The following is a 57980-nucleotide window of genomic DNA, read 5'->3' as shown; positions in this document are numbered from 1 at the left end:
ATGGAAAACCATACTGAATTATACAGAGGGCTGAGGCCGGCAGAACCAACTGCAGAATGCCAAAGAAACTAAACTAATAACCACTGGGAAGACAAGCTAAAATTGCATTGCATATTGGTGCCAAAATTCATGTGGTGCTAAAGTCCAGTAACACTATAAAATGGGAAATAGTGAACTGGTAGTAGTGAGTAGTGAGGGGGTGGCATCATTCGACCACTAAAGACAGTCTATCGCTGATGTAGAGCAGTACAATTAATGCAGAAGAGAAAGTATACAATTAATAACTCATAACTCTTGAGAGAGGTCAAAAGTTTAATGGTACCATTTTACTTCAATATCAGGCTAATTATATTCAGTGAGAGAAAAATACTGAAATAACAAAGTACATGATTTTCTTGTGCCATGCCAACACACTTCACAAGCTTCAAGTGGAGGGGTTTTAAAAGCAGGGGAACACTGCCCTCCTGTGACACTCTAGAGAACGATACCATTTTCAGGGCAGCTTATCAACTCAGCATTCGCTTTACCAGGACATGTGAAATGCAAAGTAAAAATGCATAGCTTTATGCACAAAACAAATAATTACTTTTCATTCACTTCTATTTGTTTTGAAATAAAAACAAATGTATTAGGCTGAGACATTTTTGCAAAATTTTTTTAAAAGCAACACAAATGATGGTGAAGGAATACACACACACACACACACACACACACAAAGAGTCTAAGAAATGTTCAAATCATTTTTGCTTCTGGAATTTGTGTGTTCACACAATATCAGTCATTTTTGAATTTCCAGTCTGTGGGAAGCTGATGGTGGCTTTGCTCTAGTGAGTTTCTGGAACATCAGCAGTCTACAGTTTGTCTGGGTCAACCGGGGGCCCACCACTGTCAGGGGCCTATTAACAAGATCTCCTCAGGGAAAAATCCATAAACACATTGTCACGGTAAAAAAAAAAAATTACCCCAAACACCTCTTCTCAAGTTATTAAAATAGCAAGAAGCAGCACCCTAGACATTATTTGAGGTGCAGAAGCACTGAAAAGGGCAGCTGCCATGTGTCGACACACTCTGTAGCTACTTTTAGAGCAGACACATTGCTTGACAGATTCTTTGTTTCACCAGAGTGGATGAGTGCGCTTTCACAGTTGTGTGAGAAGAGCTAAAAATAAGCTTGAAGGTCGCAGATAAGAGAGAGCTTGCAGTGTGAGTCGATTGTCAGCGTGCTGGAAGAGTGTTAAACAAACAACAAACACAAAGGTGACCCTTGTGCAGCAAAAATATAATCTGATAAAGATTAACTGACTCTGCATTAATTGTTGTGTCCTTACTGCAAAGCACAAAAATTAGAACAGCACTGCAAAATATTCAAAACAAGTTGAGCAGCACACATCAACTTAATATGAAAAGAAAAAAACTGTATTTGATGTGGAGGAAAATGTTTTTGTGGATGTGTGGTAGTAATGCAGGTAATGCATTGAACAAGGCCTGCTGGTGATGTGTTTGGCACTACATGATAACGTGATTCAAGTAAGAGTAAAAAAGGACTGCTGGTCATTCCAATGCAACATTACTCATACAAACTTCTAATGTGATTATTTCAAGTATTGGTGCTTACAGACAAGAGTAGGGCAGATTATGCTCAAATGTGCTGCATGCACAGCCTACATTTACTGGGATGCAGCATTGTTATTGCTTGCAGTTATTAAAGCCATACATTAATGTTTTAAATACATTCGCAAATTGTACATTTCAGAGAAATCAAGTCGATCTGCTATGTGGAGAACATCTGAAAGTAATTAATAACATTTGCCTTGTAAGAGGAAGGCTTATGTACAGTACTGGTAAAATTTCCCTTTTTAAAAATGCAGATGAGAGAACATCAGGAATACACTGTGCAAAATGACCTGTCACAGCCCGTTAATACATCCTTAAAGTTAGTTAATTTGGCAAGAAGCATATGTAAAAGCTTAACTGTGTCAAAGGTTTGGGCTGGTATCTCAAAGACATTCACTGTTTAAATGCAAGGCACTGATTAAGACATTAGTTTTAGATATATTATGCATGTTTAACTTTTATAATGGCACAAAACAGCACAGCCAAGCTGATGAAGAACGTCAAACTATGCAAACTGGAAGCTTATTTCTTAAACAGTCCTGTTTTTGTTAAATTTAAAACCCTGGATGAGTACTAAATTCCCTGAAAAAAATTAAATTCAATTAACAACTACACAAACCCTTTTAATGTAAAACATGCTCAAAACTCCAGATGCTTCCTATAATTCTCACTGAACCCATTCAAAGTAAGCAATTTCATCAAGATCAACTGGATAATCTGTTAGATGTATTGGCTCTTTGTTGTCAAATCGTTCTCCTTTGTAACTTTTCCAGCGTCCGGCTGGTAGATAGATATCCCTTTCTTGCTTGCCCTGTTCCAGTACTGGTGCCACCATCAAGTCGTCTCCTATCAAAAACTGTGAGTCAACTCTATAAGCCGTTTCATCACTGGTGGCGATCCACCATAATGGGCGAATTATGGGGTCTCCAGTGTCCAGTACTTCTCCTGCCAGTTCTATGACCCTGGGAGCCACTAGTGTCTCATGTAGTTCTGTGAACCGCTGAGCGATAGCCACCACCTCTTCATCATACTCCCATGGAGGAATGGAGAACTGCATGGAAGGCATGAAAGCAGACAGCTCCAGCCACCGAATATAGAGCTCGCGGTCTGGCAGCTTGCCATTTCCATCAGTACGGTTGGGATAGGCATTGCCTCCAATCATGTCTGGCAAGATGAACTGGTAGCCTAGGATACTGATGGTGAGGACGGTTGGAATCAGGGACTTCAGGCCAAGTTCATAGCCCCACACAGAGTCCCGGTCGATTGGACGGAAAAAACAGGAGATATTCTGAGAGCTGTAGCCAGACCGAAGTTCAGCGCGTTCATTGAAAGGAATGGCCATTTCGGTGTACCGGCGAGTGAAGGTGCTTGGGTCGGGGAGGTGGACTCGAGTTCTAAACTGCCACGGCAAGTAGTTGGTCTCGCCTGCATCAAACTTGAAAGGAAGAAACACCATATTTGTGGCGTAAAGAGCGAAGCTGGGACATGAACCAGTTGCGAGCTTCTGAATTGGTAAAATCGAGGATTCCACCAATGCCATTCCACCACTTAACCAAGGCAGGAAGTTGACCTGTAGGCTCCATCACGAACAGCCCTTTCTGTACACATGGCCCGAAATTGGAAGAATCATAATTCACAAAGGGATGTGTCCACAGAGATACAAGGAAGCCATCTGCCTTGAGCTTTTGAAACATGGCAGAAGCATTTGGGAACTTCTGTGTGTCAAACTCAAATTCCCCGTACTGACTGGTGTAACGATCATCAAGTTCTAAGTGGCTACAGTTGAAACCATGTTTGTGTATATTTCTCTGCATAAGTTAAAAGCTTTTCCTGGTTGATGTCAGTCTTATGTAAAGCCCAGGTGGACCATATTGGGTGCCAGAACATTTCTTTGGCAGGCACTTTGTTGGGTTTAGGGAAGTATCGACGAACCATGACCTTGTGGATAGAGGTCACATCTGGGCCCACGCAGACTCTGTAACTAAGCTCAGCGTAGGGAGGCCTTCCAGGTGAAGGTTTGTATGGACTGTCCTGATATCGTGCCTGGAAGTACATGGTTTTCTCTGTATCATTCCAGCCCAGGTGGAAAGGCACACTGTCATTGATCTTAATGGCAGTCGCATTGGATGAAAGCCAGTAGCGCTCAAGGATGCCGCCAAAGTCATGGCGATTGGTGTACACGTCACTGGTGACAAAAGGTTTGGGTGCCTGCTGGCCCGAAATGGCAATAGGCCAATGCTGAACAGCAGTCTCAGCACCACCATACCAGTGCGATTCGTTGTAGGACATGGCGTGCTCCACAGGTCGGTCGGACTCCAACTCTTCCCAACGCACGCGGTAACACATCACCGTTTCCTTTGGCTTTACCGTCATAATGAAGAAGTTCACCTTGCCAGCAAATGAACGTGAGCAGCGAAGGATCACTCCCTCCTTTGAGCAGGAGTCTAAATCAAGCGTGCCAGATCTGAAATCAGCAAGCATACATACGTTTCTTTTAGAATTGTATTCGTGACAAGTTATAAAACAAGAAGAACTTTCATAATTGGAAAAATTATTACTGAATTGAGTTATCAGTGAACAGTAAAAATGATTCACAACTGGTTCTGCTTCAGGACCAAGACTTACAGTGGATAGTCTGTAGTGCTATCGGAACATTTTAGGATCAGAAGAATATTAGGACCATACTGACCTGAAGCCCATCTTCAGGACAATCCCCCCAGCCTGGTTACGGATGAGGAAGCCATCCTTATTCAGATCAAGCAATTCTGTCTTCAGTAGGTCAGCTTTACGTAGCGAGGCAATATAATAGCACCATGCAGTCACTGCTGCTATCACCAGAATCACACCAATAACTCCAGCCCCCACCAGAGGGCGACTGTTCTTGTCTATCTTCTTGATGGGCATGCCATCGGTAATGGTTCCTCCTGCGCCTCCTGGGACTACTTGATACATTCTGAGTCTTAGATTTTGAATTCACAGTTGAAAAGTTGATAAAACTGAAGGCTAAAAGTTTATACAGACTTTAGAAGACATTTAGCAGACAGAGAACAAAACCGAATAACTTGCGAATTTTGTGCAAAATGGAGTCTTGCATCCATTTTTCCTTCTCTCAGTGTAGCATTTTCCTCTTGTTCATTATGAGCCTGAGGGAAAAGGAGTGGCAAAAAGTGTCAATGTAAACGGCTGAAGTCCAAACAAGAATCTACTTGTCATGCAAATGTAGGAATCACGGTACAAATTACAGCATTAAGTATTAAAAAACAAAAAACTTTAGCTTTGATATCGGCGTGAATTGGTCTGCTTGGAGGTAAAGGCACAAACAAAAGCAGTTTATTCATGCTGTCAAGATTTCACACTGTGGCAGTGTGTGAATTGACTGCACCAGAGGACACCACAAGGGCCTCCGGTTCGGCAGTATGCAACGCCACCTACAAAACTTTAAGACTGGATAACTGCCACCAGACACACTTGGTTCAAATGAAAGGCACAGTTAATGTTTTCTACTGAGGAAAGACCTAGAAGAGCTGAACTGCCAGCGCAGAGGCTCTCTCTTTGTGTTTTTTTGAGGGAAATGTACAGCACACTAATAAGGTGCACCAGTGACGTGGTTTTTGGGAAGCATATCATTTTGTCAATAGTTTCTTAAAAAAACACTTAATAAAGAGATTTTAATCAAAACAACCAAATAAACGTTTTGAATCGGAACTTTACATCTGAGAAGTAAAAAAAGGTTGTACTTGTAATGAGGGCTGAGAGATATATACTGTCTAGGATAATGTTGTAATTGTTGTTTTAACGATATGCGATTTGACATTATCAAGTATGTCGCAAAAACTAAACCAGAACACACTCAAAGAGTGCAGAAAACACTACCTGATATATATTAGACTACTGTGCACATGTAAAAGTACAAAAAAATACAAATAAAAACATCAAAACGATTCTTATAAACTTGTAACTACAGGTTAAATGCATTAATGTCCTGCATTAAACAGTCCGTGTTAATGCATCTAAATGCCATTTCAGATAGAGATTCTGTGCCACCTCTGCACTACAAACACACATTTTGTTGATAATGATTTCATTTGATAAGTAACAGACCTACAGTTTCTTAATATTTGAATTTATTGTTTAAATTTTAGAATTTAAAGGATGTTGCATACATTTAATTAGGTTAGAAAAAAATGGCCTTACGGTAAAAATGCCCATAAAAGGTTCAAATCAATTTCAACTTAAAAGTTAATTTCTGTTTCTCCTGCAAACTAACCACCACACATAATATGAAGAATATCAAAAGCTTTGGGAATCAGCTGGTTCTGTCTACAGCAGTCCTAAACCAAAGTACCAGCACAATAATATGCTAAGCAAAATAATCATCTTATTATAGTTTGACAAAATTCTAGAAAATATAGAGATATCATTTTTTGTCATTTTCACACATCTCTAATCGTCAATGTATACTACTTGTCCCACAAAGCACTTGTCCCACAAAAATAAAATATTAAATTATTAACTGTATGTCATTGATAATCAAAATAACGTATTTTTGAAATACTAAACCAAGTTGTTTGAAGGTGTACAAATTGACTCAGTGTCATTTGCAATGCTTTATGGAAGTGGGTGGTCAATTTTATTTCTGTATTTTGACGAATTATATCTGAGTGTAACAGAGAATAACAAAAAAAATGTAGTGCATGGGCCTTGTTCAATCATGTTTTTAAAAATTTTTAAATATACTTGTATTAATTGTTTATAATAAGTTTTAAAATATGCGTTAAAATATAGATAGGGTTCATTTGTTTTGGTACCTACTTTAAAATCGACTAGTACAGCTGTGGCAGCAATGGGAAGAGATAGAAAAAAAGTGAAAGAACAAAACTACTACTAAAAATACAAATAATGCTATAAAGACACAGAATTTAATACATCTATATAAAATTTAATTGAAAATATCCAACAGAAGCATTTTTCATTGTTTTAAATCTCATGGTAGGTCTCTTAAAAAGTGTACACATTGCTATAATATTATATTTGGCATGTGATTCTCTGAAAAGAAACTTCAGTACTTCCCTAAATGAAAGACTTTTTTGCTCAGTAGGTTGAGTTACTGTCTTATGGAGCAACTGACTGAAGAACAAACAGTGACGGACAACAAACATATGTTTAACAAAAAGATACTCTCCCAAGCAAATGAATAAATCTAATACTTAAAAGCCCACCTTAACAAGAAAACCTTTCTGAAGAGATGAAGCAATCATGTATTATCTCACAGCACTCAAGTAAACACAATTTAGCTGATTCGGAACATGTGACTACGAAAAAAAAACTGGTTATTCAGTCTTTGCTACCTTATTTTATTCCTGAGAGGTTCAGGCAATGAAAACATGGACATGTTAATAGAGCTGTATCACCAGGATATACAAGTAAACTTTTCCTAAAATAGCCAAACACTTGATACACAATTAATACTGGCTGACCTCTTTAAAAGGCTTTCATGCTTCTTATTTTAATAACTCGGGACAAATGAGACCTAACACACAGACTATCACATGGGTTAAAGTGTAACACAAGTAACGTTACCGAGATATGTATTAGTCACTAAAATAACATATAGATCTAAAACTCCTTAAATGGACATGTTATCATTGGACGACGACAAATGAAATATCTTTACAAAACAGTTTAGCCTTTTGATCACATGAGAGGAGTTATGAAATAAGACAAGACAAAGCAAATGGTCGATGTATCAGACAAAGTGGGTCTACGGTTAAACATACGTGGGGTATTACCGAGGCTGACAGAAGAAATTCACTATTTAAATGTCTAAACATTTGCAGTTACATGAAATAACATACCAGCTCGAGGATTGTTGGTTTCGTGTCTTGTTGACATGTTCCTCCGACCAATTCAAGACGCTGTACTCCTCGGTGTCTTGTTAGGGGAGGAGTTTATGTGGCGACTCGCTCTTCACACAGACTCTGTGACTCTGGGAAATTGAGTGTTATAGGATGCTCAGCGAAAGAGAGAGTGCTAAAATTGCCGTTTGGGTTTGATTGCCTGTCAGCAGCTAAACATATACAAAATGTCGTGTTGTACGCTTAACAAGTTTGTTTTCTGTGGATCTCAAAAATATACCAGGGTAACCCACCATCCATCCCTTGAATGCTATCACTACTTTAAAACTAAAAAGCTACTTTATGTAAATATGTGGATCATTAAAGAGCGTGGTATAAAATAAATAAATAAATTTTTTCTATATTATTATTATTATCATTATTATTAAATAGGAAATTTTATTTTTAAGTAAATTTGATCAATTTTCTAAATAAATCAAATGGCTTCATAACGCGTTTAAATAATTTTTTTATGACAGTGGTGGCAAAGTTTGCATTTTTTATATATAATATAAAAAAAATATGTTAAAAAAAAATTATATATATCCTATAATGCATGATTTTGAATAGAGTAACTATTTTTACCAGCTGTCAAAATAGATTTGAAATGTATCAACTGATTAGACTGGTTTGAGTTTGGTTAAATAAATTTAATGCAACCTATATACGAATTTAACCTATTTTATTCAAAAGTGTTTTCTACCCCTCATCAGTTAAAATGGGTCACATAGATATTGGGATGTTAATGTAAGTTGTCGTATTTGCATTGTATAAAAACTATAGTTACCATGGTAATGTTTGTAAGACAAAATAATAACAAACATTTAACAGGCACATCATAAACCTTGTTTATTTGTCGTGTGATGCACATTTACATCCAAAAATACATTCTACAGTCAATAAAATGAAGCTGCACCCAAGCATATTTTACAAGGCGGGATCTCTAAACACAAAATTTACCTCAGTAATACACTGTAAAATGACATTATCTAACTGACAACAAAAACAACCAAAAAAAAGTTGTTTTTAGTAGTGCTTTTGATACAATCTCTGAGTGGATGATGTAGTATCCAGCTTTATATTGCTTCACCACATGGAAACAGCTGTGTCCTTCACTGCAAACCAGAACATCTGGATTTAAAAGGGATTATCTCAGACATTCAGATACATTAAGAGCCATGTTTATGCTAAAACACATTTACAGTTTAGCAGAATGGTATGATTTTATTCAATGCAATTTTACTGTTTATCTGAATTATAATAATACATTTTTTTATTTTATTATTATTATTATTATTGTTTGCTTGTTGTCGTTGTCTTTTGTTTTTTGTTTTTGAAATAAAATACCTGCAATCAGTTGTTAATTTTGTGCGTAATCTTGTGTGATGATGGTTAACCTGGTGTTTGAAGGGTTTTAAAGATGGCATGATGTCCATCTGTTGGTTCAATTAAGAGTACAAATAAGAAATGAAATGATCCTAAAAAGTATACGAATTTTGAGAACAAAATCACAGCATGATCTCTTCATAAACTGATAGTGTAGTAGTCAGAAACATACAATAGTAATGTTCAGGTATTCAATGCGTTTGAAGACATTATTGAAGGCATACAGCAGTACTGGATATTCATCTTGTTTATTTAAAAACATAAAATAACGTCATAAAATAATATTTAGGTTAAACTAAAACTAATTATGCAATGCCTATCCAACAGGTAGAACTGCAAAAGCATTACCCTTGTGTGTTTGTGATTGTTACATGAGCAAAGTTGGTTTGTTATGTTTTGGGAAGCCAGGTGGCAGTGTACAAACTGCAGACGAGGACTCAGATGTGTTGAGTCTTCTTGTGATGAGCTCTGCATCAACTGTCCATCTGCTGTTTGTACGTCTTAAGGTCAATACAGAGCAAAAAAACATTGATACGTTGTAGTTATATATGTCCCAATATATACAAGTATAGTTTATATATTTGTCTGGAGCTGGTACTGAGCACTCAAATATATTTTCAACTACACTGATTTGATCAATGACAGTGATATATATATATATATATATATATATTTTTTTTTTTTTTACTCAAACTCAGGTGTAGTGACAAAAATTGTATATGATACCTGGATACTGGACTGATATGTGTCTGAATGGAGGTAGAAAAGAGGTCGGAGGAGAAGTTGTCTGAAAGTGTTTCTGTGGGCCTTATCCTGTCTGCAGCGTTCTTGGAATCAGGAAGTCCTGGGTGGCAAAATGGTTTCAGAAAACCAACCCTAAGTGACACTTAATATCCTCTAACACTGACCTAGCAGAGGTTAGACTGTTTTGCTAGCATAGTGAGAGTCGATCCCAACCTCGATCCCTGTTTAGCGGTTTGGAAACAATGTAACCGGAGCTTCCTGTTCAGGACCCCCACATGTAGGTTGTTTTGCACAATCAAGCGGCTACAATGCTCTCCTGGCTGGTGAATTATTAATGTTTTGTCAGAGCAGTTCAGTTCAAGGTAATTGAAAATGTTGCTTGTTGTTTACAGTGCTTTTCTTACCTCAGTACTTTGATTTAATCCAATTATTTCACTCATACAGCTGTGTCATTCACACATTAGCAGCAAAATAATGGTGAGAGAATACAAACAAAAAAAAAACACCTCACAAAATGCAAACCAAAGAAGTAATGAATGTATATGAAACCCCTAATGCCAAAAGAGACCCATGTATATGTAAAATAAATGACATTTATGGTGATCAACAATTATTGTATTAGTTCAGGAAGCTCTTACTGGTGTTCTGTCAATTTCAGACTTTCCTACCTCCCACTAAAACAGTGGGTAGTACAATTCGACAATGAAAAGTGCATAAATTTATGGTTTATTAATGTATACACCTACCCTTACAGTACTGCAAATACAATAATTATGCGTTATATTCACGGTTGTAGCTAAAAGGGATACAGCTACAGGAAACCAACAAAAAAATGTTTTTCTACCAATTAGATTGTGTTTTTATTAAAGTCTACACCTACCCAAACCCTAAACCCACCCTTACAGTAATCCAGATACATTAAAAGTCATTGTTTAGAATGAGAAAAAGGACGCAATATTGATATGTGCATGCTGGTAGGAAAATCTGATGGGTAGAATAAAATGTCAGGACACCGGCCGTGGATGAGGATTGTTCCATTGATTTGCAGAGGAAGGTCTTAGCCGGGTTGGACCCAAGCCGGGTAAGGACCCAAGCCATGATCAATAATTCAAGCCTTAGATCCTGTGTGTCTTTTGTGGGCCCTGTTCAGTGGGACATGACTGAGGTTAAACGTGATTTCATCAAGTACATGTTCCTGGATGAACATCCTTGTTGATCCTGGAATAACATTCCTATCAACCAATCAGAATTCAGATATCATTTTTCAGGAAATGTCAGTTTCAGGTTTACAATCAGGATTGGGTGCTTCTACACCCTTGTTAATCAGCTATCATTTTCCTCTGATTTTATGAATAAATAATGGGTAAGGTTAGGTTTAGGGGTGGGGATTTAGGGGTGGCAGATTTAGAGCTGCATGGGCAGAATAATTAATATAATTATTTAATACTGATTATAAGAATACAAATTAAAATTAATACGTTTTTAAAAAGAAATTACAAATTTAGTTTTTTAATAAGCATTCCACCACTTTGAATAGAAAAAATTAATTACCATATTAAGTAGTTATGCAGGATGGGACCTGTTTTCTAGGATAGGAGAAAAAAAACAATTTGGAGTTGCTTCAAACTAAATACGAAATAAATGTATAATTTTCATATGTTTATTTAAATCATAATTTACAGTAAAATAGTAATATTGTAAAACATTATTACAATTTAAAATAACTGTTCCGTTTTCAAATATTTTCAAATGTCATTTATTATTGTGATGGCATAGCTAAATTTTCAGCATCATTACTCCATTCTTCAGTGTCACATGATCCTTCAGAAATTATTTTTAATATGCTGATTTGCTGCTCATTTTGAAACGTTGAAAACAGTTGTGCGGTTTAATAATTTTGTGTGAAGTATGATAAATATATCAGGTTTGTCAAATGAATAGAAAGAAGAACAAAAAACTGCATTTCTTTGAATTGGAAAACTTTTGTTTCATCATAAATCTCTTTATTTATCAATTTATTGCAATTTATTGCATCCGTGCTGAATAAAAATATATATAAAAAAGCACAGAACTGCGGAAAGCAAGTCAATATCCCTTTCTCTGTCTATGAATCATGCTACTACAGCCATAAATGTGACATTAAACTCCACAGTAACTATAATATGATACATTAGGGGAATTTGTTAATGCATTTGTAGTAGATACGACATTTTGGATGACAATAATGAATGACTTATCCTGTATAAATGAAAGAAGTTCTTCATTCATCAGAGATAATCAAGAGAGTCATTTAACTGAGCATTTGGCACTTATCCACAGTCACTGTCAGCCACACAAAATATCATCTGTAGCTGTGCCAACAAATATGCCATCAGCAACCTATTATGCACAGGACAGCTTTGAGGTTTCTCGGATAGTTCCACAGGGAAAAACGTTCCATACATACTTCATAACAGGAAATGGGTCTGAAGGGTGGTTTCTGTCAAGTTCTACTTTTTTTAATAATCACTCGCATAGAGAAATAACCTATGGGTGCTGTCAAAATGAGAGTCCAAACAACTGATTTTGTCTCTTTCCCTTCAATGACCAAACATACAGTAAAGTTCCAGAAGGATTTTTGAATGAAAGTCAGCAATTCGAAAAGAGAGAAATTATATTTAATTTAAAAAAAGGAATCAAGGGGAATTATAAAACACAATAAAAAAAAATCAAGACATGAATTCCAAAATTTGTGTTGTAGATGTGCAATGGTTGTCTAATGTTTCTGCTTTAGTCCAGTTTATTGGATTCTTGGCTTTCACATTTGCTTTCAGTTTAGTGTAGACATAGTTCTGCAAACAAAAAGTAATTATTTAAACAAATTAACCAAGCCTCACATTCAAGAAATATGGGATTACAGATTCAGATTATTGATTACTGATTAAATTTCAACCTATGCAGGTATAACATAAGGAAAAAAATTAAAGTCAATAACAAAAAAAAAAAAAAAAAGACATCTAATATGATCTAATAATAACTCTTTCTAAATTAAAATGACTAGGGAGTAAAGTATGTGTCAATAATACATTTTGGCAATAATTTACCCACATGCATGGTCCATATTGTCCTCCAGCCAACGCTTGGTGCCCAGGAAGATATATTTACCACCACCAGTCAGGGAGAATAAAAGGTGGTATCTAAAAGATGTTAATGAAAAATAATGCAAAATAGTGTTCGTGTTCCCAGTTTTTAAATTATTTTCCCAACACAAACATTTGATTTTATAAAATAAAGAAAGAACTAAGGGAGCCTGGCTTCGTGGGTCACTGTAGAGGAGATGAAAGAGTTGAAAACAGCCATGCCATTAGAGTCTGCACCATACGCCAGCCACTAGACACACATGCAATCTCATAATACACACTAAAATAAAAATTAATAAAAAACTAATGTACTTTGAAAAAATAAAATATCAAAAGTATCTTTATTCTTTTGAAAGGCTGTTTGAAAGGCTCAGTCCCCACAGCAAGTGAATGCCAATTGCAACATCCATAAATCATTCGGAATCATGTTTAAAGAGAGTGTGATGTATTATGTGACCAAAAAAGATGAAGCATTTATTAATATATACTGGGGGGAAAAGTGCCTTCAGTGTAGTTGATCTCCCTGTGTATATGTGTGTGGTGACTTACAAGAGCAAGGCCAAATGAGTCATAATGGGCTGTAATTACAATAGTGGGTGGGTTTTCTCCAGCTTCAGGAAGTACTCCCTTGAAATGAAGTAATAAATCGACTTGACTGACAGGTTTAATTATAGCCCAACACTATTATGTTTTCCAGAAAAGGACAGAGTTGCTGTGTGTGGCCAGCCTTCATTCTCACCTCTAAAGTCATGATGGTGGTATGGGTAATAGGCTTGATGGGGGAGTTGTTGTTCACTAATATTTGGAAAGCGGTGGCAGTGAGGATACTACGGAGAACTGAGAAGAAAAAAAAAAGATGGCTTAAAATTTACTGTAAATCTGCTTATATGAATATTTACTTAGTACAGCACTTAGTACACTCAAGAAAACACGTAGGCCTAACATCTTTTAAGGTTTATGTATTCAAATTACATTTATAATTTCCATTTGGATTGCATGTTTTTAATCCAACCAAGATTAAACAAAATTAATAAACTAATGTGATGCATGTTTGTCAGTCATACATGAATGAAACAGGTAAGATTTCTGTCATAGTACTGTAATAGTACTAATAAACAGACTTTTCTTTGTATACACAATGACAAGGTTTATATATTTATTAACTGAAAATTTGAAATTTCATTTTAATTTAATATCACTTGTTCCATATCATATTTAAAAAAATGCTAATTCTAAACCATCTGAATAAATACAAATTTAAAATATTTAAATAAAATCAAATAGATGCAAAGTTAATAATAAACAATGCCTTTTTTAATGCAGAAATCTCTTTCCTGTTTCATTTATGTATTACTGACCATTTATTATTATGTTCAAACAGTGTAATTTAAGTTAAATTAAATTTTTATATCCAATTCAAATACATTACTTTCCATTTGGTGTTTAATTATTAATGGTGCATTTAATTTTATTTGTATAAATTTTATTTTATTTAGCAAGTCATTCACGGGCATCTATGGCAGTTTTTTAATTATTATTTTGTTTAATTTTATTTTGTATTTTGTCTTTAACCAGTCATAATAATACATGCATAATAATAAATTTGAGTGGCTATAGAATTTACAGCTAAAATGTTACATTATTTGACCTTTTTTATGACTGCTGGTACTCTGTAGCATCCCTCTCACCTCTCACTAGTACAGAAGCAGACTTAGTTGCTGCAGCCTGAGTGACTTCTCTCTTCCTCTGGGACCACACACACAGGCATGAGGGTCTCCTTCTGCAGGACCTGAGATTCAGCCACCATAAAGCCCTAGAGACAGTTAAGGAAATTCATTTTCTGACCTTTAGCGAACCAGGTTGGGGAATTGAGAGTTATCTATATAATCTACTTCTGTCATTGATCACAAATAGCTTACAGTTATTTGTACGCTATACATCAAGCGTAATTGTGCATAACTGTAGTAGGTGTTGCTGATTGACCTGCACAATTTCCTCTGGTATTGAAGAAATGTTTTGGGGTAGCAGTCTAAAAGCCGCTGTGTGCATTCTGATTAGTGGCCTCTAGGTGGCGCTCAATTGTGAAATCAGGCAGCTTCATGATCACACAGCAGCGAGTCAGACTTGTATCCACAGCCTTAACAACAATAATAAATTAATTTAAAAAAATACTTTAAACAATTGTATTTCATAAACATTTTTCTAATTCATATTCAGTATATAAATTATATATAATAGTCAAAACTTTTTTTTCTGGTAGCATACATATGCATAAAAATACGCAGGACAAGGGTGGTGCAATTGTAATTTACTGTAATTGTATTTACTGATATGATTCACTACACAGAACAACATTGTTAAATACGGGCATGGAAACGGTTCATGTCTTCACAATCATGTTTATCGACAGAAATGGTGGAAATGAAGGAAAGAAAGTAGAACAAAAAACTAAATGTTAAAAAAATCCTGTATATCAATATATTAAAAACATACCACCGGTAATAAATAACATAACCCATTGTATAGCTTGACTTAAGGCATAGTCTACTTAAGTGAAGTAACAGAAATTGGACAATCTATTAGGCGTTACAGAACAGAGTAATTATCTTGAACCAAAGAAGCAAAGCAGAGGCACAGGGGATGACAGACATCCTCATTCATCACTACACAGATCAGTCAGTCATCTGTAAGTACCATGACAGCTTAGAAATGGCAGGCTTAAGAGAACTTGCCATCCGATGTACATATCTATGTAAGCCTACTGAACAGGCATTTTGTAGGTTTGTGTTACGCTAAGGGCTATATCACTCTGAAACATGGCCAACATTGGAATAAAATAACATTGGCAAATGAAAACATTTGTGTAATGCTCATGCTGGTGTCGAATGCACCGTGATATCACAAAAATACTGAGTTAATGCACCTCTGTATGGCAGTGGAGTATGAAATACTTGCCTGCATATTAATACAACAATAAAATGTAAGCATTTCGGGATATAGGTTTGGGGAGTTTCCATTGTTGCATTTTGTATCTATACGCAATAATACAGTAAAAAGAAAATATGTAACAGCATACTGTTCTGAAGGAGTTTCAAAACGATCCACAATAACCAAAGCAAAAAGCTTGTCAATTCATACATTTAGATCTTTCAAGATTCTTGAAAGTCCCTAATACTCACCAAGAAAGAATTTATACAGTAAAAACAGAAATATTGTGAAATATTATTACAACATAAAATATATATTTTTTTATTGTAATATATTTTAAAAAGTAATTGATTGATGGCAATGATGAAAACTGTGGAAGCTTGTTTCAGCCACACGATTAAAAATAAAACTTGAGACTTTTTATCTCAGAGAAGAAAAGCCAGAACTGAGGGAAATAAATATAAGATTTCAAGAAAAAAAAAATGTCTGAATTATACTATAATTTTTTTATGGCATGGCTGAAACTATACTGATTAAAACATTTTGTGGAAACGATGTTTATTTTTTTCAGGATTGTAATTATGGAAAATGCAAAAGAAAAACAGTGATTTGAAACTGAAATATTTTAACCCCATAAATGTCTTCACTTCCAAATTAATGCTTTAAAAATAGTAAGCTATTGGGAAAGAATTAAAATCCTATGGACCTAAAACTTTTGAACAGTAGTGTAATATATATATATATATATATATATATATATATATATATATATATATATATATATATATATATATATATATATATATATATATATATAAATTAGATTACTATTCTACTACATTGTAATCTCCCTTCATAAATTCTCTTAATTTGCCACATCAGATGAAAACTTGAGTGTTACTATGGTTACGTGCTTGGTGAAATGGCATTTAATTACAGCCTGCAATGGCAACTGGGTGACGATGTACACGCGATAAGACGATAAGGTGCTCTGTAAGTTGTACAAAACAAACAACTGTTGCAAGACAAAAAGAAAACCGACATACTGTAGAGAACAGTACAATATTCAAATAGATGCAAAGAACTTCATACTCTGAGTGTTGTAGTGTTGTTTTTGACAGAAGTTATATAGATTTGGCCATTGACTCAAACAGCTGAGATTCATTTATAAAGACATTTGTAAGGAAAGGCATCAAATTGAACGGAACAGAAAATGTAGAGTATCCTGTTCCAGAGTACCACACTTAATGTCGGACAGAATGGTACTGCACTTTTAAATGACTATAAAAATGAGTTCACAGAAGTGACTAATTGATGGCAACATTTTGAATGCTGGCTATAAGCATTTCATCACCTTTACATCTTTAAAATAAAAGAAACAACACATTTTGTGCATTCGGACAGAAATTGATTAAACATAATTGATAGATTTTTTTTTGTCCGTTAAATGACAGAGATTATGGGATATGTATCTGGCAGCTGCTATTATCTTCAAGTAAATCAATACAAGCTTTCGTCCCCTCCCCTCCTAAGACGTCGCAACAATTCTCAAAACAAAGAGCTCTCAGAAATAAATCAGAAAACTGTACCGAATTATCTTGTGTCTTGTGTTTATCTTTGAAAACTAAAATTTAAGTTCCTTTAATCCAGTTAAACTGTCGGGTTTGTGTGAAGCAACACTGACCGAAACACTGAACACAAAAGAATATTCAAAAAATAAAGTCTCTTAGTAAACACATATCAATTATTCAATAAAATTCCCTGACTTAATTAAATCTGCTGTCAATTTCATAGCAGATTGGTGTCTTCTGTATCGATATATATCTCAATTTAAAAGAATTCCCTTTATTAGTGTTTGCTACAAAGCTACAAATAATATATTAATACATACGTCTGCAATCTAAATGATCTGAGAAACAAATTCACCTGGTCACTATACACTCCCTTTCATTACAAAACACATCTCTCCTAGCATCAGTTAAAGGCAGATATTCTAGAGCAACCAAAAAATTTAGATTTTTGCTTTGATAGACCTATAAAACAGAAACGGAGTTTAAATAAAAATGAAATCATTAGGGTGGCCAAAAGATACTCTTACCCTTTAAATTAAATCATTTTTAAATGTGTATTATATAAGTGAAAATGAAAACCTTTCTGATTTGATGTAAAGGGTCCTTCCTGATTAACTAAGACAAAAACGTTGGGAGAACTGTAGTGTGAAATGTTCATTTTTGTTTTGTTCCAAAAGAGCTGATTCTTCTAATGTTGCACCATGCATTTATATTCACACCTCGATGCAGCTTTACACACCTAACTCTAGTGCCCTCTCGTGATGATAATCACGTCCTACCATAGGAGGAACCAAAGACTGTTACGTACTTGTGCATTTTCATTCATTACTTTTCCCTATTTTATGTTCATTTTAATACACCCATTCTATTTTTTTTTTTTTTTTTTTTTGTTCTTTAGTTGTTAATTCTATGCTGAGGGTGCTAACTGTGAGTTTAACTCACAGGCTTGAGACAGGAGGGGTCCAAGGAAGGCTGGGGTTACTGAATTTGACAGGCTGTGGAGGAAGTGGCTTGGCAGCACATGCAGGTGGGGTTGACTGATTTGGGGGGGATGAGATCAAGGTCTTCATCATCTGGGATTTCGTCCAGTCGGTAGCCATCCTTCAGCAGCTGGATGTTTAAATCTTGGTTTATTTGCTGTGGCAAAAGAACACAATTTAACAAAATGGTTAGTTATCTGATCATTTAAAATATTTAAAACAATATAATTTACCAATATGCATGTGTGTATATATATATATATATATATATATATATATATATATATATATATATATATATATGTGTGTGTGTGTGTGTGTGTGTGTGTATATACACATGCATACATACATACATATACTGTACATATAGATATATACACACACACAGACATACATGCATAACATTAGAAGCCAACTTAAGGCACACCTGTGCAATAATCATGCTGTCTAATCAGCATCTTGATATGCCACACCTGTGAGGTGGATGGATTATCTTGGCAAAGGAGAAGTGCTTACTAACACAGATTTAGACAGATTTGTGAACAATATTTGAGAGAAATAGGCCTTTTGTGTCTTAGATCTTTGAGTTCAGCTCATGACAAATAGGGGCAAAAACAAAAGTGTTGCGTTTGTAATTTTGTTCAGTGTGTGTGTGTATGTGTGTATATAGTATACTGAGCTGAACCATTAAAATATTACATTATACAATGCCACTTTAGTAAATATGTGATGACTTAACGAAACTAAACTACAAAATAAAAATAAATAAAAATAAAATAAAATATAATACATATTGTAACATAAAAATATCCATAAAAATATTGGCAAAATTTCTACTCAATTAGCAGTTGATTTATTTTTAACAATGTACTGTAGAGGCAAGTATAAGTCTAATGAGATGGCAAAGAGTTCAAATACTTAAGTGGCTTTATTTCATTTCATAAGTACCTGGTAATTTAGACATCTCACCTCGGCTGAGGAATATCCAGATGATGAATATCTGGACATATCGAAGTCATCGTCACTAAAAAAAAAACAAAAGTAAGTACATGGTCACAAATGGGTACCTTAATTGGAGGTAAACAGCCACAGATCGATGAAATTATCCCTTCTGCTGCAATTCCAAGAAGAAATGGCTCACGTAAAGACAAAACAAAGTCAAACCTTTTTTTTGATTCAGCGAAGATCTGTTTAGGTATGTCAGATATAGCTTCCATATTGAATGTTGATTTCCCTTGTTTATTTTTCCAACATGTGGTTTCTAGTAATATTAGACACATTTTTATCATAAAAAAAAGTTATTCACAGTACAGCAAGTGAGAGAGAAAACTGAAGATGACATTTTAGCCAAATTAATTTATCAGGAAAAATCTGATTGCTGCGTTAATTACAAGTTGTTTTAATGAAGCTGAGCACTTCAAGAATTAGTATGACAGCAACTAGTACAAGCATGTGATGGACAAAGTGCCTGAGCATGTGAGAGACAGTGGGTGTATTTACTAAATGTCAGGGAATGAGTGTTACATACAGCGAGGCTGATATGGAAAAACAGAAAGAGACAGACATTGAAGGATGAGTGACCTAAAACATGACTTAATCACAACCGCAGGCAGCTGAGGTCACAGAGAATCTACAGACAGCTGGCAGCACAGAAAGCATTAAGTTAAGAGACCCATCTGTGTGAAACACTGCACGCTGTGCCTGATCATCTCAACTGAACAGCAACCACGCTATTATGGCTGAACACATACTGTGACACATCTCATTACAGAGGCCTGTAGGCTACACAAACCACACCGATGATGTCAAGTGCTTTGGACTTCTGTCAACAGACATGTTTTCTTGCTTTTTTCCTGGAAACTTAGACAAGAAACATCCTGGCCAGTATTACACTGTTAATGGTGCCTCTGCACTAAGGCCATGTCATAGTCTGGAATTCTTAAAGGGATAGTTCACTAAAATATGAAAATTCTGTCATCATTTACTCACAATCAAGTTGTTCCAAACCTGTATGAGTTTCGTTCTTCTGTTGAGCACAAACAAAGATATACTGAAGAATATTGGAAACCAAACAGTGGAGGTCAACAGCTACTTTGGTTACTGACATTCTTCAAAATACGTTTCTGTAAGTATTCAAAAGAAACGAATACAGGTTTGGAACAAGCGGAAGGTGAGTAAATAATGGCAAAATTTTCATTTTTTTTTGGGTGCAAATTAACACATTAATCATTCCATATCATTGGAACCATATCATTCAAAAACTGCGTTTTCCACTATTTCCTGAAACAAGATAATTATAATTATGAAAATGAAGCTGCAAAACACACAGTGCACATTAAATTATTAAACAGATTATATTAATATTAAGCAACACAACTGTTTAAAACATTGTTTCATGATTTCTCGAGAAGGATCATGTGACACTGAAGAATGGAGTAATGGCTGCTGAAAATTCCCCTTTGCCATTACAGAAATAAAATACATTTTAAAATATACTGAAATAGATCAGTTAATTAAAATTTTTATATTATTTCACAATATTATGTTTCTACTGTATTCTTGATTAAATAAACACAGCCTTGGCATAAGAGACACATTAAAAAAAAGTTATACTGGCCCCAATTTTTTGAATGGCAGAATAAATATTAAAGGTACCGAAAAAATACAGTTGAAATATTAGGATCAGAGAGAGGGTGGACAAAGTTCATATGAAAATAAATGCTTTAAAATTATGTTAATAATCAATTAAAAACAAATGAAATTGGTCTCAGAAACTTTTACAACATTCGTTAACTTAACGGAGGTAGAATATACAAAAGAAAACATGAAAGTGTTTCCTAAAGACACAATATTATAAAAGATACTGCAAACTGAACCAGGTGATGAAACTTGCTTCTGCTTTTCCAGACAATTTTCATCATAATTAATGAGAGTCTCTTCTGTGATCAATGACAATTTTATTATTATTATTATTTTTATTTTTATTTTATTTTTTTGCAAAAGCAAATGTTGCTTCATTTCGCCAAAGCTAAAATGTCTAACTTTGCCTTCCGGAAAGCACATTAATTTTTAATCTTTTATGCTTTGCCAGTTTCTCACACCAGACTGAAGGGCACCAGCTTTAGTCACATTAAAATTAGTTGGTATTCTGATTAAATGTCAGGTCCTTCTTTAATGGAGATGGCTGGTGTTGCGTCTGCTAGGAAAATGGCACAAAGCTTTAATTAGTGGATTTATTTCTATCTCTCATAGTTTGATACATCCTAATCCTTCCCTGGAAGTGAAGCATTCTGAAAATTCACTAACGATTTCTAGAGACAGAAAAAGAATGAAGTTTTTAGTGTGAATACCTGTCAGTGTCCAGTGCTACAAGTGGCTTCTCATCTGGACTCTGGTCTAAGGATGAATAGCCTTTATTAGGGACAACCAACCTGAAAAGAGAGTAGGAAAAAAATGGAAGAGACTGTCAGACCAGTTCAATCAAACATGTACGGTACATCTATGCTTGAATATTAATGAAGACACATTTTATGGGGGGGGGGTCCTATACAAGTTGTTCTTATGGGATCATCTGCCAAATTAGTGACATGGAAAAAGGATTATTTTATTTATTTTTTGCAAATATCTAGACAGCGGTGTTGCTGCTGGTTGACATAACAGCAATGTATACAGTTATTTAGAGTGTGTGTGTGTGTGTTTTTTTAATTACAATTTTTGTTAAAAAAAAAAATATATATATACAAAGGCAGCATTTTTTTGGTTTTATTTTTAACTATTAACCTTTCATTTAAACATCCACTTTTCCCAAATCTTTAAGTACTAGGACAAATCTGGCAAGGGAAATCAAATAAATAAGCGGCATGGCTGAGTTTAACATTATCAAACCCTGTTACATTATCCAGAGCGGGCGCTAGACATCTTTTGTTGCTCATCTCTGGGACAAAAGCTCAGTTAATCTCTGGCCCTCTGGATATTAGAGTAAGCAGGCCTGTGTGCAGCTAATCTTCAGGCCTAAAGCTGTGCTCTAAACCAGGCCTGCGGATGGGTCCTTGCATTTGAGCTAATCCTGACAGGGCCCTAGGGACCGGTGGGAAGGCAGAAGTCCTCATACACACTGCACTAATACTAATTAACATTCACAGAAGGTTAAGCCTTCATATAAAGCTGCTGGGATTTATATGATGTTGTTGCTGTTCATATTTTGATGTACTAAACTTATCAACCATTATTATTAGGCCATACATTTGTTTTATATACACCCACACACACACACACACACACACATATATACACACACATACATACATACATACATACATACATACATATATATATATGTATGTGTGTATATGTATATGTATATATATATATATATATATATATATATATATATATATATATATATATATATATATATATATATATATATATATATATATATATATATATATATATATATATACAAGAGGTAAGAAAGTCATTTTTAATGAAGTTATTTCTCATGAAAATGAGAGTGGACAAAACCTCACCTTGTTCTGGCCATAACATTATTTTTCTTGGGCTGCTGATTTACTGGACTACCCACAGTTCCATTCTTCACTGAGCCCTTCCTCGCAAGCTCTCGCTGTTTCTCTACCGAAAGAACAAATTGGAAGAAAATAACAATTTGTAAATCTCCTGTTGACTTACATTGATAGAACGCTCAGCATTCAAAACATAACCAACAGCTGATGGTGTGATCGTAATATTTGCATGGGGAATCGGTATTGGTCTTCATTCTCATAGCCATTTGCATACTGAAGACTGTCTTTCTTGCATACATTTATAACTGCAGTTACGCTTTGACTGTGTTCTATTGAATCCAGATAATTACCATGGCAGCACAAAGTTTTATGATACGTTGAGACTTAGGGGTGGTGAAAAAAATCGATTATTGATTAATCGCGAGTATGTTATGGACGAGTATGAATCGATTATTACATTTTCAAAAATCGATATATTTTTTTTTTTTTTACATTATTTTATTTTGTAAAAAAAAATATACCGGGAGTTGAACGTCACGAACGCGCCCAGTTCCAGTTAGCAAGCAGCCAGAACAGGTGTGTCAAATGGAAAAACCAGGAGCGAGCAACCAACCGAACCACCCAGCTCCATCTGGGCTCAAAGCAAGCGTGTGGATTTATTTTGGTTTTCATGGCAGGAGCTCTAACCCTCTTGGCGCCATGGTCGAGTTTACTCGACAAGATGCGGCACTGAATAAAACGGCCGATTTTGTCAAATAGGGTGTCAAATTTCACGCGACCTCCCCTGCACCAGATATCAGACATGTAATACTTAATCTCTGACTCAAAAAAAACGTAATGCTCCTTAACAAAATCTTCGAGAGCGCATTGAATCAGTGCGAAAAAAAAAGCGGAGCTAGTGTGAGAGTGAGCCATTTTATTTGACCAATGTTGTCAACGTCAGCGAGTATTGGCATTAGATTATTATTATTATCATTATTATTTTTATTATTATCTAATGGCATCAATAAAGCTTCAATAAACCCGCAATGAAGTGTTGGGACTTCTATTCGCGGACACTGATTCTGAAGGGGAATATCTGTATCCAGAAGATAACGGTGATATTGAAAGTGAAAGTACACCAAGCACAAACGGTGAATCCTTTGCCCAATGTAATTGGTCCTTTGCCAAATGTCAGAGGTGTGAACAATGTTTGCAGGGGTCGGAGTGTTCATTGCGAAATTAGCAGGCGTGTTAGTGTTGCGGGGACGAAGCGGGAGATTTTTTCCGCGCTAGACCTGTATATTTGTCTTCTGACCGCACCTCTCCGCAATCGCGGTGACAGTATTGTAGTGGAAACTTTGTCCAATGCCTCTGGGTATGTTAGACGAGGTCGAAGTATTCATAGGACAGTTAGGAGGCAAGGTGGGGAGTCGCAATGACCCTGACAGTAGTCCGAGCTGTGCACACTCGGCGCGTGCGCGAGGCAGATCTGGCCGCGCTGCTCATAGCAGAAGCAGAGGCGATGTGACACGGGGCATAGATTTTGAACTAAACAGGTCTTGTCTACTTGTTTTTGTGTGTCATATGAATAATATATATGTGCCCCATACATGGAATCAGAGTGCCTGCTGCATGTAGTAAACTGAAAATCCCAACCGCTACATGCATTCGGTTTGTTTCTACCATTTATTAGTAATGATTTACACAGTTTGTTTACTACTTACTGTTGTGAAATGGAAAATCAATAATCGTTAATCGAGAATCGTTAATAATCGAAAATCGACTGTAATCGAATCGGGACTTCAATAATCGTAATCGAATCGAATCGGGAAATCAGACAGATTAACCACCCCTATTGAGACTACAGTCTTATTAATATTCTCCATTCTGCGTGGTTCTCTGGCTGGAGAACGGTTTCTTCAGGCGTGAAGTCTGAGCTCGACTTCTGTGTGACTTACACACATTGGCCTGCATGTGTGTGTGGGAGATTAATAAGGCTGTCAGAGGGAGGACTGTAAAGTGAAGTTTAATTAACAACAGCAACTGCTGTATTTCTGAATGCCCTACAGCGCGCAACTCAACAGAAATCGACATGAACAGATGCAGACTGGTTCTTTCTAATCTCAGCCTCAGACGTCGCACCCACGGACCGTTGGCTAAACATCTGAAAAACAAAAGTGGAACCACTTCTGGAGTCGTCATTGGATTTGTTGAATTCTACAGGATTTCCGGGAGACGCGTGTGTCACGTTCTTTAACGTTCCACCTGGAAACAAAGATGCTATAGCACCAAACCCCCTCACGAAAAAAGAAAGCCGTCATGTTTACAACTATGACGAGTCGACGAGCGCTTAGCATGATTAACTAAACAATGGAGTTTCAAAAGTATGTGAAATATTTAAAGTTCATGGCATAGAATCTTTAACATACTTCCGAGAGTTTTACACACCGGTCTGTTATTGTGGCGACATTTCTACGGCCCTAAACGTGACGCTGAACGAAACGAACTGTGATTGGTTGTTGGATATATCAGTCAAACAACTGCTTGATTTCTATAAAAATACAAATAAAAAGTAGCTTCTCTAATATTTTTGTTTATTTTTGTTATTTTATCTGTAAAAATTTTTATCTACATTTTTCAATTGGCTTAATTGAATTTATACAATTTAATTCACAGTAATTACATTTGGCCAATTGAAACATTAACATGATATCAGTCATTGGAAAATTTTAGTTGGAGATGTCTGATTTTTATTTATTTGTTTTTATATTTTACAGTGTTTTCTTTTTATTATTTAATAAAAAATAAAAACTTATTAAACTAATGTATTGCATTAAGCTTAATGAGATTCATTATAGCACTTTCATATCATTGCTCTCTTGTTGTTTTTGAAGTCGCTTTGGATAAAAGCGTCTGCTAAATGACTAAATTTTAAATTATGAAACATTGCTTTACATAATTGAAATTAAGCTGCAATAAAATAAAAATAAATATTAGATGAAAAACTTCAACAAAAAAATTACTTTTCAATTTGAAAACAGCTAACTCTCAACTAGTTTTCAACTAACTGACATAATTTGTAGAACTAAAATTACTCAAACTGAAATAAGAATAAATTAAAGCTTAATAGAAATGTAAATATAATAAAAAAGTTGTTGTTGTTGTTTTGGTAAACAGCCAATAATTGGTTTATAATTAATTATGGTTTATAAATTATATAATTGAAATTTATTATAAATGTAAACATTTTGCATTATACCAAATTCCAAATGATTATTAAGTTATTACATTCATTATTAAAAGATTACAAGTTACACAAAGTAGATTGCTTCAAATGAAATTGAGCATTAAAACATTTTTTCATGTTCAAATAATGGTCCAAAATATGGATAACTATTTAGTTGCTTTTGAAACCTGACAAATTACATAAAGATGTTTTTTGCAATTTACACAGAAATTTATTTTGCTCATGTTTCAAATGTCCTTGCAGAAAAGAAAAGCCCAAAAGAGCTCCACGATTGTATTTGAAAAGCTGTATTTACTTTATGTGAGAGAACCATTCAGACTTAAAGACTCATTACACTCCTGCTTATCGAAAACCACGGATCCATTTCACACGGCCTACTGCTTTTCGCTTCTTAGCTCTCGCTCCAAACCGTATGCTTCACAATCACAGAATCAAGTGGGAGAATCAGTCCAGTTGTTTTTACACTCAAATGGAGAAATTCCAGTGGTGTCGATATGGCATGTTATTCAGATCATTGCCTTACCTATCTTCACTTGCAGTGGAGAGGGCTTGTAGTTGATGGTGACTGACTCTGATTCTCTCGTTCCTGTTTCAGCCTCCAAAGTGGACGTTTCTGCAGGATCCTGACAAAAAAAAAAAAAAAACATAAAAACAATCATACTTATGAGTAGATGCAACACTCCATTCCTGAGTGCAGATGCTAGATATTAACGATATGCAATACATTTCCAAAATTGATTAGTTGACAAATGGATTTTGACGAAGCTTTGGTTTCGATATGAATTAAGAAAGCAAATCTGGAAAAGCCTTTCAAATCTGAAACAATGTAACATAGAATGGCTCTCTCTTAAACCCCAACCATGCTCAGTGTGCTGATGAAAAATAGACATCAAAAATTGGACTGGTTGTAAATAATGGCATCTGGAGAGGCAGGGCATGTATCAAGGGTGTTGGGTAAAATAACACCAGTCACAATAATGTCACCACACTGTCATCCAAACAGGTCATTTTAATAGATCTCTCTCAAAACGTCTCAGATTTGCTTTCACAACTGTGCTCCGGCAACTTATCGATTCTGGGACCTGAGATGGATAGAAAACTCCTAATGTACTGAAAGGTTATTGGTTATCAGATTAATCCGGATTTTGCCTGCATTAATACATTATTTTATTCCTAGAAACATTATGAAAATGATTTGTTCTGGAAGTTGACAGTATTTTCTGATTTATGGAGTGATAAAAAAGACATATCCAAAATCTATTCTAATAGTTCTATCTGTAAAAAAAAAAAAATCTACTTTAACTATTATGATTAAATTGATAAGAATTTTGAATCTGGCTTCATCCAATTTTCAGGCTTCTCTTCTAGAAACGTCTAATCTAATTAGTGCATATTTAATTAGATAATGTACCTTTGCATACTTTAACATAAAATATCAGAAACAACAACAACAAGCCATTTTTAATATAGTCAATGGGGAAATATGAAAAACAAATCAATTATGAATACACTGGTTTATTTTTGGGATGTCTTGCCTTAAACAATATTTAATAAATATTTTATTTCATTTTAGATAGTAATGGCAAAAATAAATAAGTAAATAAAATACATATAATATATAAATAATATTTGATAGAAATTATTTTTAAACCATCTACTGACAAAATTTCTGAACAAATCTGTAACAAAATCAAAAGTACGACAGGCCAGTAAAATATGCTTAATAGTCAAAGGTCTCTTACAATATGCAAGTCTTGAGTCTTTATTACAAATACATTTCTTTCAGAAATATATAGAACTAATGGCACTAAAATTAGACCGATGGATAGACAAATCTTACTGTCTTGTTGTCCAATATAAAATGTACACGCCTTCATTACTACTCAAAGTCTGAGCCAACACACCTTCCATTCTCCTCAGCCTTTTTTCTGCACAGCTGCTAGTTGAGAGATGGATGAAGGAGAGAGATTCTAGCTGTCATAGTAACCGGCCGGTACTTCCTGCAAAGTTGGCTCGCATGACACCAGGCATGTTTTGTTGCTCCAGCCTTCAATACGTAGAGTCGGACTGCACAGTGACATCACTCGAGACAGAACAGAGGGAGCTTGTTGGAGGAAGTGTTGAGAGCACACCCAAGCTGCCTCTGCCAACAGAGTGCCTATTATGACCTACAAAAAAGCCTGCCTTCATTGCATGTGGCCATTTGAGAGTCTTTGGGCCATCATCTTGAGCCACTAGAGCCATGCGATTATAGCAATGCTATGTTTTTGGTGCAGTTCATGACACACCAGATGACTAATGGAACAGTTTGGTAAAAAAAAAAAAGTAAAACAAAAAATAATAATAATAAATAAATATATATCACTGACAAACATTTTAATTTTTAGCACTACTTCTGAACTTTTTCCACTGCCGACCTATAAACAATATCAAATATCAATATCAAAATTTTATATCAATAGTGTTCCTGTAGCTCAATTGGTAAAGCATTGCGTTATCAAGCGCAAGGTTGGGGGTTCGATTCCCCGGTATCAAATGATACGTAAAAATTGGCAGCCTGAATGCACTGTAATTCGCTTTGGATAAAAGCGTCTGCTAAATGCATAAATGTATTTAATTTAATTTTATATCAAATGTCTGACATTAACAAAACAAACATGCTTAGCTCATGTAAGCGATAACTAAATGATGCTAAAACCATTGGAGGGGTTACTGGATATAAAAAAAAAGACCTGTATCATAAAGAAATCCATTTGTGAAACAAACATGAAGCAGACTTGTTTTTGAAGGAAACCTCTTTGTCCACTGGTTCAGTCGTGGCATAGTGCCAGCTGTAGGCCTGGCAGGGCTCTCACAAACCCTTTAAGCTCAGCACCAGCTAAAGAGACCAGCGGGGGATTGTGGGTAATAGCCCAGCAGGATACCATCAAGCTCTTGAAGCTTCTAATCATATGCTGGGCATGAATTACATTGTCATTCATCTTTATCTCCAGCTGTTGCTCGTCCACAATATAATTAAAAAAGAAAATCGAGCATCAGAACACACCTCCGAAAGCAAGGAGTTAATGCTTCACTTCAACATCAATTTTAAAAAGCTATCTGTCTTTGTACTTTGTGGTCTATAAAAGACTTTGTTGAGTAAGCCAATGTTATTGAGCTTTCCAGACAGCCTTTGTTAGGCTACATAGACTACACAAATCTCAGAGCAACACCACAAAGAAGAACATCAAAGTCTTGCTTATTCCACCAGCTACATGTACAACTGCCTGTGAAATTTATGCAAGATCTACTGGAGAAAACCAAGAGAAGAGAAGCCTCACAGCACTACAGAACCCAATCTGATTCAACACTATCTCTGGTCTCATTCTTTAAAGCTGATTTAGAGCGTTGTCACAAGACTAAAGTGATCAGAAATATATAGGAACTGAAACACATAAGCAAGTCTGTTTGATCTAGAGCAGTGCAAGAGCAAGACACACATCCACAGAAACACACACACACACTGTCTCGTGTTAAATTTATCACATGGACTAATGTTTGTCCTCAAGGACTTTAAAATGGATGTCAAAGTGAGGGTCAATTATTAACATCAGTAAAGATTTTAGATTAAATATAGATTAATGGCATCATGTGGGACCTCCAGGATTTTTATATGGATGTCAATCATTTCAAGGCATGTTGGTGATGTAGGTTGATGAAGGAGATGAAGATGAGCCAATGCTGACACAGCTGAGGCGATGAAAAGGATTGGTGGGATAATATGGCAAGATGTATATGGACCAACCAAAGCAAAGAATGATCCATAAGGTGACTACCAGGTGACAGTGGTTAATCAGATAACCAATATATATACCAATATACCAATAGAATAAAAGGGATGGGATGGGTTCTTTTACTTAAATTTCCCACTGATTTATAGGGTTTTGAATGGTTAGGGTTTGTGTCAGGACTCAGGACAATGTTTGTTTGACAGGAATGTTGTTCTAGAAGCAACAAAATATGCTGATCCTGGAAAACAGCCTACTTGGCAAAATTACAGTCACTGTAAACTGATTCTCTGGCAGCTTACTGTCATTGCTGCCCTCCTTTTATCCACATGTCAATAGAAAATGTAAATTAGTCATCTTTTTTTTTTTTTTTTACTTATTTATGTGACCTAATAAGCTGTCATCATCATCTCTCTATAGATGAAGGTGATGAGTACAACAAATCTGAAAGCCAATAACTAGTAAATCCCTAAATGGAAGGAGTTTTCTTCTCTGAAAAACAGGAGCCATGTTGCAACGGGTTTATTTCCTTTTCTGCCCACAGACGACTGAATTAGCATGAGAAAGCACTGTTTGTTGTATAGGGTAACAGCTGGGACTTTGGCACTTTGGGAATAATGGGGCGCCAATGAAAAAAATAATGGAATTATCATCTGGGGCCATATCTCACCAAACCAGCATATTCTAAATTACACACTTCAGTCCCACTGGATAATACAGGCATACTAACTGAATGAAAACATATTTATTTACACAAGCTCTGTAAAAATAATTCAAGATGTGTCTGCTACTACTTTCGGATTGGGTTGACGAGTTCAAATCTACTCAAGTCTAGTACTTTCCAGACTGTATTGTTAGTAATTTTCATCCTTGTGCGTAAATTCTACAGCATTATGTTTCTCTAACAAATTATTCAAACGGTTCTTTAATTTTTTATTGCATTTAATATACAGATTTGAATTTAATTTCATTTTAAAATAAAGATGCATCATCATGTGGCCCTGACATTGGCACAAAAAGAACATTGCAGTGCAGTTAATTTGTCACATTTTTTGCTATTCGGCTTTGTAAAGTAATTTAATTTCACATCATTACTTAAATGACATAATTGAGAGCTCATTAATTCAGTGGCCCCTCACTGCAGACCACAATATCCAGGGGGCTGGGCTGGATCCACATATATAGGGGGTGGAGATGGGTAGGTTTCTGGCGATTCATCTGAACAATAATCGTCTTTTCCATTCAATCCGATTCGTGAACAAACCTCGCGGATCGATTCATTGAAAAGCTCTGATTCAAAAGAATGTTCCATTCACTTATCAGACACATCATAAAAAAACAGACATTTCTGTCAGTCAAAAATAATATCAGCAGGTTTACGAACATATAAACACAACTTAGTAAATGTGAGAACTGGCATAGTGTCAACATATAGTTGGATATATACGTTTTGTCTAAAAAAACAAAACCACCGATCCTAGATGACATGTGGTAATGCACCGGCGTTTGTGGGGCAGGTTAAATGAGGTAATACAGAATTACTATCTTCTCACACGGTTTCATTTCCCACAACCTGTAAAGGTAGGTACACGCTGTTATTCTCCATGCAGTGAGAGTGACACTTACCAACAGCTTCATCTCTGGATTTACTGGTGGTACTTGAAATCTGTCAATTTCTTCCATCATTTTGATTAAACGTCAGTCTTGTAAAGTAAAGCACAAATGCTCAAGGCGATATCCTAATTGAAAAACGCATTTATTCACTCTCTGGAATGGTTCAAAGATGCCGAACTCTCCAGCATCATCTCTAGCTGTTTTCCGCTATCTGGCTATTACCAGTCAGGGGTGACTCAACAGCAACATCTGACTTCCGGTTGCGGAACCCCTCCCATAATGACGAGTAGATGAATAATTAATAAGCCTGAAACCCACGGCTCCTGTGCTGTGAGTGTAACCCCTCTCACCCGGTGTTACATGAGGTAGATTGGCAGATTAAAAGCAGCACAGCAAATATTGGCAGATGAAATATGTAAATCGTGCAGATACTGATACCATAAAAAATTAATACGAGATATGGTTATGCAAAAAAAAGTGCAATATCCTTATATTTATTTGTTACCCTTCCATCCTAGTACATCCCTGCATCTTATCCTATTCCATTATCATTTATAGCACAATTGTTTATACACTTATTTTTTGCCTACAAATTTTTTTTTTATTATTATTTTTTTTTTTTTGACTGTGTGTTGGTGTCTCTGTGAACTGGAAGCTCATCTAACTCAAAACAAATTCCTTGTACGCGCAAGCATACTTGGCAAAGCTCTTTCTGATTTCTGATTCTGATTCTGAGAAGTGTTAAAAATTACTTTTATAATTTATTATCATGTATATATATAAATAGTTTATTGTGATAATTACTGTGGTTTTGTTTTGTATTTGTAAATCAGGTAAGAAAAAAAAATAGAGAGAGAGAGAGAGAGAGAGAGAGAGAGGGCGGGAGAGAGAGAGAGAGTCCAGTGGCAACATTGTTATTCTTAGACTCAACAAAAACACTTTTTTTGCATGTGTCAGGTTTTATGAAACTTTGAAACACAAGTGTCGCTATCCCCATCTTGTGGTGTTTTAGGGGAGGATTTAGACTTTGCTCAAATTACGCCTTTGAATAACTTTTATTTTGAAACAACCTACACAAGAATCCAGTCAAGTCTCTTCAGCCGTCTGCAGCAAACATAGATTTATGTATACTGTGAAAAAATATAGTCAAAAAATTTAAAAGTACAAAAACAACAATAATAATAACAAGAAAAATAACAAAATAAATAAATATTTTATGAATATTTCGATACGTTTTAATGATATATACTTATACATTTTATTTTACAATTAATTGGTTTAAACATAAACATAATACATTTCTTTAATGTGACTATAAAAATTTTACATATATTTATTTACAATGTTTGATTTTATTATTTATTCGCATATAGGAATTTTGTTGAAACGCTTTTATTTTGAAAGCTAACTCAGTTGTTAGGCTTCTTCACGTTTGTGCAACAGACTCTGTAATAAAATAATAGAGAGCATCGCAACTTGTTTGAAGTTTCTCGTCTAACCACTGATATAGTACCTGCGATTCCCTCCAATCACGAACTCGCACCGATTCCTTTTTAATCTGTTTAATTCATTTTTCGCCGTCTTTGTTTTAATGTACCGTTAAAGATAGTTTTTGCTTCCTTTGCAGGTTAATTGCCTGTTAACTTCTAGCTCAGTGTCATATTTTGCCTCCATTCACTTCTGAATCCATTGATGATGTAATGGTGGACATATTGAATAAACTTGCATATATTCAATTGGTTGTCACCTTTATATAAGCCAGATGTCATTCATGATTATAAGAGGGTATGTTGTGGTGGTCTCGGTTCACCTCTTTGAGTACTGTCTTCTGAAACTTGACCTGAGGATGTGTGACCAGTAAAATGATACTTCAGACATGTGTTCCCTGATCCACAAACAAAGACTGGTACCTTACTCGAGTGGTTAGTGTGAAGTTCTGACTGTATGAATTTTAATGTTATCATAAAATACAAAAATAAATGAGGTGGTATACATTAATTTAAAAATGTGTTTATGTACCTTTTTTTAATTTATTTTGTTATTTTACATTTGTTTGATCATCAGACATGTCATTTTTAAGAGTATAAATATAGAATTCAACCTACTTATTTATATCACTGATGTAGATTGTGTATATTAATTGTGCAGTGAGTTGAACAATTTACAATCTGGACAGTTTGGGAAAATGAATTTACATAGGCACATTTATTGATATTTATCTTTCTTATGCAGAGAAAATCAACAACAAACTCTTCTTCCCCACCTCTACATGTCATGTGAAGAAGAGCACAAAATGCAGCCCTATCAAAACAGTCCAGGTATAACACCAGCTTGCAGTCAGTGCATAGACACCCATGCTCAAAATAACCTTGCATATATATTTACAATGATTATTACAAAATAATAAAGAAATGTCTACAGAGGTGTGCAGTTTCAGTTCTCTTAATGCTGTTTAAAATATTCCAAAGGTCCATTAGATCCATATCACACAATGGATGTCTTTTATGATCCAGGTTAAAACAAAAAGTAGCTTGCATCCTACTGTTAATGTGAAGACAAGGGTCCCACGTATCCCACATGGCAAAGTCTCAACACGAGAGACCCCATTTAAGTGGGAGGTCAGTCAAATATTACAATATTACAAATTAGCAATATTACAATATTCCCATTTGTGTTTGTACATATTTCATGTAAAAATAATACACACTATGCAGTCCTTTGTAGAAGTAATCAGTATTGTGTATTTCAGATCATGATGTTTATGTATATTTTAGGGTCCATCTCATCGTCTGGAGATAACACCTCCACAGGAACCAGAACGCTCCCAGTCTCCTCTCCGAATAGAAGATCTCGTCCCTGATGAAGAAGAGGCACTGCATGGACTCATCAATCAGTACGAGAGGAAGATCGACAGCCTGGTGACAGAGGTCAACTCTCTGAAAAATGAGATGAGAATTTTTTTTGTCATTTTTATTGTCATTCTTTTCTTTCAACGAAAATAGAGAATTATATACCTGGAAAAATTGATTCAGCAATTAGAAACACATACACTATAGTGTAATATGGGGTCTGTAAATTTTTCTTAATGGTTTTGTCTCTAATAAAAGTCAAGGCTACATTTATTTGATCAAAACTTCAGTAAAAAAAAAATAGTTTGAACTATCGTTAAAACTAAGAAAATGTTTTCTATTTTAATATAGTATAAGATGTAATATATTCCTGTGATGTCAAAGCTGAATAAATTAAATGTGTTAATTTCATAAATAAATCTTGCTGACCCCAAATTATAACAGTATAATTATTTTGCTCTCTCTCACACACACATTTATGTATATATATGTGTGTGTGTGTGTGTGTGTGTATATATATATATATATATATATATATATATATATATATATATATATATATATATATATATATATATATATATATATATATATAATACATTAATAATTAAAACCTCTTGGCTAATATATAATAACAATGCTTCATTAGGGGAGCGTTCTATTTATTGCTTTTCATTATTATTTCCGTTTACAACCAAAAGCACTCTGCTCTCTCTTTATGATATTTATGTTTCTCTACTTGAAGATTATTATATTTACAAAAAAAAAAATGCTTTAATACTCTCTTCCATGTGGTTCTATCTGAACATTGTGCTTTAGTCAGGAAAGAAAATGTCAGTCAGATTATATCTGCCCTCACTTCTGCATGCACATATAAGGGGTTTGACTCAGAAACTGCTTCAGTTGGTCTTTTTTTTATTATTGTCTTGTTTTATTTATAGGCCTTCTTGCAAATTTCATCTGGATCTGGATGTGCCAGGACACTGTGATACAGCAGAAATCCTGCCAGGCAGATTTATTATGGCAGTGTTTTCCAGACCAGGAGTACTGCCAGGAATTTAAAAGAAACATAATTACTTATATTCATCACAGTCAAAAAATTCACCAAATTAAACTGATAAAAAAAATGCTAAATTTACTTTCAGCAGCAAATTGCAAAATCATATATTTACGTTATATACAGAAATCTGAATAAATAAATAAATATATAACATATATTCATCGTGTTTTGTCTAAAACACAGAATTTTAAAAACACTCAAAGACAAAATCACTATGGGGATCACTAGACCTCTTCGGCATTTTCCGTCGGCGCTCGGCTAGTTGCTGCAGTGCATCTCGCGCAGCTCGTTCCATTCGGTCGCTCGCGCGCTACGCTGCTATTTCATTCGTTGAGGTCGCCACCCGTTGCCACCCAGACCCAGAAAAACAGCAAATACTTCGACAAGGTAAGCTATTATGCACTATTTAAGTTTTACAGATGTGCACTTTTTCGTAGAGAACACATTTCCCGGGCGTTTTAGTCCAAAACTAAAGGTATGCTTGTGTTTTTGTCGCGTTAGCTCTGCTTAGGGCCGTCCTGGGCGTTTCAACGGCCGTTTGAATCGGTTTAATGATATACAGAACAGAACGTATCTCTCATTGTACTATAAATGTACTATTATTACATTGTTGTGTCATTATTATGAATTAAATACGTTTTTCAGACAAGGTTTTCATTGCCCTGTCCAATGGAGTCGTTAGCTGCGGAGCTAACCTAACGCATATTCCCGGCTAGCGTTAGATTATAAATTAGACATGCGCGGATACAGGATAGTAAGATTCATTTAAGTCTATGTGACTGCATAGGGACATTTGATTAAATGATTAAATAAAAGCCTAGCTGAATTATATTGATTTAGGTTTACATGGAATGCATCTCTACTTGCAGATAAACCAGCAACCTAATCTAATTCCAAATGTTCTTCCAAACAAAGACATTCGTTTCAACCATGTAACGTTACCTTGTTCTGTCGATACACAATTTGTGTATTTTCATTGGCTTAATGTGAATTTATTGATCTATATATTCAGACTGTAGAGGATCCGCCCAGCGCTTGTTTCTCTCTCGGCCTTATCATAACAATTTGCCCTCAAATGAGCCCTGGTTGCTTGGCTTTATTGTTTCATTATGGTCTTTTTAAATGTAAAGTGCTTATTATAAACATGCATAAACATAGATTTGAGTTTTGGTTAGATAATGGTTTATCCCTTAAAATGTATGAATGCTGGAAAACCTCTGGTAATAACAGTGTTTAGACTGTTATTAAAATAAACTGTATAAACTCTTTGAAGGCAGGTCATAATTATTTTATCAATAATTCATTTGGACTGGCTAAACCATGTGGATGGATATAACAGGGAAATAAATGGATAGTATGTGTTATGTTGTCACAAATTATATTCTGTACTCTGTTGTTTTCTGGTTTATGCAAAGTGTTTGAAACTATTGTTTGACCATGATTTGCACCAATGCATTTTGAACCCATAGACTTGGATAAAGCAGTGACTTAATATGCACGCCAACTGCTTACATGCCAATGACCCTGCTGAGCTCCTGAAATTTTTTTGGAGACATTAACATGCATTGCTTATAAACTGCAATACTGGTCCCCTTATTCATTATAATATGTAGAGGCAGACAGATAATTGGTTAGATCCAAAACATTTTTTTATTGATATTAAAATTAGATTTGCTGATAATATATGAAGGACCAAACCTGCAAAAAATAAATAAATAAATGTCATCATAGGAAAATAAATGAATTGCTAAATCAAATACAATAAGTTAGTAAATTTAGTCCATGAATAATTATTACTAATTGGCACCAAAGATGCTTATAAATGTGCAACCATTTAGATTGCAAAATAATTTTGTATAACTTGAATAGCATAACACCAGTAGTCATTTTTTTAAATGGTGTAATTGTTACTTAAATTCAGACGCAGAAACTAATCTGTATCAGACATAAAAGCTATATCGGCCAGTCTCTAATAATATGACTTTTCCAGTAACGTTTTTAGTTGCCCTTAATCAGCACAAGAGGCCTATTTTCAGATCTGGTGCCTCTGTGCAATTGCACATTATGAAATAACCTTGCATAACCTGTCGTATCAGAATCTGGAATTCAACACTTTTGTTGGTCTCTGTATAACAGCATAGACAGTCTAGTGTGTTTCAGAAAAAATACATTGATGTTCATTGCTCTCTTCATCCTGTTTCCTCATAAGCTGACGGCATGCATGCTGAAATTGTTGAGAATCTTTCAAAGGGTGTGGTCTACTGTCTCATAACTCATAACTCATAACATGCAGGGTCTTTGTAAGGGTGGGTGGGGGTTTCCTTTGAGACATGTTGCCTTTGTGCAGCTGTGTAACTATTTCAGTTGACCCCTCCCAAGTGTCAGGGTCCTGTAATTTTGTTTAGTTTCGCAAAAAAAAAAAAAAAAAAGGCAAGTAGTTGTTTAAACCTATATTAGAATTCTTCTTGGTTCAAGCTGTTGCACCAATCCTGATTCTAAATTCTATTTATTTTTGACGAGTAGATGATTTGTGGAGGTCATTAGGGTGTCACTGGAAAAAACTTTTTGAACTATTGAATTATTGATTATTGAATTAATAGCAGCTCTGTTTCCATAATGACACAGATATTATTCTGATGCCTGTCACTGTTGCATTAGGATGATGCCTTGTGAGGCTCAAAGAAAAAAGGCCAAATGCTGTGTGTTGTGCCATTGTTTGCTCTGGTTTCACATTGCATCCTGGTGAAACATAAACCTGAAGTGGTTTACTTTATTTAACAGGCTCTAAGGTACACCCTTTTTCTGCATTCGCATCTGCCAAGCATGTATGTGTGTGTATGTGTGTGTGTGTGTAAAATATTATATCAGTCTGGCAATTAAACTAAAAAATGTACCTGCCAGTGGCGATTATATCAAAAAGGTGTTGAGGGATTGATGGTCTCTTTCCTGTGGTCTGTGTTGTGTTATTACAATGTATAAGCTGATATGATACTGCATGCTCTACCTTGGATCAAAAATGCCTTAAATTAGCCAGGCCTTGGTTGTATTAAACGCTAGGGCTGCATGATAACAGTTGAACTGATAATCTTGTAAAAATATTGTATTGAGAGGAGCAGAACTCATTTCTGCTCCTCTCAATAGGAGTAGTATTTGAAATACTGTTAATCTTGCAGCCCTAGTTTATGCGCATTTGTCCCAATTCTATTTTTATTAACTGGTCTCAATGTTTTAACCAATAACGTTGTTTTACATTACGCCTTGTAGCCACCGAAGAGACACCTGTTACCATGTCCAAGTTTCTTAAACCCAAACTGAAGGTAAAATATGTGAGTTATGTGTGTCTCTGCCCTGGTTTGCTGTGTAGTAGCAATGAGAAAATAAACTGAAAGTGTTCGCATTGTCTATGTAGGAAGAAACCTCTGTGTGAAGTGTTTTTCTCCTTTTTCTCTTGAAAAGAGAGATGCATGGGCTGGGCTTTACCATGGCTGTTGCCCCATACAGGCCCGTCACTGCAGTGCTGATGCTTTTGTCTGCACTGCAGCGACAGGGAGAGGAGATGGTTAGACAAATGCAGTCAGAGAGAGGTTTTGTTTTCTGCGTACTCATGCACTCATCATGATCTCAAGAAACATTATTGCATATACCTGAGCTGAACGTAAGTGATAGGATATGTGACATGAGGACAACAGGATATTATGAATTTTTGTCTGTGTATGCTTTTTTTAATATATGATGCATGGAAATTGCTAGATGCTAGTTTATTTCAGGTTTTGTGTGTTTGTTGCATGGTTTGTGTGGGTGTATTCTGCATGATGTAGCCTAGTTGCCATGGATTAATTCTTCTCATAAAGTCAGACTACATGTGATGTTTTGATCCCTGGCAGCTGTGATGTGAGAACCTTTTTTTCCTGCAGCTCACTGTAATCATTAATATTGTATGGGTTCATTTAACTCTTAATCAGTAGAGTAGTCATTACCAAGATATGATATGCTTTAAAGTCTTAGTCAACTCAAACATGAAAATGTACTTACCTTCCAGTCATTCAAGATGTAGATGAGTTTGTTTCTTCATCAGAACATATTTGAAGAAATTCAGCATTACATCCCTTGCTCACCATGTGAATGGGTGCCTTCATAATGAGAGTCCAAACAACTGATAAAATTATCACAATAGCCTTGTTAAGCTAAAAGCTGCATGTTTGTATAAAAATTCATCATTAAGATGTTTTTTTTTTTTTTACTTCAAACCACTGCATCCAGGTAAAATGTGAGTCCTCCGTCTATAAATATGTACAGAGCAAGCACTGTTTATGAGTGAAAACAGTCCAAAACTGTTTTAAACAAATATATTAGTGGGATTTTGGGATTTTTCACTGGAGGAAGCATTATTGTGGATTATGGACTTGTCATTTCCACAGAAGCTGTGGTTACAGTTCAAATATAAGAAATTAATTTCTTACAAACAGACAGCTGTTCACTTCACAAGATGTTAATTGATGGACTGCAGTCGTGTTTATTATTTGTGGATTATTATGATGTTTTTTTATCAGCTGTTTGAACTCTCATTTTGATGGCACCCATTCACTGCAGAGGACCTGTTGGTCAGAAAGTGATTTAATGCTAAATCTGTTCCAATAAAGACAAACTTGTCTACATTTTGGATTGCCTGATGGTGAATACATTTTCAGCAAATTTTCATTTTTGCCAATTCTTTAAATGTAAGGGCTTTAATAATATAGGCGCATTTATCTGTATCTCTATCAGATTTTGGTCTCATCCAAAATCTACTATTAGCCAAGGTAAATCTTTAGAGACAGCCCACCCATTTCCTCTAAATTCCTTAGGCTTGCATCCTCCAATTCAGACGTCAGTGCCTCTCGGATACAGATGTGTTACCATGGAAACTTCCAGGCTTTCAATGTGACCTCACCGAGTTCTTAGTATTTTCAGCTTGAGAGTGGGAGTGCATTTAATAAGTACTTCACTCGTGCTGAACACTCATGTTTAGAGTATGGAATCCATGTTATGAAAAATGAATGCTTTGGAAAAAGTCTTATTGCACCACTTCATTCTTCATGTCACCTCGTGATCTCATAAGAATGTAGTCATCTTCGCAATGTAACTTCATGATTGACTCACTTTTCATGTTCTAGTTTTGCCTGGTTAAAGGCTCTGTGTCACTCAGTTGTCACCGTCTTCCGAGTACTGCTTTGAAAATATGTGTCACCTTCAGCTTTGTGGTTATTAATATCCCAGCTTTTCTGCAAAGGGAAACTTAAGAATGTCTATCAGGATGGCCTTATTTTCAGGACGGACTGGGAATAGGAGCCTTGACGCTATTAGAGAATCCTGATTGTCTAGTTGGAGTGGGACTATCCTAAAACCTAAAATGGATTCTTGTAGGCTGCAAACAATTGGTTAGGGATTTAATGAAATAAAATTCTGCTCAAGTAATATTTTCTAGTTATTATTTTTGTAAAAAGAAATGTCTTGACAAAAAGAACGGTCACTTTTGATCAAGTAAATGCATCCATGCAAAATAAAAATGTTGATATATTTTAAAACAATTAACTAACCCCAGACTTTTAATTGTTCATTATTTAATAATTTTATTGGTTTATTATTATTATTTTTATTATTCAATTGACTTCTCCTTCTTCCATTTGTGGTTTTGGCCACAGTGGTTATAGTTTTACTATAACAAAGATAGTTGGTTTTACAGAGTGTTTTTTTGTTTGTTTGTGTGTTTATTTGTTTTACACACAAACCACAAGAACATAAAATGGTTTTCAGCAAAACTCTTGTAATGGTTGCCTATTCATAAATCATAAATGGCGACTGTATTGCAGCAGGGCGAGAGGTTGGTCTGCAACTTCAGTTGCGTCATCGTGTGTTGGGAATGTGAGAGGCAGTTACTGAAGAGCTTTGCTCAGTGAATGAGCAAGTGGGAAAGAGCTGGACTGCTGTGTTCATTTGGATTCAGAAGCAACAGACTAAGACAAATGTTAGAGAGAAACGGGGAGAGAGAAGAACGTGTGAGATTGTGTTATCACTAGTGTGCAGTCGCATTTAGAGGTGCTATCTGTTCCTACAGCTGGACTGCAGTGTGTCTCTTATGAACACGTAGCTTTATATTCTGGTGAGTTTTATTACATTATTGGGGGTCATTTTAATATGCAACTCTCTTATTTCATGCTTAAGCATTTTGAAAATGCATCACAACCTATATGCTGAGAATTCATGTTTATTAAAGACTCATCTTGGGTTGTCATATGCTGACTTTTATCTGTGCATGGGTGTGGCCTATTGCGTTTTTTCCAACACACATTTACCGGCTTAATTTAACAGTGGAGATCCGTGGTCATGACATCTATCTTCACAGAGCTGTCAGACTAAAACAATGGTGATCTGGTCGTCTGGTCGCTCTTGTCTAATCTAAGTGGACATTGAGACAGGATATTTTTGGAAGAGGCAGGATTGGGGGAAGGGCGGCATGCGTCCAGCTGATCTGGACAAAAACAGGACATATTCACAGTAGAGAACAAGCTGTGCATTAGATCATCAATTATCAATCATACCATTTCTCATCTGGATGTGTTTTATGCATTTTAAGAAGTTATGATTAAGCAAAGACCTCACTAATGGATCAGCCATTAGCTAATCAATCCCTTATCTGCTTTTTCTTTTCCATCTTTCGGTTATTATATCAAGCAGATGTTTTGTAAATAGGGCTGATCTCCTGCAGTTAATTATCAAACTTCTTCTCGAGACTTCATAAGATATTGCCATTTCTGTCTCTTTTATATTTAGCATTATGATCGTCATCTTCTCTTTCCTCCCGTTCCACCATTTTCCCCTTTATTTAGCTTATTTCTTCTATCTACATGGGGGGTTATAGTGGAAAGATGGCAGTTCTGGCCAGCATAACAAAAGGCTGTATTGATTACAGTGAGTGCATTATATGCAGACTACTCCTTATTCTGGCCACTCTTCATGTTGTTAAAAGTGCTGTTTTGTTAGTCTTCCGGACCTTGGGATTATCCTGAACCCTTTCCAAATGCATCCTATATGGATTCACTTCAGCAAATGGCGTACAAGGCCCATGAATGATCTTAGCATGTAATTGTCAGACAAAATCCACATGCAGTCACACAGAAATGCGATTTTTAAATAAACACAGAGAAATATACATGAATTGAATTTTATAACGAAAGCTTTTTAATGATGGCAAGTGAAGGCATTTTTGAACATGTCTGGCCAATCAGTGTATACTAGGGTTGTAACGATATACCGGTATGTCGATATACCATGATATAAACGTGCAATTATCATACCGTGTACATTTGCTTATCTATGGTATTGGGAGAAAATAACAGCCACACATACAATGGAGACAACATCAGAGACAGAGGCCATTATATGTAATCTCTATCTCTAACCTGTAAAATAATGACAAAAGCACTGCGATATAAATAAATAGGCTAATCTGTTTGTTTTGCATGTCTCTCTGTGAATGAGCGACGTTGTGACTTGTACTACACAATCAAGTATGCACTGGCGTGGCTTATAGTGCCTTGTTTAACAGTGCCTGCTGTCTCACTATCTGAGGACGTGTACACAAACAATGAGAGCCTCACTGAGAGAACAATTTATAATAATTTCATCATTTTATTTGAGAAAATCATGGTCAATAACAAATACATTATGACATATTTTTAAGGAACATGTTTTTTTGTTCCACTTATTTTATTTTAGTAAATCTCTGTTGTGCAACCCTTTGCAAAAACATAAGTTTAAAATGATTAACCAAATAAAATCTTTATGCATTTTCATTACCATCATTTTTGATAGTATATTTGTATTAAAAAGTACAGAATCCAGAAAATTAAGTCAAACCAGAATTTGTGAATTTGTATAAGTAATTAATGATAAATAGAAGTTATTAAACTAAGAAGTAGTCAGTAATTACATTTTGTTGTTTTTGATTAATGAAATTTGAATAAACACATGCTTTCAAACATTTGTTCAACCAAAAAAAAAAAAAAAAACCGTTGTGATTGTTTAATACTGTATACCATGAAATCATATAACCGTGATATTTTCTGAGATGATTATCATACCATGAAAATCTCATACCGTTACAACCCTAGTGTATACTTATGTCACGGTTAGTACCAGTTGAGCTGGTTAGACCCTGCTCCAGAGTAGGATCTAATTTGGTTCTCAAAAGGCAGTCCGGTACTATAATTGTACCCAGTTTCGGTGGTGCGAAAACACCAAAAGTGAGTAGTTACACAATTAGTTCTGGTAATATGAAAAGGTTCTCGCCCTGAAAGGCCCTATTCATTGTAACCTAGGGTTGGGCAAAAAATCGAAATGTGATTTTCATGCGCATCTCGTTAGTTTTGCCACTCCTGTGATTAATCGCCAATGAATCTCCAACGATTTTGAAAGCAGTTTTCAGTAGCTTGTCAGTGAACTAAGGCTCCTAGAGCGGCATTTACATTTACTGGGAAACGGAGTGATTATTACGTGATCAGAGCACGGAGGGGAAATTGTTGCCACTTCGCTAGCAGACTCTAATCTGAATGCATGTCCAGGAGATACTTATCACTTATCTCAAGAGTGGGTTTACTGATGAGATACAGATGAAAATCACATTGATTTTTTTGCCCGGCCCTAGCTGTAACCTGGGTGTGACCCTTCTTTCACTGGTTCAGTCATTCTGGAAACAACCATAACATTGTCCCCTCCACCCTCAAATACAGCTGAAATCACACATCCCCCTCCCTGCTAACAGTATGGGACAGATTTAGTGGATTGGGATGGATGTAGCTTTGGATTGGTGGGGGTTGTGTTCAGTCAGCAGGGGGCTGATGGCAGCACTCTCTTTGTGCCGGTTTGCTCAGAAGAGTTAGGAATTTGCACAGGGGCCACCATGTGCTCTGCTGTTGGCCATTGCTGGGGAGAGTTGTGTCTTTTAACTCATAAAATGTCTGCCTGGTTTTAGGTTCCTCCCTTAAGTGATTGTTTGTTCCATACAGATTTGATGGTGTCATTTTATTATTATTTATTTTATCTTATTTGCGTCAGTACAATATTGTTTTAATTTAAACATTGAAAATTCTTTAAATCCTTTTTTGCTATTACCTGGAATTTCCCATTGTTTCCTTTGAAAAAAAACACTATTGCTGTACTCTGCTGTATTGCTGTTCCATTCTGATCAGAAGGCCACGCTAAGGGTCTTCAAAAATGTATTTACATTTTTGCGTTTGCTTTCAAAGCCCAAGTTGATGTGGAAGAACTATTACATTTGGAGATTTATTATTGATCTTTTCACTCTTTTAGAAAATGGATATCAGTGGAGTTAAAGTTCTGGAGTCAGCCGACGACATCCAGGAACGCCGACAGCAGGTTCTGGATCGCTACCGTCGTTTCAAGGAGCTGTCCGTTGTACGCAGACAGAAACTTGAAGACTCTTACCGGTTCCAGTTCTTCCGTCGAGATGCAGATGAGCTAGAGAAATGGATCCAGGAGAAGCTACAGATTGCCTCTGATGAGAACTACAAGGACCCCAGTAACCTACAAGTGAGAGAGAAAAAAATAAGTTCCCTAAATGCCCTTTCTGAGATCTCTGAGAAAAATGTGTTGTCACCTCTATTCTTGAAGTGATTCTTCCTTTAAGCTGTAAATTCCTTGACAGGGTCTGTCTGCTGTAATCAACAGTGAACTACTTTATAAGGTCATCAGATTATAATAGCTTAAATACAGTAAATTAACACCTGCATGCAGTGACTTTGGTCACAAGGTTTGTGTTGTGATTTATGCAGACATTAATAAAGATTTATGCAATTGGTTCAAATCAGGCCTTACAAAGTGGCAAATTTCTCTAAAGAAATGTATTTCACAATATTCAATGTTTAAAAACAAAAATCTGCATATGCTGCATCTTGTCTCTACCACTATATTTGTCTAATACAGCATTTCCCCCCTTGTCTTAGGGAAAGCTCCAGAAACATCAAGCCTTTGAGGCAGAGGTGCAGGCTAATGCTGGAGCCATCATTAAACTGGACGAGACCGGCAATCTCATGATATCTGAGAGCCACTTTGCATCTGAAACCATTCGAGTAAGGCTCTTTATTTTCAATACCACATGCTAGAGTTCCATAATGGAGAAAGGTGAAATGTAACTTTATCTTATATGGATCAGTCTTTCACGCCTTACCGGACCACTCAGCGACCAATAGTAAAAAGTGTCAATTATGGCGCTTTTATTCCAGTAGGTATTGAGTGCGGTGAAATAGGTTTATTTTCATTTGTTCTACTTCTCTTTACAGTGCATGTCTCTTGATGGAACTGAGTGCTGTGTTCTTTTTTGGTCTACCTTATTCAGTCTTTCTATTCAAACTGACTTTCTTTTGCCGCAAAAATATATTTCTAGACTAAAACTGAGCTGTCCTTAAACTTTTTTGTTTTGTTTTGAGTTTGTTTTGATCCTATTTGTCTGGCTTTGTCACCTCTTAAAATTCAGACCCGTCTAGAGGAACTTCACCGTCTGTGGGACCTGCTGCTGCAGAAGACTAAAGAGAAGGGAGTGCGTCTCCTGCAGGCCCAGAAATTGGTGCAGTACCTCCGTGAGTGTGAGGATGCCCTGGACTGGATCAGTGACAAGGTGAGACATCAGACTAGACATCATTTATTGCACTGTATAAATGTTTGGTCAGTGCTGAAAAATATTTCACCTAATATATTTGAAGGCACACTGACAATAAATTCATTGCAGGAAGCTATTGCCACCTCAGAGGAGCTTGGCCAGGACCTGGAGCATGTGGAGGTTCTGCAGAAGAAGTTTGAAGAGTTCCAGACAGACCTGGCAGCCCACGAGGAGCGTGTGAATGAGGTGAACCAGGCAGCCGGTAAACTAACCCAGGAGAACCATCCCGAGGCCGAGCTCATCTTGAAGAAGCAGGAGGAGGTGAACTCTGCCTGGCAGAGGCTGAAGGGATTGGCTCAGCAGAGGCAGGGCAAGCTGTTTGGAGCTGCTGAAGTGCAGCGTTTCAACCGGTGAGTTATTCAAGACATTTGCAATCACTAACTTATATACAGATTTGTTGGTTTGACTTTAGTTATTAAAATGTTCTGTTCTGACCTACAGGGATGTGGATGAGACAATCAGCTGGATTAAGGAGAAGGAGCAGCTGATGGCATCTGATGATTTTGGTCGTGACCTTGCCAGTGTTCAAGCCCTGCTCCGGAAGCACGAGGGGCTGGAAAGAGACTTGGCGGCCTTGGAGGACAAGGTCAGTTTTTTTATATATATATCCCACAAAACAGACCTGCCCATAACATTTATACATTTATTCTCTCATTATTTTATTTATGTACATTTAATTTAATGCAGAGATTTACTACAGAATGTGCAAGCATTGTACAGTCATAAGTCATTTTCTTCTGTCTTCAGGTAAACACTCTTGGTGGTGAGGCGGACCGTCTGCAGCAGACACACCCCCAGAATGCCACTCAGATCCACCTGAAAAGAGATGAACTCATTACCAACTGGGAGCAGATCCGTACCCTGGCAGCTGAGAGACATGCTCGGCTCAATGACTCCTACAGGTAGGTTAGGATACACCCTTTGCTTTTGATCACTGCTTCAAACTGATTGGTTGATGAGATTTTAAGTTAAGTTTGCACAGAGCTACCTGGTGATCTTATGGTTGTTGTCTTGCTTCTAGGCTGCAGCGCTTCACTGCAGATTTCCGTGACCTGACCAGCTGGGTGACGGAGATGAAAGCTCTGATCAACGCAGATGAGTTGGCCAATGATGTGGCCGGAGCTGAGGCCCTACTTGACCGCCACCAAGAGCATAAGGTATTGAACTTTGAAAATCTAAACAAGTAAAGCAACATGGGAAAATGATGTTTGGATAGTAAATAAAGTATTTCTAACCTTTCTTTCAAAACTGTGATTTGCCTGTTTTGCATTGCACTTATGTTATTGCTCTACCAAGGATGCTTGACACTGAAAGACCATAATTCCCATTATGTTTTACCAGGGTGAGATTGATGCTCATGAGGATAGTTTCAAATCTACCGATGAGGCTGGACAGGCTCTGCTGAACACCGGACATTATGCTTCTGAGGAAGTCAAGGAAAAGGTGTGTCTAAACTTGGATCTGTGTTTTTGTAGGCTATTTTTAAACTCATCATTGATGCATTTTTAATTCTAAAGTGATCTTCTGAATGACCCTCATTTTGTGTTTGTTGGTGTAGCTGGGCATCCTGTCTGAAGAGAAAGTGTCTCTTCTGGAGCTGTGGGAGCTACGCAGGCAGCAGTATGAGCAGTGCATGGACCTGCAGCTCTTTTACAGAGACACTGAGCAGGTCGACAACTGGATGAGCAAGCAAGAGGTAAAAATTCATCTAGACTTCTTTTATTGTGACGACTTTCTCTTAAATGTGGGACACTTTTATGTTGTTTACAACTGAGAGCAAAATTTTAGACATTTCAAACTGTCTTTTTCAAAGGCTTTCCTGCTGAATGAAGATTTGGGTGACTCTCTGGATAGCGTTGAAGCTCTTCTGAAGAAACATGAAGACTTTGAGAAATCCCTCAGTGCCCAGGAAGAGAAGATCACTGTAAGAAATCACACAGTCTGATGTAAAATTCAAGGCTTAAATAATCAGTTTTATAAATTTTACTCAGTTTCCTTTTAATTCTCCACTGAAATATACAGGCCCTGGATGAATTTGCCACCAAACTGATCCAGAATAATCACTACGCCAAGGAGGATGTGGCCACTCGCAGAGATGCAGTAAGTGGAGATGAGCACCCTGAAACTTCCTTCACTGCAGCTTCGCAAGCACTTTCCTCCCTTCAGTTTATTGCTGACAGAAGTGCTGTATCACTGGTAATACTATGACTTGAACACCTTTTTTTTCTACTTCAGCTGCTGAGCAGACGCAATGCTCTTCACGAGCGCGCTCAGTTTCGCCGTGCAGCCCTGGAGGACTCTTTCCATCTGCAGCAGTTCTTTCGGGACTCTGATGAGCTCAAAAGCTGGATCAATGAGAAAATGAAGACCGCCACTGATGAGGCCTACAAGGTTTTTTCAGTTATTTTGCACATTTGGAATCATTTGTTTATTTTTCCTTCTTTTCTCACCCTTTATTCCTTCTCTTTCAGGACCCATCCAACCTGCAGGGGAAGGTGCAGAAGCACCAAGCCTTCGAAGCTGAGCTTTCTGCTAATCAGAGTCGCATTGATGCACTGCAGAAGTCAGGCCAGGAGCTGGTTGATGGGAAACACTACGCCTCCAGCGAGGTGTCCACCCGAATGGAAGAAGTCAGCTCTCAGTGGAAGAAACTTCTAGAGGCAACTGAACTCAAAGGTGAAAAAAAGGCACAGCATGATAGTACTACCTATTTGACAGGAAGAGACAGCAGTTAAAACGGTCTGATTTATTAATGGTAATTATGAAACCGAAGGCAGATTTTCAGTTATATCACATAAATTACTCTTTCAGGGATTAAGTTGCGTGAAGCGAACCAGCAGCAGCAGTTCAATCGTAATGTAGAGGACATCGAGCTGTGGCTTTATGAGGTGGAGGGACACCTAGCCTCAGATGACTTTGGCAAAGATCTGACCAGCGTCCAGAACCTTCAGAAGAAGCATGCTCTGCTGGAGGCTGATGTGGCTGCCCACCAGGTAACAATGTCTTAATGATATCCAGAGTAAAGGATATTGGATATTTACACTGTTTCTTGTATGATTCTGTGCAATTGGCAGGTTTGTTAGCTTTCCTCATCTTAACTAACAGTTTGTTTCTCACCTTTTTACAGGACCGCATTGATGGCATTACTATTCAGGCCAGGCAGTTCCAGGAGGCTGGACATTTTGATGCTGATAACATCCGCAAAAAGCAAGAGGCTCTGGTGGCACGCTACGAGGGTCTAAAGGAGCCCATGGCCGCCCGCAAACAAAAGCTGTCAGACTCTCTGCGCCTTCAGCAACTTTTCAGGGATGTAGAAGATGAGGAGACATGGATTCGAGAGAAGGAACCCATTGCTTCCTCTACAAACAGGGGTTTGTGTGGTTTAAATTACATGACATTAAATCTGAAATTACTATTAAACATTTATATTCTTAAAACAATTATTTTCTCATACTCTTTCAGGAAAAGACCTTATTGGAGTCCAGAACCTTCTGAAGAAACACCAGGCTCTTCAGGCTGAAATCTCTGGCCATGAACCCCGAATCAAGGCTGTTACTCAGAAGGGGGAGGCCATGATTGAAGAGGGTATATTTAATTCTAGCTTAATTCTATTTAAATCTTTCATAAGAGACTGACTTTCTACTATGCATTGGTTCAGAACATTTTTAGTTATTATTCAAAGATTTTTCCCCTTTCCAGGCCATTTTGCAGGGGAGGATGTGAAAGCTAAATTGCAAGATCTGCACAATCGTTGGGATGGACTGAAGGGAAAAGCTGCCCAGCGTAGACAGGATCTGGAGGACTCCCTTCAGGCTCAGCAGTACTTTGCTGATGCCAATGAGGCTGAGTCTTGGATGAGAGAGAAGGAGCCCATTGTAGGAAGCACTGACTATGGCAAGGATGAAGATTCTGCAGAGGTAAACAAGGAGGAGGGCTGGATCTAGAATGAAACAAGTTAGAAACTTATATTTGAGCTAGAAATTTTTGTTTAATTTTTTCATCCGTGCATCCTTCATACATCATAAGATGTTTAAAGTACTTTTGTGGCATCTTAAATTGCAGTTTTGTATAAAAAGTAACTAGATGGCTCTAACATGTTAGTGTTATTATTTGCAGGCTCTGCTGAAGAAGCACGAGGCACTGATGTCTGATCTGAGTGCATATGGCAGCAGCATCCAGGCCTTAAAAGAACAAGCTGAGGCCTGCAGAGTAAGATCACATAATAACACTTCTGCATTGCCCAAAGTAATATAACATGTAATCTTCTGTTCAATGTTATGGCAATGAAAATGTGTTCCTTTTTCACTGATTTAAATCAACAGCAACAAGTGGCCCCCACTGATGATGAGACTGGCAAGGAGCTGGTGCTTGCTTTGTACGATTACCAGGAGAAGAGTCCACGTGAGGTCACCATGAAGAAGGGCGACATCCTGACTCTGCTCAACAGCACCAACAAGGTGATTAATAGGGCACACTACATGTGTCACTTAGCATGCCAGTTTGAATCCAGATGAACGCTTGGACTCATGAAAGAAATATATCTTGTTTCAGGACTGGTGGAAAGTGGAAGTGAACGACAGGCAGGGCTTTGTTCCCGCAGCGTACGTGAAGAAGTTGGACCCGACTCAATCTTCCTCTCGTGAGAATCTGCTGAACGAACAGGGCAGCATTGCTCTGCGACAGGAACAGATTGAGAATCAGTAAGAGTCATTCTGCCTTTGGTTTTCTAATCAAATGATTGTGGGCAGAATTCCTACTTTGTTTAATATGCATTCGGGCTATCAATTTCTCAAAAGTTTGAGGTCAGAAGGAAAATAATTTTTTATTTCTATTCAGCAAGGATTCATTCAGTTGATTGAAAGTGACCGTAAATACATTTATAATGTTACAAAAAAAAATCACATCTGTTCTTTTGAACATTTGTTCATCAAAGAAAAATGTTTCCTGAAAAAATAGAACCACTGTTTCCACAAAAGATATGAAGAAATATTAATTCATAATTTTAATTGATTGATGGCCCGAATGTGAAAATTTTATTTGTAATTTTTTCAACCTTGCAACTTACATTCTAACAAAATCATTTCCTTTTATCACAAAGCCTCTTAAGATCTTTGCATCTTTATTCTTCCTGCAGCTCAAATAAGGCATCTTATAAAAACTAACTCTTAATAGTGTTTCTGACCCCTCATTACTCCTCTTTTTTTCCTTTCTTTTCTATCTTAATTTAAATGCTTGCATGTGTCTTCTTGCCCTGCCCTGTGGCAGGACTGTGGTCACCAAGGAGGTGTGCAGCGTGTCTGTGCGCATGAAGCAGGTGGAGGAACTGTGAGTAGGAACTGTGTTCATCCACATTCCCCTCTTTTATTGTGCTGTTTTCTCTCATGCTTAAGGTCTTCTGTCATTCTGTCTGTCCATCAGATCATTGTCTCATTCTTCTTCCTCTTCTATTCCATCAAGGAATAGATTTTTACATGTCTTCTGAGGATGTTGTCATTCAGAGTATTTTTATTTTTTTTTTGTAGAATTGGTATCTAGATGTTTCTCTCTGCATTTTCGGTCGCTTTACCGATTTCTTGCCATTAGCTGTGAAACCCTTTCCATGTTTCCATTTCCCATTTCCTCTCCTAGAAGGAGATGTTTCAGTCACAGCATTGAAAGGCTCTGACCTCTCTCTTTAGGTATGGTACACTGCAAGAGTTGGGAGAGAAGAGGAAGGACATGCTGGAGAAGAGCTGCAAGAAGTTCATGCTTTTCCGTGAGGCGAACGAGCTGCAGCAGTGGATCAATGAGAAAGAGTCAGCGCTTACTAATGAGGAGGTCGGCTCTGATCTGGAGCAAGTGGAAGTGCTGCAGAAGAAGTTTGATGACTTCCAGAAAGTATGTTTTTCCTAAACCTTTATGACTCATTTATCACTGGAAACTTATGTTAACTAATACGTGTTCACTGATTCTAAACTTGTTTTTTATTGTTTACTAGGATCTGAAAGCAAATGAGTCTCGGCTGAGGGATATAAACAAGGTGGCATCTGAGCTGGAGTCTGAAGGACTTATGGCTGAAGAGGCTCCTGTTGTGCAGGCCCAGGTTTGACTAAAAACACTTTAAATACAGTGAATTTGATTAAACATACCGTAATTCCTCAAATAAAAACCGGGGCCTTTATTTACCTGAACTGCAGAAGGTAACAGGCTTTTATTTGAAGCAGGCTTTTATTAGAGACATGCCTTTATTTCTAATTCCATCTTTTTGATAAATAATCCGTATATGAACAGTTTTATATTAAAAGCAATATTATTCCAGGACCGAGATCATAACGTTAGCACAGAATCAGTTCAGAATCAATCCTTAAAAGACGCGCTGTGTGTCAGACTGCTTCACGTTGAATTACGCATGCTCACAGTATCATCAGCTCCTCGGTTCTCAAACCAGACGCGTCTGACAGAAACAGTTCTCGGTTCAGTGTACTGTTGATCCAAAAACCGATGCAACCGGTTCTTGACTTGAGAACGAGAACCGGCTCCGGCTCCGGCAGTGGGCGTGTACGTTCGTTATCTGACTGCTGATTATCCACACAAATTTTCCCCCAGTCTTTGTTTAAGACCGGCCTTTAATTGTCCATGTTGACCACGCCCCCGGCCACTATAAGACGCCCAGCGTTTATTTGACTACCAGTTTTTATTTGAGGAATTATGGGATATTGCCTTTGAAAAGTTTTTTTTTTTTCTTTGCTCCCGTTCATTAAATTGAACAAAAGTGATTGTAAAGACATTTATAATGTTAGGAAAGATTTCGATTTCAAATAATTACTGTTCTTTTGAACTTTCTATTTATCAAAGAATCCTAAAAAATTTGCAGTTTTCAAAAAAAAAATATTAGGCTAATTAACTGTTTACAACACTGATAATAGTAAGAATTTCTTGAGCACCAAATCAGCATATTAGAATGATTTCTGAAGGAAATGAAAACAGTTATTTTAATTTGTAATATTTAACAATATTAATGTTTTTACTGTATATTTGTTCATGTAAGTGTAGCTTTGGTAAGCATACTAGCCTTCTTTCTAAAACAAAAAAACTATAACCAAGCTCAAACTTTTTGATGGTAGTGTACATCATGATTGTTTCTATATTTTGAGTCATTCCACTCATCGATTTTATGTTTATGTTTTTATGTACTCTTATTTATATACCTGAATTCATGAGCTTTGTAGATTTGGTAATCTTACTTATTTTTCCCTTTTCTCCTTGTGACCCTTCATTCCTTCACATCACCCCTTCATCCTGCCTTCAGCAACTAGAGATGCTGGGCTCAGCTCCTGGCAAGGTCATTATTGTACCATTCATCTTGTCTCTACAACAGTTGTGTTGTCTGCATGAAAAAAACACATGAATATCATACAGTGTTTATTATTATTATTATTATTATTATTATTATTATTATTATGTAAAATTATTCTATTTATTGTATATATTTCACAGGATGAACCAGATTCCAAAGGTGCATCTCCATGGAAGGTAATATAGCATAATGCTGAATTTGAAATTCTTTAAATGTAATCTATATCATCTATTCTAATCTTGGGTCACTGAAATTGATGCTTGTTTAGTTTTTATGTAGGGTCTTGTTTGGCCTGTATGTCATCCACAGAGGATTTTGGATACTGTGGTTACAGAAAGACAAGAACAGTCTGGTTCTTGTAACTCCTTTTGTGACACTTTCTTGACTGGTGTGTTTTTCCTGCCCTCTCTCTGTTTTTTTACACATTTTTTACTCAATGTAGTCTGTTCGCTTGGCTGTTCAAACAACTGCCAACTTTAATACTATTAAGGTAAGATTCTAGGTTCTTAGTTTAAGTCTTTAAACCTTTTCTCAACGATCCCGCTAAATCCTGCATTGTGCCCCATGTACCTGGAGGACTAACTCATCATGGTGGTCTTGTACTCTTACCATGGTTTCTTGTTCCCTACGTCCTTTTACTGAACCATCAACTGTGCATTTGCATCCTTCTCCCTTTGTTTCCATTCATGTGTCTTTGTTGACTATTTGAAATAACTCCTTTATTTCTTCACACCATATGTTTTGGTGGAGGTAAAACAACCATTCTAGAATACATTAACGCTACTTTTTCAGTTTGTGGCTAATGCACCCACCCAAGTTTTCCATATTTGCTAACTGTCATCACTCATCCTATGCACTTTAATGTTGTAGCCTTTCTGTTTATGCCACTCACCCATACTGTCACTTTTGCTACTGATATGAAGAGCAAATATGGTGCAAAGGATATAGAGCCATTTATGTGGTGCTTTGGATAGTGGGTTGGCTGTTAAATTTCATATTTCTGAATGTCAGAGAAACAACTTTTTGTTTCTCATCAGTTAATTTATTTTATTTTAAGACGTAACCTCAGGGAGTCAAATCCGCTGTCTCAGATCCAATCATTGTTTTAACTGGACCTATAATCTGACCTTTGATTAGCTGCTAATGGGTTTATGTTCGTGTGTAGGAGCTGAACAACCGCTGGAGGTCCTTACAGCAGCTGGCTGAAGACAGAAGCAACATGCTGGGTAGTGCTCATGAGGTGCAGAGGTTCCACAGGTACATATATACGCCACTGATTAACATCAAAATTATTTGTCATACATCCTGTTTTGTTCATGTTATATTTGTATGATGTGAGCCCCATGAAGTGCAGAGGAATTTAGCTCAGTGTGTGATTTACAGGGATGCAGATGAGACTAAGGAATGGATTGAAGAGAAGAACCAAGCCCTGAACACTGATAACTACGGCCATGATCTCGCCAGCGTGCAGGCTCTGCAGCGTAAGCACGAAGGCTTTGAGAGAGATCTGGCCGCTCTAGGAGACAAGGTAAAATGTTAACCATTATTGGTGTGGTTCATTCCTAACAGAACATTAACTAAATATCTAGTTCAGTCATGAAACTCTATATGGCACTGTCTGATAGGTTCTTTAGATGCAAGCTGCTACTGATCACATTATATACTACACTGCACAAGCTGATTATTCTCTGCTGATTCTGCAGCCATGAGCTTACTTGTTCAACATTGAAATAGTCTGGTACAGTGTACGCTGCAAATTGGTTCTGCAACAAGCAACCCACCACCTCCCCCAGCACCACCTGTCTAAGTCTGCTACAAGATTTATGTGTTCAAGCTGCAGCAGCAGCATGTCAAGCGTGCTTGCACTGGTGTAGCAGCTGTATCAGATCTAGTTCGCAAATAACAAAAACATTAATTCTGTCATATCAAGTTATTGTTAGAGTTGTCATGATATATAATTTTCTCCCTGGGGCAGGTGAACTCTCTTGGTGAGACTGCAGAGCGTCTGATTCAATCTCATCCTGAGGCTGTGGACGACATCCAAGAGAAGTGCACCGAGTTGAACACAGCCTGGAGCAGCCTGGTGGGTCGTGCTGACCAACGCAAAGAAAAATTGGGCAACTCTCACGACCTGCAGCGCTTCCTTAGTGACTACAGGTGAGGAAGAGGAAAAAGAGAGGGATGGAAAGAGAGTTTAAAATATGCAAAACAAACAACTTGGAGAAACTGTATAGGCCGTTGGTGATAATCTGTGGGGTTACTTTTTTTGGTGTGTTCCACACGTCGGCTCTCGGCATTCTCACGTCAGTGACAGTCTGCACGAGATGAGAACACCAATTGGCTTTCCTCGCCTCTAGTTCTTTGAAGCCAGCTTGGTGTGTCCTGGCCTTATGACATCAGAGCAGTAATAATGAACAGACTAAACAAATCTGTGCTTCTCTCTCCCAGAGATCTCATGTCTTGGATCAATGGAATCAGAGGGCTGGTGTCTTCAGATGAGATGGCCAAGGACGTCACTGGAGCTGAAGCCCTGTTGGAGAGACATCAGGTACTTAAAAACACCTATGATATGTACTTTGTTACAGTTGCTGTTTATAAGATGAGTTTCTTTTGTTAATATTTAGCAAAACCCTGTTTATCCCATGAATATATGTTAAACGCTCACATATTTACATTCTGTAGGAACATCGCACTGAGATTGATGCTCGTGCAGGCACGTTCCAGGCATTTGAGCAATTTGGACAGCAGCTGCTTGCCCGTGGCCACTACGCCAGCCCTGAAATCCAACAGAAGCTGGAGGCTCTTGAACAGGAACGTGCTGACCTGGAGAAGGCCTGGGTCCAGCGCAGGATGATGCTGGACCAGTGCCTGGAGCTTCAGGTTAGCAAGGACCATGTTTACAATTTATACACAAAACTTGGACACTTGAAGATGGTAAATATCTTATTTTCTTTGTCTCCCGCAGCTATTCAACCGTGACTGTGAGCAGGCTGAGAACTGGATGGCAGCTCGCGAGGCCTTCTTGGCCAGCGATGACAAGGGGGATTCCCTGGACAGCGTGGAGGCTCTCATCAAGAAACATGAAGACTTTGATAAGGCTATCAATGTGCAGGTCAGCAAGCGCCATTGTGATATGATGCAGTCAAGCTCAACTTCATTTGATTTTGAATTATTTGATTTGTCTGTGCTCACAGGAAGAGAAAATTGCAGCACTGCAGTCTTTTGCTGACCAGCTTATTAGCGCTGACCACTATGCCCAAACCCGAGATCTTTAACCGCCGTAATGAGGTCTTAGACAGGTTGGGGTTCATTTTGATACTGCTCTCACTGAGTCAATCTGTCCAAAATGTGTGATTTATGTTAAAGCAGTATGTCCTTTTGACCTCCAGGTGGCGCCGTCTCAAGGCTCAAATGATTGAGAAACGCTCTAAGCTGGGTGAGTCCCAGACTCTGCAGCAGTTCAGCAGAGATGTGGATGAGATCGAAGCATGGATCAGTGAGAAACTCCAAACCGCGACCGACGAGTCTTACAAGGACCCCACCAATATCCAGGTAACATCAAATTTCAGGTATCACTCTCTGGACAGATAAGTGCATATTTTTTCAAACATGCTATTAAGGTGAATATCCCACCTAAGTTTAATCTTGTAAATATATTTAATACCTGATATATTCCGGTGCAAATTAAAATGTGTTTCTCATATTATCCCCGCCTCAACCCCAAGTGTTTTATTATATAGGAAATTAAACTGAAATTCTGTCTGTGTTCCCATTGTCTGTTTCTAGCTGTCCAAGCTGCTGGTAAGTGCAGTAGTGTGCCAGAGCTAACTAACCCCAAAAAGCTCTCTCCACTTGTTTATTGTCTTATTGTTTTGTCTGTAAATGTGTATTTGAGTTCCGTATGTCTATTATATGTGTCGCTTTGTACAGCATCATCAGTTGTTTGTCCCCTTCCTGCGCCCCATTGTTGCATAATTTAATTTTTTTTATTTCTGGGTGTGGCCTCCATTTTGTTGTTTTCATTGAAGTTGGGATGTCTTGGTTTAAATTTGTTCCACACAGAAAGCTGAACTTCTCACAGTGTTGTGGAACTAAGAGTAAACTATAACAAAAAAGTAGTATGCGAAAGACAATTCTGGCTGTGTTCAGAATAGTGTAGTAGAATTATATGCTTTATGCTGCCTACCATTTTATGAACTACTATGTGAAACAGAACACATTACACATTTGATAAACGCATATACTATATGTGATGGTAAACAGCCTTTTTAAATCACATTTTATCATAAATATCGCAAAAAAGTTTTTAGTTTTGTGACGGGCCAATAAAGGTCAAGTTGTGCAACCTCATAATTTCACCAACAAAGAGAAGTTATCAGAAAACTAAGAAATAAGTCACTGGAAACTAGCGCGATCACAAAACGAACATCATAAAAGCAGCCATTTGTTTGCATGCTTTGTTAAATATTTAAATTCAAAAGCATCTATGTTTTACTATAGAATACGTGAAACATTGATCATAGATCATTTATCAGGACTCAAAATTAATCACACAGAAATATATTTTTATTTATTTATTTATCGAGGCACGATCAAGCCCCGGAATTGACAGTGGAACACGAGTGGCCCTGGCATGCACTAGCACGCCCGGT

General features: G+C 36.7%; 2 protein-coding genes, 2 long non-coding RNA genes and 1 pseudogene across 5 annotated transcripts; 2 read left to right on the top strand and 3 right to left on the bottom strand.

The window, feature by feature from the left end:
- Nucleotides 1–1709: 1709 nt before the first annotated feature.
- LOC113073846 (myogenesis-regulating glycosidase-like) lies at nucleotides 1710–7577 on the bottom strand (annotated as a pseudogene).
- Nucleotides 7578–12329: 4752 nt separating this feature from the next.
- On the bottom strand, nucleotides 12330–14552 carry LOC113073843 (uncharacterized). The gene is made up of 3 exons (XR_003280553.1): nucleotides 14446–14552; nucleotides 12726–13594; nucleotides 12330–12469 (listed from the first exon to the last, which is right to left on the bottom strand). It is a non-coding gene; the product is annotated as an uncharacterized LOC113073843 (long non-coding RNA).
- Nucleotides 14553–18105: 3553 nt separating this feature from the next.
- Nucleotides 18106–31623, bottom strand: LOC113073845 (protein FAM219A). 2 transcript variants are annotated; one of them, XM_026246597.1, is made up of 6 exons: nucleotides 31382–31623; nucleotides 26512–26611; nucleotides 22766–22868; nucleotides 21587–21667; nucleotides 19185–19260; nucleotides 18106–18393 (listed from the first exon to the last, which is right to left on the bottom strand). In XM_026246597.1, the coding sequence occupies exons 1-6, from the start codon at nucleotides 31439–31441 to the stop codon at nucleotides 18235–18237; spliced, it is 579 nt and encodes a 192-aa protein (XP_026102382.1). In that variant the 5' UTR covers nucleotides 31442–31623; the 3' UTR covers nucleotides 18106–18234. The 2 variants fall into 2 exon arrangements, with proteins under 2 accessions (XP_026102382.1, XP_026102383.1); XM_026246598.1 differs by having other exon boundaries at nucleotides 19206–19260.
- Nucleotides 31624–32821: 1198 nt separating this feature from the next.
- Nucleotides 32822–33974, top strand: LOC113073847 (uncharacterized). Its single transcript, XR_003280554.1, has 3 exons — nucleotides 32822–33291; nucleotides 33602–33687; nucleotides 33883–33974. It is a non-coding gene; the product is annotated as an uncharacterized LOC113073847 (long non-coding RNA).
- A 4576-nt stretch (nucleotides 33975–38550) lies between these two features.
- On the top strand, nucleotides 38551–57304 carry LOC113073844 (spectrin alpha chain, non-erythrocytic 1-like). Its single transcript, XM_026246595.1, is given in 37 exon segments — nucleotides 38551–38595; nucleotides 44627–44866; nucleotides 45280–45405; nucleotides 45810–45950; nucleotides 46062–46342; nucleotides 46434–46578; nucleotides 46740–46894; nucleotides 47014–47149; nucleotides 47334–47435; nucleotides 47551–47688; nucleotides 47806–47916; nucleotides 48015–48092; nucleotides 48228–48383; nucleotides 48464–48668; nucleotides 48804–48985; nucleotides 49120–49363; nucleotides 49455–49577; nucleotides 49692–49909; nucleotides 50109–50201; nucleotides 50315–50449; nucleotides 50544–50692; nucleotides 51258–51317; nucleotides 51671–51869; nucleotides 51970–52074; nucleotides 53281–53313; nucleotides 53469–53504; nucleotides 53771–53818; nucleotides 54494–54585; nucleotides 54712–54856; nucleotides 55304–55485; nucleotides 55777–55876; nucleotides 56011–56208; nucleotides 56294–56440; nucleotides 56523–56585; nucleotides 56587–56627; nucleotides 56718–56880; nucleotides 57115–57304. Coding segments are annotated over 37 exon segments (4842 nt in total). The 5' UTR covers nucleotides 38551–38565; the 3' UTR covers nucleotides 57157–57304.
- The last annotated feature ends 676 nt before the right edge of the window (nucleotides 57305–57980 follow it).

The sequence above is a fragment of the Carassius auratus genome, unplaced genomic scaffold (assembly GCF_003368295.1).
Source record: "Carassius auratus strain Wakin unplaced genomic scaffold, ASM336829v1 scaf_tig00012979, whole genome shotgun sequence".
Classification (NCBI taxonomy): Eukaryota; Metazoa; Chordata; class Actinopteri; order Cypriniformes; family Cyprinidae; genus Carassius; species Carassius auratus.
The sequence above is the reverse complement of the archived record's forward strand: the minus strand, read 5'-3'. Positions and strand labels throughout refer to the sequence as shown.

What these genes read in the sequence shown, in the direction of transcription:
- LOC113073845 (XM_026246597.1), bottom strand. Translation starts at nt 31,441, where the DNA reads ATGATGGAAGAAATTGACAGATTTCAAGTACCACCAGTAAATCCAGAG. An exon ending in ATCCAGAGATGAAGCTGTTG is followed by an intron (nt 26,612 to 31,381) that starts GTAAGTGTCACT and finishes TTTTTTTGTCAG; the next exon opens with GATCCTGCAGAAACGTCCAC. An exon ending in AATGTTATGGCCAGAACAAG is followed by an intron (nt 21,668 to 22,765) that starts GTGAGGTTTTGT and finishes CTCTCTTTTCAG; the next exon opens with GTTGGTTGTCCCTAATAAAG.